The sequence below is a fragment of the Fistularia commersonii genome, chromosome 2, assembly GCF_037954325.1.
Source record: "Fistularia commersonii isolate RoL2024-O1a breed Wild chromosome 2, RoL_Fcom_v1.0, whole genome shotgun sequence".
Lineage (NCBI taxonomy): Eukaryota > Metazoa > Chordata > Actinopteri > Syngnathiformes > Fistulariidae > Fistularia > Fistularia commersonii.
Genome location: NC_141285.1, coordinates 5,065,754 through 5,137,842, shown reverse-complemented (window position 1 = coordinate 5,137,842; position 72,089 = coordinate 5,065,754). Strand labels below are relative to the sequence as shown.

At 40.2% G+C, this 72,089-nt stretch overlaps 2 protein-coding genes across 2 annotated transcripts in view; one reads left to right on the top strand and one right to left on the bottom strand.

Moving 5' to 3' along the window:
* asrgl1 (asparaginase and isoaspartyl peptidase 1) overlaps positions 1-5,004 on the top strand; it is a 9,485-nt gene extending 4,481 nt beyond the window's left edge. The window contains exons 4-7 of the mRNA XM_086161203.1: positions 387-541; positions 1,497-1,618; positions 3,265-3,375; positions 3,461-5,004. Of these exons, the coding sequence (XP_086017329.1) occupies positions 387-541; positions 1,497-1,618; positions 3,265-3,375; positions 3,461-3,675 (603 nt within the window). The 3' untranslated portion in view covers positions 3,676-5,004. The remainder of the gene's footprint in view (positions 1-386; positions 542-1,496; positions 1,619-3,264; positions 3,376-3,460) is intronic.
* Positions 5,005-39,329: 34,325 nt separating this feature from the next.
* Positions 39,330-51,311, bottom strand: ogfrl1 (opioid growth factor receptor-like 1). The gene is made up of 7 exons (XM_086165065.1): positions 51,030-51,311; positions 49,257-49,343; positions 48,602-48,680; positions 48,179-48,257; positions 47,842-47,908; positions 45,876-46,021; positions 39,330-43,679 (listed from the first exon to the last, which is right to left on the bottom strand). Exons 1-7 carry the CDS (start codon positions 51,186-51,188, stop codon positions 43,121-43,123), a joined length of 1,176 nt encoding a protein of 391 aa, XP_086021191.1. The 5' UTR covers positions 51,189-51,311; the 3' UTR covers positions 39,330-43,120.
* Positions 51,312-72,089: the final 20,778 nt, after the last annotated feature.

Sequence of the window (72,089 nt, the reverse complement as noted above, 5' to 3'; positions counted from 1 at the left end):
AGCCATGCAATTCCATGTATCGGTGTTTGTACAATCCAGTGTTCATTGAGCTGTAGAACAACGGAGGCAGAGTAAATCTACAAACTCATTCAATACCTATTTGACCCTTTCTGTGCAACAAACTAATCTACTTCTATTCTCTCAGAGTAGAGTGACAATAAAAATCCTTGAATTGAACAAAATGCCTCTGTGACATCGCAGATAATCCAGCACAGAGGTTTATCATATTCATGCAAATCATAGAATGAGGAAAGATATAAGAAAAGATTAGGATCCTAAGGATGCATGTCTAAATTTAGTGGGAAACCGAGCTAATGTTTAAGATCCAATCAGTGTTATCAAAGTTAAATTAATCCATTTACTGAAGTAAAAGTTCTTCTTTTAAGACTAGCCACACCTGTTTGGCAGCAGAAGGTGCCAGTCAGTTCGCCCGGGCCATGGGTGTCCCTGAAGTGCCCCAAGAGTCCCTCATCACTGACTACGCCCGTATGCGCTGGAGGAGAAACCTGGAACCTGGCGCCAACCCTGTAGAGAGCCAGATGTGAGGCATGACAACATACTAAACTATTGCTTTTGTGCATTTCACAGAACCTGGAAATGTTTGGGTGTGATACTTTGCTGTGTTTCTCCTTACATGGAGGCCATTAAATCATGCTTTCACCGATTTTAACGGGTAAAGAGGATTGTAACGTCATGTGTGAAGACCGCTATCACACACACCTTCTCCTGCAATTCCAATTCTATTTCAGTGTTTTACCAATTGTTCCCAAACCACTACATAGCTGCCGAGATATGAATCCCTGCAGATAAAACTTGTTTCTGTAAGCGGCTTTGGGGAAAGGCAGAAGCTGCATGAATCCAACACAATGGCTCTGCTTCGTGTGCAATACTGAGGTGCTACTCAGCAATGTTGTGAGCTGGATATTATATTAAAAGGTCTATTTTTATCTGTGTTTCAGATCAACTGCCCATTAAACTCCCTCCAATATCTATCTCTTCATATATTAATGTTTGGCAGTATGTTCAGTATATTTGTAGACTTCATATCTACCGTAACTCTGTTATTGTGGATTTTTTACACTGTATTCTGTCTGTTTTACGTTTATGTACTTCCTATTTGCGTTTACAATTTTTAGGTGGGCTTATTTCCACTAGTTATATCTCTCGTGCTTTCATCAGCATTTGAGAAATGTAACAAATATAACAAAATGGAAAATAATCACCATTACAAAATTAGCAAGTGATAACCAAAAGGTAAATGTGAACTTATCTAAAAATCAGCACAACATCCCCTTAGATACAGTTTTAAATGCCTGTGTTTAGTTGTATCTCATATGTAATGCTATTACCTAAAATCAATATAAAACACATTTGTTTCCTAAATATCCTGATATGGATTTTTTCAGTCCATCCCTAGCATGTCTGTGTGATTATTTGTGAAGATAATGAAAGGACATTTATCGTGAATTATTCTGATGTGGTGTTTCACCATGTAGGGGGAAGATGGGCACTGTTGGAGCCGTAGCAATGGACAGTGAGGGCAACCTAGCCTGCGCAACCTCAACTGGCGGGATGCTGAACAAGATGGAGGGTCGCGTGGGTGATACCCCCTGCATAGGTCAGTTCCGCTCACATCCGTGCCAGCCAAGAAAGCAAGGTTTTTTTGTTGTTGTTTTTTTCCAGTCTGCCGATTAAATCTAAAATAGTTTGACGGGATTGTTCACTGTGTTGTTTTTCATCAGATTCAGTGATACCATGTAAATTTCACCCAAAAAAAGTTCTAAAAGATTTTAATGGAATGAAATCTCAAGCATGTTTGTGTAAATTCTTGAAATCGTGTTTCAGTTTCCATCAGTGTTTTTCGTTGGCGTAAAAAAGAAAATTAAAGGATTTGTTATTGGTGTAAATCAGTAACCACTAACAGCGTCATAATATTTACCTGACCTATAGTTCTGTTATAAAATGTCATGAAAAGCTCATGAAAACACTGACTCATCATCTTTTCTTTGAGATATAATAGTTCAGTTCAAAGGCTGAAGCACTTTTAGAAGCAATGTTAAGTTACACTGTCCTTTACGAGAGTTAAAGCAAAAGAAATTGCTAGCTATGTAAATGTAATTATATGTCTGCATATCATGATATTTACTCATATTCTTCCCCCAATAATACAAAATATCAAAAGACATACATTGTGAAGTTTCATGTAAAAGTATTTATTTGTTAGCACTTAATTCATTAATCCATTCCTTGCACTCCTATTCACACTATGCATCACTGCAAAGAAAAAAGTGAAAGGGGTGGTGGAAGAAGGAGCAGAGGAGCGGTAGCAGAGCCTGGATCTTCCATCTCCTTTGGATTTTACCTCTGATTTAAAGACTCTTAGGCTGTATTTGGGCTCTTAACCGATAAAAAGGTGATATTATCAAACCAAAACCTGCTTTAAAATTCCATGATTTGCAGGCTCAGTGTATATTGAAGTCAGAGAGACAATAGAACAGATAATGTCAGTAAGTGGGGAGCTGGATGTAATGTGTGGCACAGTGGAGCAGTGGTTAGCGCTTCCTCCACAATTGTTTGATTCCGACAGGATTGTATGTTCTTTCCCGTATCTGTCTGGGTTTCCTTCGGGTTCTCCATTTTACCTACCGCTGTCCAAAAGCATGCAGCAAGTTCATTGAAGGCTAAATTGCGCAAATGTGTGAAAGAGAGAGTAAATGGTTATATCGCTCAACATCTGGCCATGTGATCAACTAATCATTCGACCGGCCCAGGGTAAACCAACCTCTCATCCAATGACAATTAGGGTAGGCTTCTTCCAAGTAAAATGTAATGTGCAAACAATTCAGAACCTGTTTCTTCTCCTTTCCATTAATGTCACAAGTGTCACAAATGGAATTGATCCAGAAGTTGTCAGCCTGACAAATAAAAACTCATATAATGATTTGCAAACATATTAAAGCAATCAGCAACAGAGAACGCAAGTATGAATTATATTTTGTATTCAAATTTAGTACAATATTATAAAATAATAGATTACGGTACTACAATAGTAGATAAGTAATTTGCAAGAAATTTACAGCAATCATGTTTATTTCACCCATAGCTTTTGAAAAGAATGACCTGTAAATGTTGTGTTGACTCTCCAACAACCAGTCCACCATTATTTCTCGCATTTTAAACTGTTGCGTCAGACAATGTGCTTTAGGCATTGAGAGTATGAGCTTGAATGGCTGATGATGATTTTTTATTTTTATTTTTTGTCAGGGTCTGGTGGTTACGCTGACAACCAGATCGGGGCAGTCTCGACGACGGGCCACGGAGAGGCCATCATGAAGGTTACTCTTGCTAGACTTGTCCTGTTCCATATGGAGAGAGGTGAGACACATCGAGATATATTCGTTAACAGCTTGATGAGTGAATAATCAGCCCGACCTCAGGTTTTCCTCTCTCCTGTCCCCAGGTCAGTCTGTAGAGGCTGCTAGTGACTTGGGCTTAGCCTACATGAAATCCAGAGTAGGGGGGCTCGGCGGGGTGGTGACACTGGATCCCAATGGTCATTGGGCTGCTCAATTCTCCAGTCGACAAATGACCTGGGCGGCAGCCCAGAAAAACACACTGTACTATGGTTTGTATAGTGGAGAAAACTTTTCCCAGGACATCGAGGAGTCTCTGTGACACAACCTAACCCACTTCACACCTGCAGGAAGTTTTTTCCTTTTTTATTCCAGATTTTTTTTTAAGCAAACTGAAAGGGTTCCATGAAACAATCTGAAATTACATCTCATATGTGAAGTCATACATATTACATATTATTACTTTAATGATATTCCGTGAACTGTTGATCTCATTTCTTTTTTGGTAAAAATATTAATGATTAATGCATTTATTTACATACATCCCATACATTTAGGCCCTAAAGAGTGAGTTCTTGTATGCGTGTGTTAGTTTTCCCAATGTAAGTAAACTTTTGATAATTACTTAATTGACTAGCTGGAGTCAGATGTATTTTAATATGATCATAGTTGAAAGAGAGTATGGATAATATGAGCACAAATATTGTGCAAATCATACAAATATATCATGTTTTTGGGCCAATGGGACTTAGATATGTCTTTTTAATGGAGGTCGTCTTGTGGATAATTAGGTAGCGGGTTAGTGTGTGTGTGCATCAATCAATCCTGCACCAGTTACTTTTATCTCTGTTGCTCCTCTAGTTTACCTGCCCTCTGTGGTGGGAGTTTTTAACAGGCAAAATAATGATAGCGTATGTTTACTCTAGTATTATTTATTATCAATACCTATCTAAACGCACTGCGGACAGCAAAGTAGGAATTTCACTGTACAGGGAAACACTTATCGACACTGCATGAGACAAGAAACGCTTTGAATCTTGAAATTTTACTTGATGTAGTTACCTTTTATATCCACGAGATGGAGCTGTCTCAACACGAACTTAACAGGGCCTACACGATAACTACCCTTTTTTTCTTCGGTACTATTGATTTACAGATAATAGACAGAAAAATGATGATAAATTAGTTTAAAATAGTCAAATTTTCCTCTGGAGTGAAGCACTGTTTTTTTTTGTTGTATTTGTGTGTCTGTTTATTTATTTTTTCTTTTTTTTCCCAGTTCCCATAAGTACATTGCTGTATTTCTCAGTTTGACCTGATGACATAACATTCAAAGACACAGGCCCAAATACATAGAATCTCAGGTGACACAGGTGAACTTGGTGTCTGTTGTCCAATTACATTCGTCTCTATTGTGCAACATGATAAATAATTTTCTTGCCGTTGAAGGGAGAGGGAATACAGAGGATGCAATGTATGGATGTAACAGCTGTCCCGTTGTCAGTACAGATGAAAATATGAACTTGATAGAAATATGTGATATCCTTTACTGATTTTCATCATCATCTGAAATTGAATGTCATTGGATTTGTCTGACTTTCCCTCTGATGCTGCTGATATGATCATTTTATCTTTTCATAAAATATTTGAACAGCCACAGACCCTTGTGCTGGCACCCAAGTTAACCAGAGGTCAACCTGTGACCTTGTACCACCAGTGCATGAAATTTTCCAAATAAAATCAGGAGCTGCATTTGTGGTTTATTAAAATGACATGCTATTGCAATGATTTCCTTAATTATTCACAGCTTACTGCATATGATAATAGATGGCTTGGGTAACTTCTGTTTGTTTTCATTTGCAAAAACCAAACAGATGTTCTAATTGATTTTACACTGTATAAATTATATGTTAGACATATGTATCAGATTATAATTTTCAGTGGCATTTCCATTTGTTCATTCATTGTCGAAATTACTTTTCATGCACGCAAATTTTTTACATTTATAACAAAACACTTAAGGGGAGGCTCTATATCTACACTGTGTATCACATTTGCTGTGCAGAGTAACATCATCCAGTAAAGGCCGAATGAATATTTTTTTGATTGAAGATGTAGTTTCAGCTCACAGTATTTTGGTGGTTATTATTGAGGCCACCGCTTCTAATTAGAGTGAGTAAAAGTATATTTTAGTACAAGTTAAGTGTCTGTTAAAAAGTCATATTCGATATTGTTTGGTCTGAATCAAAATAACATTAAGTGCCATCATTTATTGAAATGAGAGCAGCCTCAGGGTGGCACGGGCCGGTGTCTCCCTGAGCCGGTCCCAAGCCTGGATAAATGCAAAGGGTTGCGTCAGGACATGCGAATCAAACATAATAACCAGATCATACCGGATCGGTTGAGGCCCGGTTTGACGACTGCCATTGGTACCGATGACCGACAGGGAGCCAATGGAAACTGAGCTACTGTAGGTCAAGGAAGGTGAGGAGGAAGATGTGTTCGGATGTAGAGAGAAAAGGAAACGCAAGAGTCTGGGACTGAGAGGAGGGACGTTGAACATTGAGACTGACAGGAAAAGATAGAGAGTTGGTCGATATGATGCAGAGAAGGAAAGTGGATATATTATGTGTCCAGGAGACCAGATGGAAAGGTAGTAAGGCTAGAAGCGTAGGAGCAGGCTTTAAGTTGTACTATCATGGTACTGACAAGAAGAGAAATTGAGTAAGAGTTATCTTGAAGGCGGAGTTTGTTTGGAATGTTCTGGAGGTGAAAAGAATGTCAGATAGACTTGTGAGTCTGAAAACTGGAAATTGAAGGTGTGATGCTCAGTGTTATTAGTGGCAATGCCCCGCAAGTGGGATGTGAGTTTGAGAAGAAGAAGAAGTTCTGGAATGAGCTAGATTAAGTGATGCAGAATATCCCCAGAGATGGTGCAGACTTCAATGGGCATAATGATGCAGGCAATAAAGGGGATGGAGAAGTGATGGGCAGATTTGGTATACAGGATAGGGACACAGAGGGACAGATGGTGGTAGATTTTGCAAAACGGATGGAAATGGCTGTAGTTAAGACTTTTTTCCAGAAAAGACAGGAACATAGAGTAACTTATAAGGGCGGCGGTAGGAGTACTTAAGTAGACTACATTTTGTATAGATGTGACCTGAAAGAGATCAGTGATTGCAAAGTAATTGTAGGTGAGAGTGTAGCCAGACAGCATAGGATGGTGGTCTATAGGATGACTGGTGACAAATCAGATCAAGAGGTGAGAGCTTTCAGATGATTGCTGCAGCTAGTGTTATAAGGGAGACAGGTAGGAGAGTACTTGGTATGTCATCTGGAAGAAAGTAGATAAGGAGACTTGGAGGTGGAATGAGGAAGTGCAGGAGTATAAACAGAGAGAGTCGTAAGCAAAGAAGAAGTGGGATACTGAGAGGACAGAAGAGAACAGACAGGAGTACTGGGAGATACAACGTAAGGTAAAGATAGAGGTAGCAAAGGCAAAACAAAGGGAGTACAATGACCTGTATGCTCAGTTGGACAGTAAGGAGGGCGACATGATATGTACAGGTTGGTGAAACAGAGAAATAAAGATAGAAAGGATGTACAACAGGTCCAGCTGATTAAGGATAGAGAGGGAAATGTATTGACAGATGCTAGAAGAGTGATGGGAACATGGAAAAAGTACTTTGAAGAGCTGATGAATGTGGAAAATGAAAGAGAGGCAAGGGTAGATGAGGTGACTATTGTGGACAATAAAGTAGCAGAGATTAATAAAAGTGAAGTGAGAAAGGCATTGAAGAGGATGACGAGTGGAAAAGCAGTTTGTCCTGATGATATACCTGTGGAGGTGTGGATGTGTCTAGGAGACGCAGCGGTAAAGTTTCTGACTAGATTATTCAACAGGATCTTAGAGAGTGAGAAAATGTCTGAAGAATGGAGGCAAGGTTGGATGGTGCTCATTTTTAAGAATAAAGGGGATGTGCAGAAATGCAGCAACTATAGAGGGATAAAGTTGATGAGCCATACAATAAAGTTATGGGGAAGAGTAGTGGAAACTAGACTGAGAGCAGAAGTCAGCATTTGTGAACAGCAGTATGGCTTCATGCCTAGAAAGAGTACTACAGATGCGGTATTTGCTTTCAGAATGCTAATAGAGAAGTACAGAGGAGGCCAGAGGGAACTGCATTGAGTTTTTGTAGACCTAGAAAAAGAATATGACAGGGTGCCAAGAAAGGAGTTCTGGTATTGTATGAAGAAATCTGGAGTGGCAGACAAGTACGTAAGACTGATGAGAGGACATGTATGCTAGTTGTGAGACAGTGGTGCAGTGTGCTGTAGGGGTAACAGAGAAGTTCAAGGTGGAGGTGGGACTCCATCAGGGATCAGCTCTGAGCCCCTTCTAGTTTGCAATGGTAACGGACAGGCTGACAGATGAGGTTAGACAGGAATCTGCACGGACCATGATGTTTGCAGATGACATTGTGATCTGTAGTGAGAGCGGAGCACAGGTTGAGAAAACTCTAGATAGGTGGAGAGGACTGGAAAGGAGAGGAATGAAGGTTACTTGCAGCAAGATAGTGTATATGTGTGTGAATCAGAATAACCCGGGTGGAACGGTGAGGCAACAGGTAGTGGAGATCAGGAAGTTGGAGGATTTCAGGTACTTGGGGTCAACAGTCCAGAACAATGGAGAGTGTGGAAAGGAGGTTAAGAGACAGGTTCAAGCAGGTTGGAATGGGTGGAGGAAAGTGACAGGAGTACTATGCGATAGAAGATTACAAGCCAGAACGAAAGGAAAGGTGTACAAGCGGTGAGACCAGCGATGCTGTATGGCCTACAAACAGTTACAATGACAAAAAGACGGGAGGCTAGATATCACAGAGATGAAGATGCTAGGGTTCTCTTTGGGAGTGACCAGGATGGATGGGATCAGGAATGAGTCTATCAGAGGGACAGCACATGTTAGATATTTAGGAGAGAAGGCCAGAGAAGCCAGACTGTGATGGTTCGGTCATGTACAGAGGAGGGATAGTGAATATATTGGTAGACGGATGCTGGAATTGGAGCTGCCAGACAGGAAGAAGACCAAAGAGAGGATTTATGGATGTAGTGAGAGGATATGAAGGTAGTTGTTAGCATGAGAGAGGAGTATACAGAGAATAGGGTTAGACGTAGAGGGTTTATTCGCTGTGGCGACCCCTGAAGGGAAAAGCCAAGAGGAGAAGAAAATCTATTGAAATGAAGCAAAGAAGATCTGAAGGTGAGTAATTCCTGGATCATATATTCATTTGTTTAATTTTTTTCTAATAAAGTGCGTATCTTGTGTCAAATTTATAAAATTCTATTGCTTACTTCATTGCTATTCTTTCATCATGTAATTGTTAAGTTGAAGTAAAGTCTCCAATAATGGCCCTTTTGTATCAGCAGTGACTCATTTTCAAAACTTAGACGATTAAGACAATATGATTATGTATTTTGATTTCAAATGTAAAGATATATACGTTAATATAAACATTTTCATAGTTATGGCCTTGTATGGTATGTATTTGGGGCATAAGCTCTTTTTTATATTTTTCAGAGTTCAGTGCCAGTCCAAGTGTCCATAGCCTGAATTACTGAGGCTGAAAAGATATTGGTGAAAATAAATCAATAAATAAAATAAATCTTTTTTTAATCAAACCCCCCCCCCCAAAAAAAAAAAAATTATAAAGACATTTAAAAAATTAGTAATAAATGCTAATAAAGAGTAATACCTTGGTGTCTCTCACATAATTGTCTTCAGTTGCTGATGAAAACTGTGACATTAATAAATAATTTACACATGGAAAAACAGAAAAGAATGGCAAAAAAGAAGCCTTAGATTTTCTGAACCTTATTTCTTTATATTTTCCCATCATTTGTGTGTCTGTTATGAAGGTGCATCTTTTATAGTTTTTTAAGCGAGCAGCAACTTTTCACGCGTTCTCTAAAGTTTCATTTCACTGTTCTATTTTTTTGCTTTCATATGCAACATTTTACATACATATTGGATGTAGTGTACTTTGTTTTTGTCACATTTCAGTGTGGCAATAGTTCAAAAACATTCAATAAAAACCCAGTATACTTTTTGTAAGGGGCTCAAACATGCAGGTTGAACGTGTTTTTTGACTGATGGAGAGATGAAAGGGGACTCGTAGAAGAAGCCTGTGACATTCAGGGCACTCACTATCTCATTTGACCAGATAAGCAGGATCAGCTTTTTTTTTTTTGATTTTTAGAAACCAAGCCCATCCTTGTTTTACCTGGAGAAAGTGACATTTTCTCCAATAGGGGGAGTAGTGTTCTTTAGAGACACCTGCATATTGTCTGTATCCTGGAACAAGTGGAGAACGCATGGCTCACAATGACAAAGCAACCTAAGAGGAATTCTAGGCCTAAAATCCTATAGCCGTTATATAAAAGACAGCAACAAAAGCAAGTAAACTCAGTTAAGTAACCATAATCTCTGTAGATATTATATTGATGAATTTCTCATGGTATTTTAAAACAGAGTATGCAGGTAGATGTCGATGAACCTGCCCTCTCACTACTCAGCATTAATCTGAGCTTTCTCATCTATCTGCTGACACTTCTAACAGATCGGTGAAATTGGATCTCCCCATCCTCCCCTCAGTTTGTCTCCCTTCTGCTGTTTTGCACCCTCATGTATACGAAACACACATTTGCTTAGATGTGCAAACAACTACCTCTGAACACCAAGTGGTTCTTGCAGTAAAACTCAATGTATATTTAGTATTTTCAACTATATTGCCTACTTGTATATGAAGTGCTGTTCTTGCCCACCGCTCACAAACAATTAGTATTCAGCCTCCAAACAAATAATATTTAGATGAACAATTTCTTCGCACAGATAGATAACATCCCAATATTTTGCATGGGTCTACCCCCATTGCATTTCAGCAGCCAAAAACACTTGCCAGCTGAAGTGAAAGGCAACCTGACAGTTCATGTGGCAGATCCCATGGAAGATCTGACATATTTTTTCTCCAATTTTGGGCAAACCACAAATTTTATCATAATAATAGTCCTTTTCAGCCCAAATGTGAGACCTGTTATGATAAACTAGTCCTGATGCATTTAGACTGTTCCAGGATAACAGTGACGGAACCTGAGGCCAAAACAAACCGAAAAAGAAAAAAAAAAACTGTTGAACTCCCTGTGGTCACTGTATTCATCTGTCATAAAACTAAGATAAGGGGATGAGAGAGACAGGCATTAAGATTCTAATTCAACTATTTAGATGACAGTCTTGTTTATTTGGGTTTAACACAAGTGTCTCATTGACATGTGCATTTCTGTTGATCAGTGTGTAAAGATCGGAGCAAGAGTGGTTGATGTGCAACAGAAACAACTAAATCTAAATTAAACAAGCAGTTGCATTTAAATGGTTTTCAGTCAGGTGTCAGACCACGGTTCCAAGTAATGATTTAATTCTTGTCAAATCTTACTGGGCAACTGGACTTGAATTTCTTCACTTGAAGATGTTTCACCCCTCATCCGAGAGGCTTCTTCAGTTCTAACTACTTCTAAACACGAACCTTAAGCACATCTTCTTTCCTTGTTTGGTCACCCTTTGGGGACAAAATGTTTATTAGCTGCCTAATCCATTGCTTTGACAAATAAAAAGTGCTATTCAGTTTAGGTCACTGGTCAGAATGTTATTTTTAATAGTATAAATTACTAATGTTGAGTCTTTTCTGATTTTTTCTAAATTCATAATTTGTGACCAATTATATCCGTGCTTAGATAACTTATTGCTAAAGAGATGGGAGTTTTAAATGTATGAGATTTACAAAGCAAAATAAAATTAATTGCAACAGAATTAACCAGAGAGGACCATAAATATATGATTGGTTTAGCATTTGCAAGTCATAAGTAGTACAGTGATAAGCGCTTCCGTCTCACAGCAAGAAGGTCTCAGGTTGGATTCTGACAGGGGGCTCTCTGTCAAAAACATGCAGTAGGTTCACTGAAGACTCCTAAATTTCCCAGACTTCAAGATTCAAGATTTAAGATTCAATCAGAGAGTGAGTGGTTGTATGTTTCTACTGTTTCTACTGTTTCTGTATGTGCCCCTTAGATCAACTGACAACCAATCCAGGGTGAACCCTATCTCTCACCATATGGCAACTGGACAGGCTCCAGCCCCCCACAACCCTGAGAGCAGGATAAGTAGGGTAGTATAGATAATGAATGCATGAATGAATTACTAAATTAATAAATTAAAGAATTATTATTACTGTATTATATTCACAAATTCTATTGTTTACTGATTGAATTATATTTAAATAAACCAAGCAGTCTTTACAATTTCTGTCAGACTGAAAACATATCATCTGCTAGATGCTTTGTCATCATCTTTCTTAACATTATGTCTTAGAGACAGGATGGGAAAGGCTCGCTGTTCGTAATGTTCGCATCATTACATATACCAACAATCGTCAGGATTTCTTTATCACTACGGAATACGTATTGTCTTATTTATGTTTCTCTGCTAGGTCTTTCTGTTAGCTTAGCAGGCTACATGTTGCTTCGCAGCTGTGCTTGCTCGAAATCAGTGATGCAACTGGAAAAAAAATCAAACATCAGGCTTTGCTTGCTTCTCCACTTCTCTTAATATTTTTATTTTGAATTCAAAAAGGAGACAAGTGACATGTTTTACCGGAAGCTGTTTTGGAGTTGAGCAGCAGTACTGTTTGAGAATCATATCTTGGAAGATGCTGTGTCTGCCTGTGTAGCTTGCTGAGCTAATTGGCCGAGACAACTCATTGATAAGGCCTCTATCCATTGATTTGACCAGAGGTTAATTGTTTACTGCACTGATTTCTTGAGGCGGAAGAAAATTAAATTAGCAAAATCAATCCCCCACAAAAAACAAAACAGTGGATGAAGCCATTTGTCACTCGGAATATACTTATCCTCTTAGCAGCCACATTAAACATAGTAGTTATTCTAATGACGAATATAATGTAGGATTTGAAAAGGTATTTTTTAATTGTTAATGTACTCCAAAACTACACTTAAACAATATTTGACCGATGAAGACTAAGAAACTGCAGTCAGGACTATCTGAGAAATTTCACATTGTGTTCATTCTGGGTAAAGATGACAAAGTGATTAAAGGACTATTTTCTTCTATTGTGATGCAGTGTAATGAGCCCATTTTGGCAAACCTGATTGGTAACCGGACAACCAGGCCATATTAAACCCTGAGCAGGCTCCTTGAGGAAAGACTTTCTCTGCAAAAATATCACTTGTCTGAAGAATGAACGTTAAACTCTGTTGATCGGGCAATCTGTCCTCAAGAACACCCAGCTAGTGCTGTCAGCCTTAAAGGACTAACAAACTGCATACACCTCCCTGATGTTGGCTTTTTCCACAGCCCATATTATTGTTTTGTTTGGAGTGCAAACTGGGTACAGAAACCTACTGGTATCTGAAAGTTAATACAGATTAGATGCTGTGATGGTTGAGCAGTACGTGTTTACACTCAAAGCATCTTTGAAATGAGGGAGAGACAGTACTTCGGTGCTTGACTTGCAGAAGGTAGGTAACTCTCTTAGGAAACAATTAGACCACAGTTGATCAAAATATTTTACTATTCAGCAGCATGAAGCACATAGGACAACTTTTATCGACATGTTGTTTAAGTTTCGTCTCCAAGTATCATACTTCTTTATAGAACCTATTAAATGATTCCACAAGAGGATTTTTTGCTTTACATATTTACAATTGACATTGTTGCTTTACGACATTTATGTCAATGTTAGAAAGTCGATTGAATTCTTTCTTGATGTTCCTTTAATGTAACCAAAAAGGAAACGATTTAGGATGTCTGGGCAAAAAGAGAGAATCATTCTTGCCTGCCAGTGGATTTAGAGGAAATCAGTATAAATATGACCTCTTAACCTTCAACACCTTCTTGTCCCACTACCGAGGACAAAGCACTGGTTTGCAAAAGCATCTCACTGATTTAGATGAAGATGCGTGCATTTGACTAAAACTGACGACAGTTTTCGTTTGGCTGCGTAAGGAAATGCACTTTACGTGATTGTGCATTTGTGTGCGTAAAAGTGCGTGCGTGTGTGCGTGCGTACGTGCGTGTTCCTCTCTGCAAGGTGAGATGTGGCTCCGACGTCCTCCAGCTCCTGGCTACCGGCCAGTCTGGAACCTCCGTCAAGCTAAATAATGTTTTAAAAGAAGATACAAATATTTCCTTCAAAATAAACCCCCAAACCCATATTGACGATGAAGATTGTACAATAAACAATTTTTAAACTTTGATTCTAAGTAATAGAAATATCGCAGCTTTATGAATTACATAAGTCATTAAAATCCAAGCTTTTTGCTGAACATTCTTGTAGATATCGCGCATGGCTTGATTTTATTTTGAAAAGCCTGATATTACCGGAAACTGGTTTAGCGTTTAGCTTTCCTTGCTAACTACTCACCGGTCAGAAGAAGGTGGGCGGACTCTGTCCAGTTGTCTTCCGACAAAAACCTTCAGAGTTAACAGAGGACAACATTAAACGGCTTGGGAGGTCATCAGTAGAGACCGGGGTTGTTTTGGGAAGATATTTAAAAAAAACAAACTTCAGAATTCCTCAACTTAACAAACATGTGACGCATACAAAGTTCATCCTTGCTTTGTTGGAGTCATGAAGGACAAGTGACCGACACAAACACCGGCGGCACCGACCCGAGAAGCCTGAACTCTCCTTCACCTATAACGGCCTGCTGTTGTTAGCTTCAGGGTTTGTTAACGTTCGCCGGGAATGGTCGATGCTATTTAGCACCGACTTGACATTTAACGTTAAAGTGCAGCAATACTGGCCCGCTGTCCGCCGGGAAGTGCTCACGGTGAGTTAACCTTACGGACCGCTCTGTCGAAACTCCGCCGACTTTGTTCGGGTTTTTGTTAACGCGTTAACTGTTTAATTTTCACTCACGTTAAAATGACTTACGAATCACCAAGTGCGTCATAATTGTGATTTAAATTGCCCCCTCGCTGAGATCCACAGGAACGTGTGCCCGGTCTGAAGCAGCGAAAAACGACTTTGTAACTGATTTTTTTTTTTTTTTTTTTTTTCCAAAATCCACATATATAATAAAACCAGTTATTATTTCGTGGGTTTTCTTACAGCCGGCATACTTTGAAGGCTTATTTTGTTCACATACTAAAACTAAATACGACTACGTCTCTATTTACCCGGTTACTATGGTGATTATGCTGTTCTAGTGATAAGTTGTATTTAGTTTGCAACACCATCTCTGGATTGAATGAATCATATCAGTCTCCAAAAAACTGTGTTCCAACTTTATGGGATTCTAGAATTAGACACAAAAAGATACAAAAGTACCCAACCTTCAAATGTTCTACATTTAAAGGTTCTGATATCTAATCTAGAATATATATTTTATCTTACAATTTTGAGTGTTGTTTTTGAATAAATGGATCAACATCAAATGCATTTTTTTCTCGTACTGAAGATATTTTTGTTAATGCACATCAGCATGTATATTTAAGTGTCGTTGTGTTAAGTAGGCTATTCCAAAAATAATGTGAACTAATCAGGTCAAACATTAATAGGAATCATGTGTGATTAAAAAAAGAATTGCAGGTTAGAAGGAAGTGATGTTCTATAGGATGAGGAAGCATTTCAGTATGGTACAGGCTTTTGTTTTTACATAGTGAAAGCAATAGTAATTTTCCAAGTAATGATTATGTTGCTGGTATTCAAACAAGGAAAAAAGGAAAAAGTGCACTTAAAGTTTTCTTAATCGCGCTTAGTTTTGAGTGGTAATTGTTTGACTGATGTTAATGGCTTATTGTTCCACTGTGTCATTTACCTTTTTAAATCCTTGGGAACTAAGTTCCTCAGAGTACATTTAATCAGTAAACTGTCGCTGGTTGGATATGAAAGTGACCCTTGCAGCCCTGACTATTCATCCATCCGCTTCCTCCCTCGGGATGATGGGGGGCTCCGGTTCCCAGGCAGAGGGAGTGGAAGACAGAGGAGAAGCTCAGTGAGGGGAGCGTAAGTATTATCATGACAAGACAAGACAGCCCTGAATAGCACACAGCGGTCACGCTTAGTCTACCTGGGAAACTCAGAAAATGTAGACACTGGAGTGGTTATAGTGGACCTGCAGACCTTTGGATCTCCATGGCAACGTCTTGTTATGTGATTGCAGAAAATTAAACATCGCTTGAATACCATACAGTAGAGCTTTGTTTTAAATATATGGTATATTAAATACCGCCTAGTAGGAAAAATAAGTCAAGGATGTTATGGTTTGATTCCAAAAAATATGGCCCTCTCGAAACACATACTTCAAATTATTTTGATGTAAAAAACATTTTTATTTTACTTTGTGCCACTTTGTAGGTCTATTTTGTTGCTGAATTCTTCACTGATACTTGATTATAAATTGCTATTAGTTGAAAGTGACGATTGTCAGTTGGCAAAACTTAAATGTCTCATCACTCTGATCACATCCAGGTGAGATGAACTGAAGAAGTGAAAAACATTATCAATTGACCTGTATCAGCAAATAGTCTGCAAACAATTTTCCCAATTTTGCTGGGAGTAGATTTTTTTTGAAATCAGGGATTTTCAAATTTTGAGACTTTAAGTTTCTCCTTGGACAAACCTCAGATTAAGGTCCTCTTCCAAATTCTATCAGTTTAGCTTGAGCTTCATCAATCTTTTGACTGATCAAGTAATTTGTCATTACTAAGTTTATTGCCAACTACTGTCCTCACATATTAGGTGTATTTTTTGAGGCTGCAGCTGTCTGAATACTCTGATGTAACCTTCTTTCAATTTTAATGTTTTTGATTAGTCTTCTATGAATGTAATGTGAATTTCTGTTGGTGGTTGTGGAGCTCTGGTACTAACAAAATCTGGCATTTAGGGCACTTCATCCTGATCTTAGAGAAAGCTGTGATACTAATTACTCAACCAAGAAAATAATTAACAGATTAAATTCTAATGGAAATAAGTGATATTTGCAACATGACAATAATATATAATAATTCAAGACAACAGATTGATAAAAACTATAACTGTATCCACATGCCCTACGATTTGTTAAATAAGCTGCTATACCGCTTTTCTTAATGGTAATGTTTGACCAGCAGGGCCACTGATTGGCTCCTTTCATTTAGATAATAGCAGGGTTAATTTGTAGTCCGGATGTAGTTTTATAATCAGTATCTCTGCAGTCATGTTCACATGTGACTTCCAGCAGTCATGTGCCGGTTCTGTAAGTGCTCGCACACGACACAGGAAGTGCTTTTTATACTTCAGTCATGTGTACGTGTGTGCGTGTGTGTGAGTGTGAGTGTGAGTGAGAGTGAGAGGGAAGGAGGGCGGGAGGGAGACAGGGAGGCTTGGTTGTTTGTGTTGATCCAGACCTCTGGGCCTCAATGTTTGAGGAGGGGTCTCCGGCCTAGCAGGGTTGACCTCAGGGTTGCTATGGGAACAACAGGAGCCACTTCCTGAATTCTCAGCCCATCCTGCTACACATTATAGGGCAATGAGCTGGGGTAGGGACAGAGGAAGAAAAAAAGAATGGAAATTGGGCAGGATGCAAATTCTATTTTAATGTCACTTTGAATACAGTGAAAAATGAAAATTTTGATGAATAACCGTGGTGGAAGATTGAAATAAATGTAAATAAGGCTATTGTGGAGCAAGTTGAAAGTAAAAGAATGCAGAGTGTACATCAAGTCAAGGATCTGAACAATGCTTTTAGAAAAAATTAGAAGGAGGACAGGAAGTTGATCTTGCCAGAGCTGGACACAAGGTTTTTCTCAGGCGTCATTTCAACTCAGTGACTTCACTGTTTAAGCATTCTAGTCCTATTAATGTGATGAATTAGCTAATTTCATTTGACACAGGGGGCCAACAGTCTTGGGAACAAGATGTTAAGTTTGTCTGTTTAGACTCTATATTGTGTAGCAACATTTGATAACTTTTCATTTCATATTGAAATTTCCTTATTGTGGGATGATTAAGGGCATCATTGTATTCAGTTCTAGTTTAGCCAAAGAACAACATACATTTTCATAAACTCTTATCAGAAAGCCACACATCCCTGTAGCTTAGCAGTATCTCATCATATAAAGTCTCGAAGCTAACAAAGTTGTTTCGCTCTTTGTGTCGGAGATGCAGAGGTGCAGATGATCTGTTTTGAATTAAACATTTCTTGAAATAGTTAGAATAGATCGTGGTGCAAAGACCGCTGGAAGTCTTTTCAATATAGTTTTTTAGGTAATAATAAGGATAATACATTTTATTTAAGGCAACTTACTTGAAGCTCAAAGATATCAAGGACAGCTAAATAACATTTTATATATCGGTATTGCATTAGTTATACAGCTTTATAAGAGGCACTTGTATATGTAATTGATTCCTTATATTTTACAAGCTGTTATATGACCTGTTCAGATTGCCTTTTCTGTGAATTACTCAATTACAAAAAAAAGACAAGTACTTTTTTAAGTTTAAGTTTAGCAAAGTTTATCCATGCAGACATTTGCCAAAATGCTCAGTTGTTAAAGAGAGGACATTGAAAAGTAAAACCAAGTCAAATGAAAAACACAAAATATATGACATCTCCATAAGAGCAATTGAGCAGCTTCCAACAGCTTCCAAGATTTTAACCCGACCAATTACATTAATACACAGACATGAGAGGTGAAGGTTTTCTCAACTCACTTCAAGAAAGGAAGCCTGTCAGTAACCGTTACTATTCTTTTCAACCAAAAGACATTACAGTGAGAACTCTACCATTGGCATATTTGAAATATAGAAAGTGAAATATTTGCTTCACCAAACCATAGCTTCATTTATGATTTATCAAGCAAAACAAAGTCCTTATAGGGAGGAAAACGCTGCTGCAAGCCTCTGGTATGTTGTCCCCAAGGGTGTTCGGGAAACATTAACCTGCCATTTCTGTTGTTTAGGCTTTAACTGTGTTAATAATCAGAGTTCTGGTTACATGGGCCACTGGTTCTGTTCGCATTCAGTACCCCGATCGGAACATCCAGTGACCTGTTAAACTGCTGACACACAAGGTCAAGTTGTGAGAGGTAGAATGAGCTGGTCCGAGCCAAGTGGAGAGGAAGGAAGGGTGTCGATTTAAGGGCAGGGTTAAGATTCTGATTAAGAATGGAAAGTTGCAAGAAAGGTCCAGCCTCACGCTCACACTGTTCTAGACAGGCTCATAAACACAAAGATCAGGGCCGTTAACATATTTGTTGGTGGAGACTATTCGCAAACTATCAAGTGAATTTCACAGATTCTTTAGTTTGGAGTTGAACGGCACATCTGTCCAACACTACTGAAAGCATGAAAGTGCTTTTAGCAAAAGTCATTTTGCAGCTAAACTGGAACATGTGAAAATGTTTGAGCTTAAGTGTGGAAACTTCTTTGATATTGGCGAAGGAAACCTGTAACTTTAAAACCCATTCAGTTGAGCAGCAGAGTTAGGCTTCACTACTAAGTCACCGATTACGTTACAGTTAAGAGCAGGAGTTTGCGGTAAAGGTGAACAGCAGTTGTAGGTGTAGTGGTTGTATATAGGTCAACTTTATTCCTCAGCCAGCTGAGGTGGTGCAGCAGCAGAGCTTTTAAGGAATGTTGTCCAGATGCAGACAGATAAGAGTGTAGCTCTTATCAGATCAGGCTACTATCTTTACTACTCAGTTTCTGTAAACACCCTGCACGCCCTGATTATTTATTTATGACTTTATATTAAGAAGTAGAAAGTAGCTGGATAGAGAAGCAGCAGTACAAAGGAGCTCTGATCTCCTTTTTAGCAACACATCAGAATTATTTTTGGAACCTTTGCCTCTTTGTTATCTTCCTTATTGTAAGATTAGAGAAAAAAAAAAGCCCCCCTCCTCTGGGGGTGAAATACAGAGATCAGCGGGATAAGTTATCTTGTCAGACTGGAATACTTTTCTGGAAGAAAAAAACTGTTTTGTAAAAGTAGTTTTGCTTGTTTTGTCTTCAGACCCAGCAAAGCGTGGATTCATATTTTTCAGGATTCCGCATCATGATGTTTTTACTTCAGCTTCATTTCTGAATTTGTAAATTGGAATTCTATATTTTATGAGATTGTGGTTTTCACAGTAAACCCTCTACTGACTGAGGGATGTGATAAATTACAGCACTCAGCATTTATTCAGGAAAGTAGTCCCAGGTCACTTAAATAAATTATATCTCAACTTCAATTTATTATTTCAAAATTAAATTATTGCTCCTGTCATGACTTGTATATACAGCTGTTGTGAAGTCTGAATGCATATCAATGAAAATTTAAATGACTTGAGAAAGACATTCATTTTTTCATCTCGTGAATTAGCAAGAGAAAAAGTTAAACTCCTGTAATGTGTTCTGAAGTTTGAGCTTTTTGTCCTCAGGTATTACTTTTGCATACCTTTGCCTAATTTTGTGAAACTGAAGATTTCTATTACAAACATCTGACATTGTAGCGTATATTTGAAAGGCATTATCCAGAAGTGTAATGAGTAGGGATGGAAAACCAGGCAATAAAAACATGAACCAAGGGATGAGAAACAGAACCTGATAAAAACCAATTGACCTACTGAAACAACATTTTAATGTTTGTTTGAATAGGCTGGTAACACTCCGGCTCCTGTGAATGGGCTTCGCACAAATTTAAGGCAGGCACTGCCTCGGGCTGTTCAGTTGCTCAATGTGTAATACAGCAAAATATATAATTTAATGTTTTATTTACAGTTTCTAAAATGTGACTTCTCAACTGAGATGCAGATTATGAGACTCCGTCAAAGTTGGCAATAAGAGGCATAGCCTTAGGCTGTGCATTATTATCGTTTCTCATGCAACATGGATTTGATAATGCCAGTTTCTGGTGAATCGCACATATCTTGTAATTGGCTGGTCAGCCTCTCCTAGTGTGTGTGAAGAACAGAAGTTATCAAAGCAGCAAGATTCTCTGTAAAGAAGGGATGCATATATCACGCAAGTTACCTTTTTACTCTTAGCAATCATATCTGACAAACCGCAGCACTGTTTGTAACTCTTTATTTGGCTTATCCTCTTAGAGTGTTTTCTGTCCTTCTGTCAGATTTGGTGGTGAACACAGAAGCAATTACAGGCTCTCTATTTGTTTTTTTTCAGGAGAAAAAAGATCTTTGTTCGGCGTTGCAAGTGCAACAAAAGCCTTACAAATCACTTATTAAAACAATTCACATTTATATATCATAGAATTTTTTGCAAGCGATATAAAGTCAGAAAAACATCCCATAAAAGGAAGAAAAAAGTACTCTTCTAAATTAGCCACAATTAGCCAGATTGGTGAAAAACTAGTAACAAAAGTCTGTAAGTAATTACAACTAATGAGGGGATTGTTGGTAAAGGAAAGGCAATTCATTCTGTAGAAAGCTGTGAGTTTTATATGTTTCTAAAGCTAGTTAAGGTTTGTGTACATGGTGGTTGTCTCTAAAGGAAAATAGTTGAAATAAAGTGGGCTACAGGGTTAGAGTGGTTTAGAAACAAGATTGGACTGCATGTTATAGATCATTAGCATCTACAGAGACTAAAAGCCTCATCCTTTGAAAACATTTCAGAAGAGAAAGAGCAGATTTCCAGTCATTTTGTATAAACCAGGGTCTAATTACAGCCAACAGAAACCTACCTCTTAACTCTCAGGTGATGAAAGCTGGACATGAAACACCGCTTTTGGCACTAAATACTGGCAGAGGTCTTCTGAAGTGCCTGGGTCGTTGATAAAGTACACCTTTAATAGTGTTTAAAATGGCTCTCATTGTGTTGGTGAATTTGTGACGTAAAGTCAGCGGCCTTCAAGTGGATAAAAGGCCGTACATACAATACACTCCACAACTAGTTTCTTCTGTAGCACTTGTAAACATCAAATATCACCAATGAAGCTGTTGCCACCTTGGCATATTTTCTGTATACGCAGACACTTTTATATGGAGGTTTGAGTGTTTAAAGTGCATGCAACAATGGTTTTGGGAGATGTTGAGTCTTACTGTAAGAGAGATGGTTTTACTGTGATGCCGAACAGTCCTTTAAATAGTTTTAGAAGTAATTGAAAAAACAGTTGAAATATCCCCATTTCACCACAAATGTTTCAAAGACTACAATTTAAAAGTAATATTAGCAAAATGTTTAATTGGTGTAGAATATTGTTATAGCTGCATAATTCATATTATTGTCAATATTTCTGAGAAAAAAGACATGTCTAAAAAAAAAAGGTTATAGCTGGTATTTGCAAATGTGTGGAAGGCACATGACCAGCATGATTTTTTTTTTGTACATCAGGTAGTGTTTCTCGTCATGTGTGATTTGAATTGTTCCTGGAAGTAACTGACAGGTTAGCTCCAATCACAAAGACACTGGTCAGTGTTTGACACTGATGCCAAATAACTTGCAGGATAGAAAGGATGAAATGAATTGAAAGTTGAGAATTCAAAGTTAGAGCGCAATGAAAATGTAAAACAAGTTGACTTTGTTGTATTCATTAATGCCCTATAATTACCCCCAAATATGCTAATTGAAGACATTTATTTACAAGTTTAAACCTAAAGCCTGACAATCAATTAAATATATTTCCTTATTCTGAATGTCAGCTGGTTTGTGAAACTCTCGTACCGGTTGAAGAAAACCATTTTCTACTTCAACTATTGTATAAATGTGTGACGGCAAATGTCAGGAAAGCTGATTTGTTTTGTAATGCATGGAACACGTTTCTCTTGCGAACTTGCGTGTCAGGGGTCAAGATTTTGAGGAAAGAAGAGCTGCTGGCTGAATTGCATGAGAGTCCTTGCTTGTAGTCAACAGAAGTGTTCTTTTTCCGATTAGCCACGTCCGATAAATAGACAGTGGCAGAGAAATTGACATGTCATCTTAACTGCAAGCTCAGGCATTTTTAAATGGAATGGATGTGTTTTTCTCTCTTGTCCTTATTACAACACTTTTGGCTCTAATTTCTATTTTGGGGAGTGGGGAGACAGTTGTGACATGTGACATGAGGATCAATCTCTGTAAATTGATACTCAGTAAGAGTTCTCCAACACTTTCTCTGCAGCTAAAGCATAGAAGTACACACAACCAGTCTATTACACAATCTTATAGTTTGCATTCACTTTCCTAGGACTAACTAAGGGAATGACTGGAGGTAAGTGTGTACACCTGCTCTTTTTTTCTCCTGCTTCTTCTGACTCAGTCTCTCCTCTCTCTCTCTGTCTCTCTCTCTCTCTCTCTCTCACACTCTGTGTTTGCCTGCTGCCAAGAATTTGTGGAATGCAGGAATGCAATGTTCTGATAAAGTTTGCTTTGTTCCCCAAGTGACCTGAGAGAGAGTGAACAAGAGAGACAGATACCCTGAAGTCTACAAACAGAACTTAGGGTTTGTAGATGGACAGAGACAGTAAATGTGAGGGGATGGCAGTATGTTGTGCTGTTCATCACACACGAGTCTAACTTTTAATACTCAATCCTGTGATCCACCCACATGTAGTAGATAAGTAGCATTCCTGCAGCATTATGTTGGCCCTGCATTGTCAAGGCATCCATTAGGCAGCTCACAATGGACTACCTGCAGTTTGGAGCTTTCAGAAAACCCTGGGGCGATACGTCAAGGGTCTTGAAACCTCCTAGACCAGCTGATGTGAGACTATGTGCAGGTATCTTCAAATATAATTGACAACATGAATGGAGTTAAGTGTGATTTGGGGGAAAAAGAAGACAGGTTTTGAAATTAGAACAATATTCAGAACAATCTTTTATGTACTTAATGAAGAAAAATCACATCAGTAAATCAGGCAGATAACAGTGTTGCGTCTGACTGGTGTTGCGTGATCAATGGAAAGTAATGTGCCATCAGTCAAATGACAGAGAGTTGTATCCAATTCAGTATAAAGATATATTTTAAAATGTGAAGTAGTAATTTTCAGAATGGTCAATTGAAGTCCAGAGGTATAGGAATTATTACCATAATTATTTTATTGAGCTGACCACAAGCTGTTGCTCTCTTACAAAGCAGCTCATGCTTCATTTTTCAGACATTGCGTATTTGCCTCCCTTGGGGTTGGAAGTGCTCATAGAAACTTTACATTAGCAATATTAGACCCATGATGAAAGCGATGCGTAACTAGTTGGCTGTTTTGTCTTGTCACACCAACAATTAGTCAGAAATGAAGTCCCACAGCTCAAATATTATTGTCATGCTCCTTTTTTAAGCATGCAGGTTGGGTTCATTCGGTCAACCTGACAAGCTGATTTTTGAGTTCTTATTGATGAAATTTTTTTTTTTTTTTTTAAAGTCACAATGCCAAGCAGTTGCCAAACTCCAGTTTTGTTCTGTTGCACCATTAGAGGGACAAATAAAGAAGTGATATCCCACAAAGAATTTTGTTTGGTTTGCAAGGGCAATAGAGGCATAAAAACCTTACCACTGTTTTCTATTGACCAAGTAACTTAAACATGAAAACATGTGTATAGCGCATTTGTATTCTCAGTACACACAGGAACTCAGAGCAGTTTGAATCAATGTCTTTAGTAAGGAAAAACACGCTCAAGCCCTTTTTCACTGTGTCAGCCTGGATAGGAAAGTAGCTGAAATAAAAAAGGTTAGTTTGTCAGTCATTGGTGTTGTGCAAAGTCTGGAGTTTAAAACCTCTTTAAAAGCCATGGGTTGACTTGTGAATGTCAGTGAAAATGGCTGCTGGCTATGCAATAGCTCGGTGCTTCGGTTCTTTGTTAGTAAAGGAGCAGGAGGAACTATGAGGCAGACATGGCATTCCTGTCTTTATCTCAGCACAGGACGCACTTGTGATTACATGCTCTTTTGCTCTTTCTGTCCCTAACACACAAACGCTGGAAAATACATGCTCACAAAGACATGCAACTCCTCTATATACAGTCTTTTGAAATCAAACACACAATAATTTATCATGTCTGAATTGTGGGGCCCATGCTATCCCTTAAGCATTCAAATTAGCCCAAGTTAAAGGTGTGTAAAATGGGCATTTGCGGTTCACATACACACAGACACACACACACACACACATACACACACACACACAAACAAACAAATGCAGGATGAGAAGAAGGGACAGGAAGTGAGCATTTGGGAGCAGTGTCAAAAAGGGCACCATGGGAATCCTCCACATTCATTTGCGTGTGAAGAAATAATTAAGTGTGTGTTTGTGTGTGTGTGTGTGTGTGTGCACACTTTCGCATGTATGTGTATGCTGAGCTGTGGGAGTATGTATGATGGCTAAACAGAAAGGCTGAGTTGTGTTTACATGGTAAATATGTGTGTGGGGTGGGAGTTAAGGTTGTGGAATGTCACATACTGATAGAATGCTTACTGGATAACAATGGTGAAGAAAACATGGTGGAGACCATTAAGCATGCTGGTTGTGGCTCCGGACCACAACTGACCTGTGAAACAGGACAGGATGGAGTAAAACAAAGTGAACAGCACTGCTCAAGACCCCTGCCTTTTTGTGTTGTAGTTTTTACTGTTGTTGCTTTGATGCATAGTCACAGAACTGAAAGGTTATTACTTTTCTTAAGAACATTAGACCTTTTTGTCCTTGCTTCAATCTAGCATATTTGGATTTCTAATTTCCTTTTTATACAATAAAACACCGAGCATAGAGTGAATGACTGAAACGGCAGATGCTACAATGACTTCTAGGAGGTTGTATCACAGCAATTCACAAGTCTCTTCCACTTGTGAAATGTTGTTGCTAGTTTTTAGTCTCTACTGGAAGAGACTAAAAAGAGAAATTCATATGTTCTTAGATTTAACTTGTCTGCTCATTCATGACTTAAAGGTGAACAAAATTGGTGAAATTAAGGTGAAGAAGCAATAAATAACCTTTAAAATGGGTTACAGTGGCATCCATCACTCTACACATTAAGTACCAAAAATAGTTTGAGTTTTATTTCTTTCCAAAAATGTCCAATACTTTATTTTTACAGCTGGAGAGAAATAGTAACCTACACAACCACAAAACCATGTTATTTTAATTTGCCGACATTTCCTATAACCTAAAACATTGTGCAAGGGAGTGATCAGCTCTGGTGACAAGGGGGTGTCTGGTAACATGGGGGTGGGGAAGGTCTGGTTAATGACCAGTGGAGTGTAGAGCTCTTAAGGAACATGAATCAGTCTAACACTGAGCAGGCCCCTGCACAGTTAGAACCATGATTTTACATCCATCCTGTTTTTTGGTGTGATAATGAATTCTGCTTGTCAGCCGGGGATTGGCTTTCTTGAGTTAGAGAGGAGGTAAGGAACAGCAGAAACACTGTGAACTACACAGAAAGGATGTGCTGGAGTGGCTCGCCAATTTTTGACTTCAGGTTGTCAACAGGTCAAACACAAAAAAAACATTTCTGCCAGAATTGTCTCATAATTTTCCCTTCTCTTTTGTGTGAACATGGACGCTTGTGCGTAGGATCATCATCCTCTCCAGGCCTGGTTGGCAGTCAGGGCTACTGTAAACATCCTTGACTGGAAGCTGGTTTTGGGTCCTGGGGCTTTCAGTCGGATGTTTGCAGCAGCCAACTGCTAGTACCATCACTACACCTTCTGCTCTGCTGTCTTGTCTTCAGCTATTTGTGTGTGTGTGTGTGTGTGTGTGTGTGTGTGTGTTTATGTTTGTGTGTGCGTGCGTTGACAGCAACAACACAGTGTATTAGTTTGTCTACTGGGTAAAATGAAGTCAATTTTTTTTGTACAGCGCCAATAACAACAGAAGACACAAAATTTGATTCGTTAACAAAGCAAAGTGATATAAATGAGGTAGCGATATAGCTGTAATACAAGCATCCTGAAAGATTGCAGAGAACACTGATGGACCGAGGGTTGGGGGATATTTGGCCAAAGACATCGCTGGAGAAGGCTGGCCGTGGCCAAAAGCATTTGAGCCACTGGCTTCGACACAAGTTTGAGCATTATCCGACAGTTGCTAATTTCAGAACTGTGAAGTCAGAGCCATATGATTCCAATTTGCCGCCTGTTTTTATTCCTATCCGAATGATAACATTGTCATCACCAAAGACTTTTCCAATTGCCAGCCAAGGCCCAGTCTATTTGTCCACGTTTACATAGATACTGGTGGAACGACATCAGCCGATTCATCCATGTAATCTTTTCACACCCAATGGCTGCTGTTTTCTGATGTGGTTTCATTCAAGATTGATAACGGTGACATTCACAAATTAATAGAGAAGCCTGTTGTAATTTCAAATTGTTAATACACAATGAAATGGTCAGGAAATAGTGCATTTCCTTGGCAGCTACTTCACAAGTTGCTCTGATCTCGTTCCCCACAGAAACTGTTTTTAATTTGTTTCGGTGGGGCAAATCTACTTTTGCAGTTCTGATCATTATTTTTTTAAGAGCAATTCCATGTTTAGCTTCCTCATGCTCTGTCATGCAGGGTTGTTTTCAGTGTCTGCTTTCATTTGAAAAAGTAGAGTGGAAGATTCTGGTCCGTGATTGGGTAGCTATCTGATCATCTAGGAACCCAAATGTAGCATGTACCTTCATGAGAGCCAGTACTAACATTCAGCTATACATTGCATATTTTACACAGGCCTGTCTGAAAGCCATACTTGGCTCTGACGGAGTAAAAAAAAACCCTCTGGGACTTATGGAAATAAATATCCTAGGCAGTATTGAATATTTTTATTTTGAGATGTTCATGTTGTATAGCTTTTGGTGTTTCGAGCATCTCAACAGAAATGATGGCTCGTTGATCTTATCTGTTACCTCCATAATTCTGCTATTTACACCAGTGATATTGGTAGACGGATGCTGGAATTGGAGCCGCCATGCAGCAGGTTCAGAGGAAGACCAAATAGAAGATTCATGGATGTAGTGAGAGATATGAAGTTAGTTGGCGTGAGAGAGGAGGATACAAAGAAAATGATAAGATGGAGAAGGTAGATTCGCTGTGGCGACCCCTGAAGGGACAAGCCAAAAGGAAAAGAAGACACCACTAGAAGCTACTAAGAAAATGGGACAATTTGCGAGAAAGATGCACACACACCTGTATATTTAATATTAATGTTGTAATCATAATAAAAGTTACCAACAAAAATTGACTACTTCTGATGTCCTTGAGTAGATCTTGGCAATCAAGGTAGCTAAAAGTTTGGTGCTGCAGCCTTACATGAATGGCTTTAAGTCAGATTTTATCCTTGCTGGTACTGACATTATTGCAATGTTGCTTTGTCAGTAAGAGAAATTGGGTAGAATTGTATGCGTCAGCTTTCAATGTTTTATGCAAAAATCTAGATTTCATTTGTAATTTTTAGTGCATTAATAGAATACATTCTGTTTCCCAGTCCAGCCATTGGTATTGGTTGGTTGCGCCCTCATCTCCTCAGAGATGAGGTTTCAGGCGGAGCTTTGGCAGGGAAGTAAGTGAACATAAAAAGGAGATATTCAGGCTGGGGAATGATGAAGATTGAGACTGAAGGGAAAGGGAGGGGAGACCAAAACTATCATTTCAGAAAAGTTTGGTAATTATTTTTCTTTCCCTCTTCAGGCAGGACAGAAAGGATGTGGGTGTGTCACACACTACAGGACCACAGACAGGGAAGGAAGGAAGGAAGGAACCATTCTAACATTACAGCCTTCCCCATCCCCCACTCCCACATCCATCATATCATGAATGAAATCACACTGTGATTCCCGCTGTTTCTGTCCAAACAGTCTCTGTGATTCATTTTTTTTGGTGCTGTAAACCCAGGAACTAGACTGTTCTGGTCCCAACAGACTCCCTCCATGGAAAGAGGCAGTGAAACAACTCCGTGCCTTGTCAATGCAGTAATTTATCAGCTACTCAGACTGTATTTGTACGTAGACAGTCAGGAGGAAGAAACCCCGGTTGAGTTTGAGATAGCACTCAGGTCGATCAGCTCACATCCCTGTTTCTCTAGAAATCTCTGCTGAACTCTGGTTGATCCTCCCACTGAGGTGCAGCTCACCTATTGACTTCTGAGTTTCAGAAAGTGTAAACATCCTACACTCTCGGCGTCTGTCCCCTGGTGGCCGGGAGTGGGACTGTTTGCACTGCCTGGCTCAGCCACCCAACTCACTGCTGTCTTATGCGTCGCGGGGTACTTATCTTCTGACAGTTGCACCCCAAATCTATGACGCAGATGTAAATCTTCAAAAAGGAATTGGTCCTATATTTAACAGATACTGTAAAACAGCAACATCATGTCAGTGTCACCATGTTCCTCGTCAGTAAGCTGTGTCTTTATGTGGCCTGTCTCTGTTGAGTCTAAGTTGACAACCAGTCACCTAAGTAGATAAAGAGTCATTTCAGCAGGGACTTGAAGGGTTTGCGCTGCTGGGACTGACGGGGAACGCATACCGTACAAGACAGGAAACAGGGAGTGGTTCATCTCCCGACTGGCTGGTTTCCTTGACCTTGGAGCCTGGGTCATAACTGTCCCCCTGGAAGCAGGGACACACACACACACACTCACTACAGTAGAGTACATGACATATTCCAGAGGGAACTTGTCCAGGGAATGAAAGAATGACAGAAATGGGAATCAAATCACTGAAAACCTATTCCCCACAATGCAAAAATGGACAGTGTAAGTAAACGCCTGGAGATTTTGGACCGTACTCTTCATGGATGCACAAATGTGTCAGCAAATTTTGAAGGTATTGGAAAGAGGTCATTATCCATAAGACTAATTTCATTATTTAGGAAATGACACTCAGCATATATTGTATGTGTGCGTGTGTGTGTGAGAGAGAGAGCTTTCTTTGTCATGGTAAGCGGTATCACGGCCACAGGATGATACACAGAGGAAGCAGAGGCAGTGGGTGGGTCTGTTTGTGTGTTCAGAACTATAAATACACAAGGGTAAATAAATGCATGTGCACAGAGGAAGTGGCTGCTCAAAGAGGAATGACAGGAATCCAGCGCAGAGGAGATCTTATTATACCTGCATATGAGCGAAATGCATCGCGGCGGATGTATTTCGAGCTCGGGTCTCTGAGAAACAAGTTGATTTCTGGTCACAACACTAGAGGTCATACTCGTGATGTAGCACACTGTTTTCATTTTTACTTTTTTTATAATCAGCCTGTCCATCATGCCTGATGGTAACACACTTGATACTCACATGTGTATCTTCCACTGCTCAAACACAGCAACATTGTTTGCATAAAATCACAATGCTTTGGTAGTTACTCCTTTTTTTTATTAAATTATTATCCCATTAACTGAGCAAATTTATTTCATCGCCTTTATTAAGAATTCAAGGGATCAGTGTAAGTTATCAGGAAGAGAAATATTTTAAACAGAGAGCCAAAAATCCGAACGAAAGCTTAAGAACCTTGAAAACTAAAGAAATATTGTAATTATATACCTGAGGGTAGATCGGCGATACTGTTTGAAATGTCTCCAATTTAAGTGCTTTTTAAAAACGCAGCAACTTTGATTTTGCAGTTTATTCTGTTGATTTACCTCACTATCAGTGTATTATTTGTAAAAGTACCGCTTTCAACCACCAGAGGACAGCATGTAGTAGCCTTTGTTTCAACATTCGTGGATTAGGCCCGTTAAAACCAAATGGGACCTGACGCAGCCCTTGACATAATTTGAAATTGTATATTTCCTGATTAAAATGTGGAATGAATACAATCCATCTGTTTCCAGCATTAATTATTGAAATAAGCAATTTCCTCCTTGGGGATCAATAAAGTATTCTGAATGACTTTTTTTTTTTTTTACTTCGTAATCTATGAATGGATATTTGTTTTCAGTCTTGTAAAATGTTCAGTATTGTGTTTGTTTTCTTTTAGTTCTGTTGTATTTTCATCTGTCAAGGTGCAATGAAGTTGGACAAACTAGTGTGTTCTTAAAAAAAACAGCTTGTGGATGTTCTCTGAGTTACTTAAAAAGGGCAGTTTATGGAGTTGTCAGAAATGAACTGTGTGTGTGTGTGTGCGCGTGTGTTCGTCGTGTGTTTGTGAGAGCGAGAGAGAGACAGCAGAATGCATGTCATGATTTTCAACACAAACTTCCTGTTTTCCGTATATTAGAAAGCAGAAGTGGACTTTAAGTCTCGAATCTAGTTTCTGCCCAAAGATGGAATCCACCGAAACCAAAGCAAACCCCAGTTTCTGCCACAGACCACCGAGACTATTCGGTCACTGTATTCAAGTATTGCATCATAGCTAAATGACATTTTATCAGCCACATGAGCTGCTCGTATCGATGTCCTATATTTTATTCCTGCCTTTGGGTGCATTCACAGAGACGTCTGCATTTATGCTCAAATATTTACATCCGCCCTTTTAACCCCTTGACTCCAAAGTTATTTATTTATGGTGGTTCTAACAGTTCAGAAGCCATTTGCGTAGACTTAAGTCTGAGTGACGCACACGAGGCCGAATCTTTCCTTTTAAAATGGACCAGTGACGTTCAGGGTCATAACACAATCAATCAAACAGAAAGTCACTCCACCATTTCTGTTCCATATCCAGTTTAATTTGCTTTGATATTAAGCGTCGTAAAAGCGAGAGATGGGGATCCCCATTTACAGGTAGATGGTTTATCATGTTTATCATTTTCAAAACTCGAGGATTGAAATGTATGAATGTGGACTGTTGTTTTGAAATATTACAATGCAACATTGAATAAAGAGTCCTCGATTGAGGAAGTTACATCCTGTGTTCTCTGCGTTTCATTCTTCATTTTACTGAACTTAGATTTATCTGGAAAAAAACGATGGAGTCACTGTGCACACAAAAGGTCAAACAGAGGCTTACTAATGTCTGACACTTATAAACATTTGATGTAAAGTCAGTGATTGTAACACCTTGGTGTAATTTTTTTTACATTGAAATAAGGTTATTTTCCCCATTTGAGGACAACCCTGTCTGCAAAAACTGCATCACATACCAAAGACTGCTGAGGTTTATACTTCTATTAGGTTCCACTCACCCCCAATTACTATCAGACCTTCAAAGTGCATAACAAACAAAAATTGATGTCTCGGAAGGTTAATGGGAAAAAAAAACCACCGCAAATCATCAAGCTTTTGCAAATCTATGCATCATTCATTATTCACCACCAAGTCTTGAGATTAAAATTTACACTCTGCTCACATCGGTTTAATTCAAGCCAGCTTGTTCCATTCATGAGTGGCTGTATATTAAAATGCAAATGCTTTGTAAACGTGGCTATATAAATGGACTGGTGATGCAGACTTGTAGTTCATTCTCTATATTTTAAAGATTTTTAAGAGTCTACTCTTATCGGAGTACGCATTTAATTAAATATGTCCATTATGTCACAATACACAATTGGGTTTTATGTTAACACTGTTCAAGTGTTGTGCAGTACTTGCTGCCCCATAACAGACAAAATCTCCTTCAAATACACAGGTGTGTAGTGTGTTTATTTGGGGGTTGGGGGGTCGAAACTTGCCTTATATGGACTTTTTTAAAAGCAAAATTTCAATTTCTTTGGTAACTAACTGGTTACACTTAACATTATTCATTAATTAAAAATGTAGTGTGGTTATTAATTAATTATTATAATCATTTCATGTCTATGAAGAAGTAGAGTATAATATGAGTACATGGGTAGAGATATGAAAATGTAGTATCCTCATACCAGGAAGGAGGCTGTGCTGTGGCAGGGGCTTCTGCCTCACAGAAAGATAGTTCTTGTTTCAATGCTAATGGGATCTTTCTGTTTGGAGTTTGCATGTCACAGTTCCAAAAACATGCAGACATTCTCAGGCCAACATAGAGACATAGTCCCTCCAGCGTGTCCTGGATCTCCTCCCAGTTGGGACATGCCCAAAACACATCACCAGAGAGGCACCTAGGAAGCATCCCAACCAGATGCCTGAGCCACTTCATCGTATTCCTCTCCATGTGGAGAAGCAATGACTTCTCTGAGCTCCTCTTGGGTGGCCGTGCTCCTCACTGTGTGTCCAAGGGAGAAGCAAAACACGGAGAAACCTCATTTCTTCTGCTTGTTCTTTGGGTCTCGACCCACAGCTCGTGACCATAGGTGAGGGTAGGGACATAGATTGACTAGCATATTGAGAGCTTTACCTTTTGGTTCAGCTCCTCCCTCCATGCCACACTGATCACTTGTGAATAAGACCCTGAGATACTGAACTTCTCCACTTGATGCAGGACCTCCTCCCCGACCCGCAGTGGGCACTCACCAGTATCAAGCTGAGAACCATGGTCCCAGAATTGGAGGTGCTGATCCTAATCCTGACTGCTTCACATTCAACTGCAAACCGCTCCGGCGAGACCTAGTCATCACAGTTGGTTGATGCCAACGGAAACACATCAGCCGCAAAAAGTAACACCCTGGCTGGGCCTAGAAATTCTGTCCATTAAAGTTATGAACAGGATTAGTGACAATGGACAAACCCAGCAGAGTCCAACCCTCACCCAAAATGAGTCTGACTGAAAACCCGCAATGCGGGCCATTCTCTGGCATCGAACATACAAGGACCGAACAGCCGTGTCACAGGATTTGGTACCCCATACTCCAAATGCCTTCTCCAGGTCCACAAAACACATGTAGACTATGCACCCTCAAGGATCCTGCTGAGGGTGTAGAGTTGGTCCATTGTTCCATTGTTAGGACAAAAACCACAATGCTCCTCCTGGATCTTAGGTTGAACAACCTGCCAGACCGTCCTCCCAGGCAACCCTGAGTTGGTATGTGAGGAGTGTGATCTCTCTGTAGTTGGAGCACACCCTCCGATCTGCCTTTTCAAAGAGGGGGGTCACCACCCCAATCTGCCCATCCAGCGGCACTGCAGAGGTGTGTCAGCCAGGACAGCCTCACAACATCCAGAGCCTTAAGGAACCCAGGGTGGATCTCATCCACCCCTGGGGCCCCGTCACCAAGGGAGCTCTCTGACTACCTCAGCAATTTCAGCCCCGGAAAAAGGAGAGTCCATCGCAGAGTCCCCTAACTCTGTTTTCTCATTGGAAGGCAAATCATTAGGATTGAGGAGACTTTGGAAGTATTCCTTCTACCAATCCCCAGTGTACCGGGTCAAGGTCAGCAGCCCGCCATCTCCACTGTACACAGTGTTGACGGTACTGCTTCCCGAGCCGTTGGATGGTGGACCAGGATCTCCTTGGCGTCTCCCGAAAAGTTGCTCCTCATGGCCTCACCAAACTCGTCCCGGGCCCAAGTTTTCGCTTCAGCAACCACCACAGCTGTGTGCCGCGTGACCTGTCAGCCGCATCCGGAGCCCCACTGGCTAGAAAGGCTCAGTAGGACTTTGTCTTCAGCTTGACGGCATCCCTCACCGCTGTGGTCAATCAGCGGGTTCAAGGGTTACCGCCTCGACAGGCACCAATCACCTTACGGCCACAGCTCTGGGACTCTGCCAGACAGACTCTCAAAATGTGTTTGGGTCTGCCAAATCTGACTCCCCCACCAGCTCACCGCCAGGTGTTGATCGGTTGACAGCTCCGCCCCTCTCTTCACCCAAGTGTCGAAAACATGTGGCCTCGAGTCCGATGATACAACCACAAAGGTGATCATCAGACAGCAGCCTAAGTTGTGCTAGTGCCAGGTTACATGTGCACACCTTTATGTTTGAGCATAGTGTTTGTTATGGACAGTCCATGACAGCACAAAATTTCAGTAACAGAACACTGCTTGGGTTCAGATCAGGGGGACCGTTCCCCCTAATCCAGGTCTCGCTGTCGCTGCCCATGTGTTGAAGTCCACCAGTAAGACAAGGGAGTCCCCGACAGGTGTGCTCTCTAGCAGCCAATATGCAATCAGTATGCCCACACCTGCCTGGCACCTCTCATTGGGGGCAACTCCAGAGTGGAAATAAGTCCAACCCCTCTTGAAAGGCCTGGTTCCAGAGCCCGAGCCATGCGTCGAGATGAGTCTGACTGTATCTAGCCGGAATCTCTCAGCCACCCGCACTAGCTCCGGCTCCTTCCCCGCCACCGAAGTAACAATCCAGATTGAATGATTATACGTCCTCGACTACATTGTTGTTCATCTGGTTAGCAGGGGAACCTAAATTCAGCAGATATGTGAATGAAAGAGTGAATGGCTGTGGTACCCTGCCTCCCGCCCAATGGCAGTTGGGCTCCAGCAACCCTGTATGTCGGATAAACGGTAAAGATAATGAATGAATGAATGTTTAACAACAAAAAACAATGTGATACACAGAGATATCCTTGAAATACAATAACATTGTGCATGGCTAAGGTTTATTCGACAGACAGGCATTTATCTCCCTCTTGATGCATTCACTGACATTCAAAGCAACAAATTTTTTTGTAAAATCTATATTTGATGTGACGGAATTACAGGCAATAAAGGAAAAGGGATTCCAACAGGGATCAGTGTGTGGACAAAAGTTGGTTTGTTCAATGAAATCAGCCAGACGAGTTTAATCTTCGGAAAAGCAAGAAAAACACAGGCTACCGCTGTGTCGCTTCCTGCAGAGCAGAAGATCTCATTGACTTGCTGTCGTGAAAATAAGTGAGTTGGAGAAGTGTCTATTTAAAGGAACAGTGATGTGATGCATAGCATGCTGTGAGGAAATGGAAGACGGGAGGACAGGAAGCACATGGAGACGCCATCTGTTGTTAGGCAACAATACGAAGAAAGTGCCAAAACCCACACATAGAAAGTAGAGGTGGGAAAGACAAACTACTGATCAGAGACAGACTGATGGGGAAGCACATGATCATCTGGGTGGGATGTGAAAGCCTCCATTGCATGGAAAGAATAAGCCTTACAACTGAGGCTCAATCAATTCACTCAATTGTTTTGGCAGTGAAGTGGAAATTCCAGAGAGAAATGACTTGAAATCGAGCAAGAAATTAGCCGAACGTTTACGAACAATTACCTGAAAAGAAGTAAAAGAAGGAGAAACAGAGTAATTGCTCAGAGAAGCATCAGATTATCACAAAAACTCAGCAAGCAAGTCAATATCCGCTGCCAATTTGCTTGGAATTACATAAAAATCAAAAAGATATCACGCAGATCATTCGAACAATCTATCAGCCCGAATGAATTAGCCCCAAAACATGTTAATTGAATAAATAATTTGATGTTTAAATAAAAATAGATAAAAAACTGAGGGAGTGATAACCTTCAGTTTCTTATATAAATACATGTTTTATCTAATCTGAGAACCAATACTGCAAATGCACAAATACACACTTACACAAATCTACCCACTGCATTCAGCTGTTTCACAAGTTCTCCAAAAATATTATATTTTAATGTATAAACCCTTCTCAAACACTTGGCTGTTGTGCGATGCAGACGATGATCTGTCCCTTAGCATTTCTTTAATATCTGCATGAGGACCAAAATGAATCTGGTTCCATTTTTAATCAATGTAAATGAGAATTATTGAGTTAATATCTGTTAGAAATGCAGTCTCGGGGCGGCACTGAGCTGGTCTCAAGCCTGGATAAATGCAGAGGGTTACATCAGGAAGGGCATCCAGCATAAAACTTTTGCCAAAACCAAACATGCAACTCAAATCTAATAATCAGATTATACTTGATAAGTCGAGTCCCGGGTTAACAAGACCGCCATTGGTACCAATGACCTACAGGGTACCAATGGATACTGGGCTGCTGTAGGTCAAAGAGGAAGAGGAGCAAGGTGTTTTCAGAAGCAGAGAGAGAAGAGGAAAGACAAAGAGTCTGGGACTGAGAGTGGGGACTTTGAATATCTGGACTATGACAGGGAAGAGTAGAGAGTTTGTCGGAATGAGCACAGAAGAAAGGTAGATATGGTGTCCAGGAGACCGGGTGGAAAGGTAATAAGGCTAGAAGCTTTGGATCAAGCTTTAAGTTGTACTAGTTGTACTGCCAGGAAGTGATATTGAGTAGGAGTTATCTTGAAGGAGGAGTTTGTTAAGAATGTTCTGGAGGTGAGAGGTTGAAAACTGGAAATTGAAGGTGTGATGCTCAGTGTTGTATGTAGCTATGCCCTGCAGGTGGGATGTGAGTTTGAGGAGAAGGAGAAGTTCTGGAATTAGCTAGATGAAGTGATGCAGAATATCCCCAGAGATGAGAAAGTGGTAAGTGGTGCAGACTTCAATGTACATATTGATGCAGGCAATAGAGGGGATGAAGAAGTGATGGACAGATTTGGTTAACAGGATAGGAACGCAGAAGGACAGATGGTGGTAGACTTTGCCAAAAAGGATGGAAATGGCTGTAGTGAACACCTTTTTCCAGAAAAAAACAGGAACATAGGGTAACTTATAAGAGCGGAGGTAGGAGCACGGAGGTAGACTACATCTTGTATAGACGAGGTAACCTGAAAGAGATCAGTGACTGCAAAGTAGTTGGAGGTGAGAGTGTAGCCAGACAGCATAGGATGGTGGTTTGTAGGATGACTCTGGTGACAAATCAGATCAAGAGGTCAAAGTGGTGGAAGCTGAAAAGGGAGGAGTGGTGTTTGGTTTTAAGGGAGGAGTGGAGAAAGGCTCTGGGTGGTCAGGGAGAGCTTCCAGATGATTGGACAATTGCAGCTAGTTTTATCAGGGAGACAGGTAGGAAAGTACTTGGTGTATCATCTTGAAGGAAAGTAGATAAGGAGACTTGGGGGAGGAATGAGGAAGGGCAGGATTATATACAGAGAAAGTGGTTAGCAAAGAAGAAGTGGGACACTGAGGGGACTAAAGGGAAGAGTCAGGAGTACAGGGAGATACAATGTAAGGTAAAGATAGAGGTAGCAAAGGATAAACAAAGGGCGTACAATGACCTGTGAGCTCTGTTGGAAGGTAAGGAGGGACACAATGATATATACAGGTTGGTGATACACAGAGATAAAGATGAAAAGGATGTATAACAGGTTTCGGGTGATTAAGGTTAGAGGGGAAATGTATTGACAGATGCTAGAAGAGTGATGGGACCATGGAAAAAGTACTTTGAAGAGCTGATGACTGTGGAAAATGAAAGAGAGGCAAAGGCAGAGGAGGTGACTATTGTAAGCCACAAAGTAGCAGAGATTAGTAAAAATGAAGTGAGGAAGACATTGATGAGGATGAAGAGTGGAAGGGCACTCCTGATGTCCTGATGATATACCTGTGGAGGTGTGGAAGTGTGGCGGTAGGATTTCTGAGTAGATTATTCAACAGGATCTTGGAGAGTGAGAAGATGCCTGAAGAATTGAGATGACATGTGATGGTGTCTATTTTTAAGAATAATGGTGGGTAATATGGGGAATTGCGGCAACTATAGAGGGATAAAGTATCTGATTCCGATTAGTTGGATGGGTGGGCGAATACTTTTGGCCATAAGGCGTACCTCTGACTTCTTTGCCCTACAGATTTACCAGTAGGCAGAATACATTGTTGCTCATCTGGTTGGTGGGGGGACCCTAAATTATGTAGCTATGTGAATGAATGAGTGAATGGTTGTACATCTGTGTATGTGGTCCTGATTGCCTGGCAACCAGTCAAGGGCAAACCCCCCTCTCACGCAATGACAGTTAGAAAAGTCCCTTCCGTGACCCTGAGTGCAGGATTAGTAGTATATAGTGAATGACTGTAAATTTTAAAACGCTACTTGGTGCTTTCCAGGTACTGACAAGATGTATTCTTTATCCCCTTAGACATTGGGACATTTCTCCAGCTCATGGTGGATCTTTTTAAACTTGTTTTCACTGTAGCAAGCTGACATTTTTGTCAGTTAAGCTGTTCCTTGACATGCTGTGAAATTAAAATAGCTGACGTGAAAGGAAGGTAGTGGTCCGGCAGTGGTCAGAAAACAGTGCACACAGCTGGAAATGACACCCAGTGTGTCAGATGGAGAGATTTGTATATCAACCGTCTGAATGAAAAAAAAAAACATTTTAGGCCCTCCAAGGAAAACTAGATAAATATTTTTCAACTTGGTTTTCTCTAAACCAGCATAATCTCCATGCAGTTTGCTTCCTACTTTGAGTTGGAAATTCACTTAAAAATGAAAAATACAAATATGATAGGATTGAATTGTCAATCCCAGCTGTCGTTGGGCATAAGGTGGAGTTCACCAGTTGATCACAGGGCAAAAAACTCACCCTGTCATTCATATAATACAAAATATAACCATTCACCCTTCATAGAGCCATATTCTCTCTCATTCAGACATCTAGGCAATTAAGGGTCTGTCAACCTCCTGCATGTTTTGGTGGGAGTTTGTTGCCTGTCAGGTTCTTCCATCCTTCCCCCAGTATGTCAAGTCTGATCTGTAATTTTTATTACCTACAAATCATCTGCTTTGTATTTATTTCTTTATATCATTAACTGCATTCACATATTTTGTGAAATTAAAAAAAGGTGAAACATAAATACCGTCTTCTTTTGCGATCCGAGATAATTTGTTGATGTTTTCCTTGCAACTTCAATTATCATTTGATTCATATTGAATATAACACTTGACTCTGCTCATCCTGTTGGTGTTATATCTTTCTTTCTGTCACTATATATTTTTTTTTCAGATTAGATACTGCAATATGTTCATGTCCTCATAGTTACTAATGTTGGTTAAAAAAAAAATATTCATGTGTCATGCATTTGTGAGGACGAAGTCTGTCAGCTTAAGATACCAGTGTAACATTAAAAAAGTGCGCAAGTGCTAACACTGCATTCATTCCTGTCAGATTACCACATTACTGACGTCTCAGAAGGTGGAGAGATAATCTTCAGTATTGAAAGTAGTGTTTAAAATCAAATCTCTTTGCATGTCTAATCCTCCGCTGTGAGCTTATTTAACTGTGATATCTGCTCAGCCTTTGGCAAACACACGCCATGACATAGCTTTACCTCCACCGATTCCATTTTTGCTTCTAGGATGGAGAGGGGTCTTTCAACACATCACATGGCACTATTCTTTATCCAAGTCCTCCTTTTATTTCATTTTCTTCCATTTTTGCTGCAGCCCTGTATGTTTAACAATACCATACCATTAAATCCAGTAAATGGTGTGAACAGTAAACTATGTCCTTAAAATTTGCTAAAACAGTTTTCAAGTAGCCGATATTAACAACATCTGTCTCTCACGGTATATATCATATGTTGCTGTACATGAATACCAGACATGACTTGAATGCGATCAGTAATGTAAAATATCAAAATGCTGTACAAAAAAAACAGGATGTGCGAATGATTATATCCTTACAGATTACAGATCAACATAAAAAATACAAAAGAGGCACTTAAGAATATATCGCACGCGCACATTCACTCACGTTTATGTGCACAAACACTATTTTTTTTTTTCATATTACATACAATATGCCAAAAAGTCATATATTTGAGCCCAAGTCGTCACACAATTCACCTGAAAAGTTTTTTGTTTTACAATATCAATAAGAACTTGTCGTTTAGGTAGGCTTGTGGTATTTCAAAGGGAAATTCGAAAGCACCAGTGCAGGCGTTTTATATTACAGATAACTTTAACGAAGAGGAAAATAAAATGAAAATAAATGTAAAGTTTTTTTTTTTTGTTGTTTCCATTTGTCTCTTCTGCCAAGAAATAACATACAAAAGATATGACGGCAATGCCTTTTTCACATGGGAGCACGTGACAATGGGATAATAAAACTCCAGATTAAAATCTGTAGTAAAGCTCTTTAAGCCTGCCAGGGAGTTGCTAATCCTCAGCTGGTAAGTCTTTCAGCTGGGAGGTAAATCACTGACGGGTTTGTGATAATTTGCAGAAGAAGCGGTCTATTTCTAACGTCGAGGAAGACAATTATGGTGATCTTTGTGTTGGGAAGACACCAAGAGATACTTGAGAAGGAGTTTCAGGAGGATGCAGCTAAAAAAGAGCTGCTGTCCAGTAAAATTTGGGGGTTGAGATGCAATGCCCTACCCAGAGGGGCTGCAGGAAAAGAACACACAGCCATACTATTAATGCATTTCCAAAGCCAGTGGTGGGAAATAAACCAAATATTAAAATATATATGCATCGGCCTCCTCTTCTTTATCAAATACCTCACAAACTGCATCTCCTTTACAAGTATATTCTTTCACATTATTTCCCTTCTGGCCATTTCCCAGTGCTGTAAACGGGTTCTAAACACACAGATACAGTAAATACGATAAAAATTAAAAATCCCTTTCATTTAGTGCACACAAAAATAACATCAGACTCAGCATATATTTAAAAATAGTTATATATCATTTACACCAGTGTGATTTATTTTTATTAATCTTTAAACAGAATTATAGCAAATGGCACACTTAACAATGTTTAATAGATTTTTATATTGTGCAAAACAACTATGTGTTTACTTTTAGGTAATTTCTTGGCAGAACTTTCATGATGCTTCCTCCCCTGATTTTCTATGAGAAATTACTGCATATGGGGTTTTCCGTATTTAGCAACAAAATTCTTGAAAGTCAGTCCAATTTGTCAACTTTGGAAAAAATATTGCACAGCGCCTTTATACAGGAAGACACAGATTGTCAAAAATGAACAACAAAATTACCTGCCAGTTCCCGCTACTTCGAATCACACCCAATCAGTTAAACATAGAGATGATGCTGGCGGACAAACCAAAGGCCCCTTATAGTGCCGTTTTCAACCAACAACCACTCTGGAAGATTTTTGATTTGAAATTTCAAACATGGTTTTCAACTAATTTGATGAATGTATTCACAGATTATAATGAGAGCAGTTTGTTCTTGACAAATACAAATATATATTGTCAAACCAGCTTCTCCGTCAGTGCCTTTTCACCTAAAGCCTATTGGAAGAATACTGAATTGTGCTAAAAGGATTGTTAAAATCAAAAATCCATTCAAGGAGAAGGGTTGTGACATTTGAAACGGTAAACAGATGAAATGATAATCAAAGCAGCTGCTGGTCACTGCATTAAAAAAAAAAAAAAAAGGCCACTGCCTTAAAAGTTAGAAAAGATATGACTCGTTTTCAGAGTTGGGCAGAAACTCATCGTGGTGATTATTAATTTCCCAAGTAATAGCTGCAATTTGAGATCTGGAAAATTTACAATAAAATTTAATTCATAATGCACTTGAGTATCCATAGTCCTTTGAATGTACAGTGACTGAAAGGTTTGTTCAACTTGATAGTTTTGTCTCAGAAGCGCGAGAGTATTTTATACACTATATTTATTGCATACCAAGCCCAACAATACTGCATTCGTCGTTATCATTCCACATGTGCATGTACCAATACCTTTGAACAAATGCAAATATCAAATCATTGCTAGCCACTACATTAACTTTAGAAAAGTTGAAACTACTGCTAACTCGTGTTAACTTCACAACCGCACAGGATAAGACCTATTCAGAATGAGTATTAGTTTACAGCTCTAAGGAAGAAGAAATGTCGATGTGCTATATTTGGCATTTTAGTGTCGGTTATGCTTTATCACCACATTGTGTAATTCACAACACAACACGATTTACTTCACTATATACTATTCTGCTTATCTTAGCTTAGCACTTATTAAGATAGAAAACCTGCTTAAAATCACTTGTTTACCTCCCACCCCTTAAAAAATACGAACAAATAATGAAAACTGACAGCAGGATGGTACAATATCCCAATCACTGTCTTAATCTGATTGACAGCATCAGGGTATCAGTTTGGAAGGTAAAGTCTGATTTTGTTGCAATTATTGGTAAACAAAGTAAACTAAACTACATTAACAGGGGCTGATCGCATTTGTACCTGCAGAGCCGATGAGAATTAACTAATCTGAATGAAACGTATCTGCAGAAGACTTGTGCTGAGTCCTGGCTGAATTCGATTTTACACAAATGTATAAATGTTATCATTTGGTTGTTATAGTTTTTCATGGTGTTAGTTGCAAAAAAAATAGCTAACAAAAAAAACCCTCTACTTATAACTTGAACCACATTGATACTGAGCCGCTTATCTGTTTTGGCTCTTCATAATCTTACAGTTATACACTTGACTTAAGAAGCCGCGGTTGATAATGAGCGCCTGCGGGTTTTGCGGATCTACTACAAATCACGGATTTCAAGTTAATCTAAAAAAAAAAATCAAAGTATTGCTGTCATTTAAAGTACCCTATCTCTTCCTGTCGCTCAGCTTTGTGCCTCTTTAGAAAAACAAAACCCGATATTCTCATCACATGGTGGTTTCGCCCTTACATCACCTGTACAAAGAGAGCTTATTTCTCAGCAGAGCTCCAGTTTCAGCATTTGATGACTCATGCCAATCCAAAATCCACCCTTGCCAATCGGGAGACTCCTTTGGTTCTAATAGGCTCTTTCGTATCAAGAACACGATTGGCTGCAACTTCATTTTTCGCAACATAATAAGGCAATCTGTCTAAGACGTCTTGTGTTCGTAGCCCTGATTAGAAAAAAAAAACCTTGCAACTCGTTCCCTTGGCAAATTTCTACAGCTTGGCTCAGGGTGACCTACCGTCCTGTCCAGCATCCAAAATGGCTGAACCCATTTATCAGCATAAATAAATATAGTAGCGGTTTATGGTAAGCCCTTAACGAGATAAGATTCTAGAGATCTATAATTGTGTTTTATAAATACAGTTCTGATGGCACTGGAGAAATTTGACAACCCTGCTAAGACTACATTTCTGACATAAAAACTTCATTGCAATTATCTTTACAAGGTCTGATTCTATTTAATCAATCAGGTTAAATCTTGTATCCCCCCCCCCCCTACAGAGGAACTATCTCATTGTACACATTCCTCTCTACTCGAGCTCCCATCAAGATAAGCGTTCCTTCCAGTCCCGCCATGTTGGAGCTGAGTCCGGCGCGACTCTTTAGGCCTCCTTCGTCCAGATCCCTGCAAGCCATGGCATTATGAGAGGATATAAAAATGCCGTCGCATGCAGAGGTGGGGGTAATGTTCTCTTCCCCCCTCCTCTGTTGCTCCGGCGTCGGAGCCGGGGCTCGGATGCCACTGCTTCCGGCACCCGCGCTTCCCCCGACGCCGACCCCACCACCGGCTCTCATCTTGGGAGGTGGACCCCAGAGGAAGGCATGTTGGGGTCTGTAGTGCTTTTGGGCATAGCGCAACAGGCGCCGACGCGTGGCCGGCAAGCGGATGGTGTAGACGTAGTACTCCAGGATGCTGTGCTGCATGTTGGGGATGGTGACGTGGCACAGCGACTCCTCCAGGAACAGCTGTACTAGTGGAGCCTTGAAGGCCTCGTAGCCAAGCTCGCCCAAAGACTTGAGGATGCGAGTGATCCGCAGGTAGTTGTGCTGGGACCTTTAACGACAATTTGTCGTTGCATTATATTTCATAATTCTGAATCACATTTATAAGACTTAGGTTGTTGTAAGTTTGATTTGGGAAAGTCTTGTTTGGGAATCTTCTTAGTTCTCTTTAGCAAGCTGAAATCAACATTTGTAACCCATTTGCTGTAAAATGAGAACATACACATTTTGAAACCGCGTACTACATTAAACGTCACCAAACGATAACGACAAATGCCCAAGTGATAATTGGTAAGTAAATAGCATATAGCATTTGAATAGTATGTCTCTCTTAGAGCAGTGTTTCCCAACCACTGTGCTGCGGCACATTAGTGTGCCGTGAGAGATCATCAGGTGTGCCGTGGAAAAATGCCCACTTTCACCTGATTGATCCGAAAATTATTTATCCAACGCAAATAATGTGTCTTCCTATGTCTATGTGGGCAGCGTGCCTGTTCGATGGCAACGGGTAGTGAATCAACCTGTGCATCTGTGTATCAGAGTGATTAGCGACGCTTTGCGTGATACATTTTTAAAATAAAAAGTACTTGTATCTGCGTACACAAACAGGCATAATTGTTGAACACTACCAAGATGAGTGAGAAAGCAGTGAAAGCTTGCTACAAAGTTGCTGAACTCATCTCTAAATCCAAACAGCCGCACACCGCAGCGAAACATTAATACTACCTGCCGGCAAAATCATTACAGAAGAAATGCTTGGCTCTGGCGTTGATAAAGAAATAGCCAGAGTTCTCTCAAATAATACCATTTTCCGACATATTGATGACATGTCTTCAGACATTGAAAAAAGTGTTCTGGAAAAGTTGCACACCAGTGGGAAATTTGCATTGCAACTTGACGAATCTACAGATATTAGATATATTAGATTTCACACGAAGTGAATTGAGACTACGGTTTCATTCTGATTCGTTAAAAAATCTTTTTGACATATTTATTTGGCGGTGTGCCGTGTGATTTTTCTAATGTAAAATATGTGCCGTGGCTCAAAAAAGGTTGGGAAACACCGTCTTAGAGGATGTCTCTCTTAAACTTCAAAGAACTTGAAAAAAGATGTTTGTGATGGTAGAGCCTCTGGAAATGGGGAGAGACCAGCATGTTCTCTTGGATACTTGGACTTCAGTTGATTCTGATCACTTGACTGGGAATGCTAGACCAAATCATCATAGCAAACTTCTATGATCTCCCTTAATTTCCATTTGGCGGACCAAACAGTGCCAGAGATAGTGAACCAGTGGCAGCAAGCGCGATGACCAGCATCAAATACAGAACTAACAGATGCAGATTCAATTTTAACTAACGGCCCTCTTGAGGCCTCTACATACTCAACAATTACAGAACAACATTATTCTGTTCTCTAATCCCTGGTTTCGGAGATGTCAAAGCTTGTTATTCTTTAAGGTTAAGTTTTAGGTTAAGGCTAAGGTCTTTAAGGTTGTCCAGTAGTTAGTACAGTAGTTTTGAGGTGGTGTATGAAGAATGAAGTATGAAAATCTATGGACTAAAATGGATATGCAAATGACTGGTAATTCTTGGAAAGAGGATTCCTGAAAGTTGTGCAGAAAGGAGAGCATCTATTGCAAAAGATGCTGATAATGTCATCAGAAATTTGAAAGGGTCATTTGGCCCTTTTAAATTTCGTCTCTGGATGAAGAAGAATGGTAGGAGGAAAAAAATTCCCCTTTTTGGAGTGGTTTGACCTCTGCCATTGTTGTTTCTGTCAAGTTCCCCTACTGCTTAGCAAGTGTGATACAGGGCCTATGAGGACTTCCTAGTGGTTTGCACCTAACCTGAGTTTCTCACAAAGGGTCAAACAAAACAGAAAAGGATGTCCAGTGTTCCTTAGAGGGGAACAGATTGTGTTACCATCTTATTCGGGGTGCTAAAATCTCTGAGAGTTTCTTAGAATTACAAGGTTTGAGGAAGATAAACTTCGTCAAAGCCCTTGAATGTCTCAAACTGCGGAAACACCGAAAAAAGATATTGAAAAATAAATCCCTTAGCCATCTGGTTAATTAAAACACGTGTTTACACATTTGGCTGGTGACAGGGGAAACAGTCAAGTTGGCTGCTGCTGAAGGACACCAAAGCAATGTCTAGCAGCTGAGAAAACAAGGCCAAAGTCAATTCTAGCTGCAACTTTACATCTCTTCGTCGCTGCCTTAAAGAGTTCATGTGAGCGCTCACTCACTCGTTGAGGTGTTGGAAGCGCTCCTGCCAGTTGGAGGCCCGGGTGACGTTCCCACTCTTATCTAGCAGCTTGAGACCGTAGAAGTCCAACATCAAGGAATACGCTGCCAAGAATCTCCGCTTTGCTTCACGGGTGCTTTGGAATTCCTGGAGAAGTTAGACGAGAGGTCAGATCAGCGGTCCGGAACCTATGGCTCTTCCGGTGACGGCATATGGCTCCCGGACAATTTTGAATTGAAAAAGAATACTTGTGATATTTCTTCATCATACTGTGTCATTTTAAACCAAACAGAAATTAGTTTTTAAGATGAATTTCACGGGTCACCCGTCGATCAGGTCGGGAACCTTCTGAGCACGTCCAGCTCATTGTAAAGGTGATAAAATATTAATTTTATCAGATAGCCAACTAGTTTATCCGCATCAACCCTCGCAACAGAGAAGATGGAAAAAAGAAAAAAAGACGAATATTACCGTGCATTCCAGGCTGCGTGGACAGAGAAATTTGCATTTGGATCTGCGGTATGTCTAATATGCTATGATAAAATTGCATCGTTGAAACGGTCAAATATAAAGCTGCTCTTCAAACAAATCCATGCAGCACCAGAGGTCGCATTAAAAGTAAAACATATTTAATTTATTATACGTTAAAAATACTATATGTCTCTCGATGTATATTTAGAAATATTTGGCTTTTTAAGGCTCTCCCAGACAAAAATGTTCCCAACCCCGGGGATGGATCATCAAAGTGGGTCAACTCAACACCAGGCAAAGTGAAAACATAAAGTTTCAACTGTCATAATCACAGAAATACAATTAAGCAATACAAGTTCATAGGGGGAATGGAACTTCTCTGTTATTCCCATCAAAAAACAAAAGACAAGAGACTATTTTTCAAATTCTTGTGTCATCTTGGATAATATATATATTCTTCCATTATTAATCTGTTCCCCAAAGCAGCTTACATTACCCTTTGAAAGGGTTGGTATATTATGGTATATTATTAACTTTTAAATTCTAACACCTACACTACGAAAGACAATATTTGGACAGTAAGATAACTTTATTATGTAATTTGCCAAGTGTCAGAAGAGGGCAAGTCACATTATACTGACTAAAACAATTAGTACATTTATAGTGTGGTGTAACTATAATATACAGTAAAATCAGCTCCACATTGACAAAACTACTTTTCATTCAAAAGAAAATGCCTTAAAAAATTGTAGTTGATGGGCCAAGTAGAATTATTTGTTTAAACAAAACAGGTTTGCTTACCAGGATATACTCTCTAAGGGAAAACTTGGTCCCTTGGTGTGAGCTGAAGATGAAACTAATTTCAAAATTTTTTAACTGTATGAAAGTTATATTTCAACAAATATGGAAGACTTTGTTTTCATAGTGATCACACTTTTAAATTGGAAAAAGTATATCATGTTTTATGTAATCAGGACCAAAATACTTTTCGCAAACTCTTTCAACTGCCATATTCAACCAAATACTGAATACAGTGGCATTAAAAGTACCAAAACCATCTTGTGGTTCAACTCGCATTTATAAAATGATAAAGACACACCAGTGTATTAAAATAGGACTAGATTTAAATTTGTGTATTATTGCTGTTCTGCAATTAATTAATAGAAATGAATTGCATTTTAATATTTCACATGACAAAAGACAAATGTACATTTTTTTTGTAGCAGCACAGGGGAACATGTAGATATACAATTCTTCACTTTCTCATTCATGGCTTAATTTCTATTCTATTCTATTCTATTCTATTCTATTCTATTCTATTCTATTCTATTCCTCTGAAAACAGAACCCAGAATATTGAAAGTTTATTTGAAAAAAACTCTCACTATATTATAAAAAAAAAAAAATTAGGAAATCTAAATATTGCAGTGAGCACAGAACACACCAACCCGTGTTCAAAACAATCTGTGTGTGAGAGTTGATAAGTGTGTGTCTTACTTTGATCTCTTCCTGAGTCAGTTCGTGTGCGTAGAAGTTGAGCCCTTGTTCTCTCAATGGAAACAGCCTTCCAACAAAATCGGTATGAAACAAAATACATACAAACATGTTTCTAATTGTATGTTTACCACAAATTAAAAAAAAAGGAATATATTCACAAATGCAGGTGAACAATGCAAGCTATGGAGATTGGAGGAAATCAAACCTGAGTTGGCAGGTATATGGAAAAAGAAGATTTTATAATACAATTACTTTGGGAGGATGTATGCAACTGACAGTTCAGTAGTTTATAAAGCAGATGTTAACTGATTAGCAAGGCTGACAGACGACATCTCACCACTGAATATAGGTGTGATTGTGCTCCAGCTTGTCATAATCACCTCTCCACTTAGACAGGATCTCCTCGATATAGATACCTGGGAAGAAACAGGAGCTAATTAGCCGCCACAGGCACGTTTCATCGTGTGTGTGTGTGTGTGTGTGTGTGTGTGTGTGTGTGTGTGTGTGTCTGAGTGTCTGTGCATCAGTGTGTAAGCAATCATGTTTTCACTTGGGATCAGTTGGCTAATCCAGTGGTCTTTGGAAGTCAAACATAACCTTTAGCCAAGAAAAACTTACTGATCCTCGAGCCAACATTACCCCTCAACATGTAGTCGAGGGGGGTACATGCACAGTATGCATGTGTTTATGTGTGTGTGTGTGTGTGTGTTTGAGTAGGAGTGATAATAAGTGTGTTCAGACTCAGCAAACACCATCTCACCATCAGGTACCAGAGGGATCTTGTTTAGGTAGAAGCGAAGATTACGGTACTCGTTTGGCTGCCGGGACTTTTTGTAGTTCTGCAAACAAACACACACACACACACACACACACACACACACACACACACACACACACACACACACACACATACCAATACATATATGTCATAGAGTGCTTGTGTGTGTGTGTGTCTGTTTTGATATTCTCTAGGACGAATTTGAAAATCACAACCGATTACAATTGTACTGTCTGCTCGCAGTGAATGACAACAATACAGGAAATATTTTGGTTTAATAACACAAGTCTCATTTTCTTTTATGCCCATTTTTAACAAGGTTATAAGGAGAATCTCGCAAGAAAGGAAACTATTTATTTTTCAAAATGGTAAAAAGGGTCTCTAAGTAGCACGCATCTCTAGCACAATATGAAAATTCCATAAAGTATCTCAATACACATTTCCCTAAATTCCAAAAATTATATATACGGTGTATATATATATATATATATGTACTGTGTATATGTATAATTTAAAAATTACACTTCAATTTATTGCTCAATATTAGTGCTCCGCTTATCGTCATTCTTGAGTAAATGGTACGCAGCCGACTAATTGTTCTTACTGAACCGTGAGAGTGTGTGTTGAGTTCACATACAGGATAGCTGTGACGGTACTTGTAAAGATCCCTGGCGGCATAGAAACTCCTTTTCATCTTTGGACCCGACTCCAGAGAGTAACTCAGCTGAGGGGGAGAGAATGACAGAAAGGAAGAGAAAAATCTTTGCAAAGTGTATGTTTTAACAGATGCAGAGAACTCGTTCCAAGCTGCTTCACTGGGAGCCGACAATGCATTCAAGGTTGAACAATGTCATCACTCATTTCTTCCCAGTAAAGGAACGTGTCATGTAAGCGCTACTGAGGAGAGCTAGAAAACCAGATCTGATTCTCGAATCAAATCTGGGTCATATTAACTTACCCTGGTCAGAGAGAAGGGTGGGACTCACACTGTTACACTTGGACTAATCCTGTTAGATTTGCTAGACACTTCAGGATATTTATTCTACACGGAAAATGTTTGAACTTTACAAAAAAAAAAAAAATGAAATCTTCACACAAGCTGGTGGGCAGCAATTATCCCTGATTGTAATTGTTTGTTTACCGTCAGGCCAACGTTAAACGCTTAAGAAATTGTATTTAAAATTCAAATCACATTCGACATCGCGCAGCAATGTTTTGAAAATACATTTAAGATGATGACAAATCTTCTTCTTCTTTCGGCTTTTCCCGTCAGGGGTCGCCACAGCGAGTCAACTTTCTCCATCTAACCCTATTCTCTGTATCTTCCTCTCTCACACCAACTACCTTTATATACAGTAGAAAATTAGGTGTAACCCAATTCATGTAATGTGGATTCATGCAATTTATATCTTTCTTGCGACCAGAGTCATGATAAACAATAGTCTGATTTCGATCAGAAATTGGAACACAAATCCCTAAATGCATCTTTTATTTTACACTGCAGGTTGAAGGTTACCCTCAATTACAAGATTAGTTTGCCAAACTTTTGTTTCTTTTGTAGAAAAAGACATACTGGCTGACTGCTTGATTCCTATGTTTTAACTTCAATACAATAAAGTTTTCTGCGTTGGACACATGGCTGTGTCAAACAGGGACGGTTTGTATTTTCTCTATGACCCATCTATTACAAATGTTATGTGAAACCATGCAATAAATAAGTAAATATTAGAATAAAATAAAAATGAATAAATAAAATCATAAATAAAATCATGAATTAAATAAAACAAAGTTTATGAAACAAAATAAAATAAAATAAAATAAATCAAAACAAATAAAACATATACTGACTGACTGCTTGATTCCTATGTTTTAACTTCAACACAATAAAGCTTTCTGCGTTGGACACATGGCTGTGTCAAACAGGGACAGTTTGTTTTTTCTCCATGAGCCATCTATTACAAATGTAATGGATAACCATGCAATAAAAAATAAACATTAAAATGAAATAAAATGAATAAATACAATCATAAACAAAATAAAACAGAGTTTATGAAATAACATAAAAAAACAGAATATAATAAAATAAAATTGAATAAAACAAAATTAAATTAAATAAAACAAAATTAAATTAAATAAAACAAAATTAAATTAAATTAAATTAAATTAAATTAAATAATATTAACTATCGTTATAAGAGTGTTAGTGTAACAGGGTTGATATAAGTAGTGTGTGGGTTGTCGATCTGCGCCTTTAACCGGCGCCGCATTAAATCAAGAGATTTTTGAATGAAGTTTGGTTTGGGTTCCGCGTCTCCATCAAAATGACACGCTTGCCCTCTCCATGTCCAGGCCTTACCGCACCCAAGTCCCGGTCCCCACCATCCCACATCCCATGCAAACCTCCACCGTACCTTGGGCGACGCTTGCCCGGAGTCTCCCGCCGACTCGGAGACGCCGCTGTCATCCTCCGCCAGCGGCTCGTCGCTTTCGGACTCCGACCCCCACGTCGAGTCGCATTCCTCCACGGTGCTCGGCTCCTTGAAGCGCCAGTTGCCCAACAGATTTCCCATTTAAAAAAAAAAAAGAAGCATGCAACGCCCGCTCTCGTTCACGGTTCTTCCCGCAAAATACTACATCATATTTTTGGCCGGTAACCCCTCCTTTATATATTGGTTATGCAGCGCCGGACTGTCGCTGACCCCACAGGAGCGTTAAATGGCAGAAAAAAGGGGGAAATTCCAGATCAGCAGCGATGATGCACGTTTTCGGTATGAGGGGTGTTTAGTGTCAGAGAGATATAGGGAAGGAGGGGGAAGAGAGATGCCAGATTTTATTTATATAGGACTAAATCACAATATTGTTGAGCCGGCTTTGTAATAATGGTGCATTTTGTAATAAACGTCCAAAATAAAATAACTTTTTCATTTCATTTTGTAACAAAGCCGCATTTTTTAATAAACTGCCACATTTTGTAATAAACTGCCCCAACGTATTTTGTAATACATTTTGCCGCATTATGAAATCAGTTATAACATTTTTAGAAGATTATTAGAAAATGCACTTGCAACTTTTTTATTCTCTAGGAAATGTAATAACATGGTGCATTATGTAATAACAATTCTAAAGCATAGTTTATTTGTTTGTTAATTGTATTTTGTTTTACTTCAAACTATTTGTAAAAAGCTAGGCCTATTATTAGTATCACTGTATTAGCCTGGTAGCAGTACTTAGCAATTACTATCAGTACACTATTCAAAGGTTGCATTAACAGAGAATATTCTATAAATTCTATGTTATCACATTTCCTAGAGAATAAAAAAGTTGCAAGTGCATTTTGTAATAATATTCTCAAAATGTAATAACGTATTTCATAATGCGGCAAAATTTATCATAAAATGCGTTGCGGCATGTTGAGCTGCATTTTGTAATAACAGTGCATTTTGTAATAAACGTCCAAAATGTAATAACTTTTTCATTTCATTTTGTAATAAAGCCGCATTTTGTACTAAACTGCCGTATTTTGTAATAAACTGCCCTGACGCATTTTGTGATAAATTTTGCCGCATTATGTGATAAGTTGTTACATGTTGAGAAGATTATTACAAAATGCACTTGCAACTTCTTTATTCTCTTTTATTCTCTTTATATGTAATGAACTATCTCTCCAAAAAATATCATTATTATATTAAAAATTAATATTACACCCTAAAAATATTGTTGAATTAGAAGAGAAAATCTAATCACTGTGGGAAAATTTGCCACTGGAATTTATTAGAAAATTGATTGGTGTTTACAAGGTGAATGGTGGCTATTCTGTTTATTAAATCAATCTTTTACATTTTTCCCTTTTTTTTGCTATCTTTTTTGTGGTTTTTATAGAAATAAGAAAAGAAAAGATCGTTTTAACAATGTCACCAGATGTTTTTTTTTATAAAAAAAAAAATCATTTTGTTTTTCCAAATTTTGAAGCAAAAAATACATTACATTTTTTCCTTACCTGTTTTTTTTTTTTAAATCCACTGTATAAAACCCCTTCAGATACATGTGAGAAAAACAAAATTTGATTTCAGGCAGGGGGCCACAAAATATTGTTCCGAGGGCCGCGATTGGACCGCGAGTCTGAGACCCCTGATGTACAGGACTATAAATGGACAAGTTATGTACATTGTGTACAGACATGATTAGACGGTAAGGTATGAATAGTCTATACAAATGGGCATAGTATATATATATAGCAGCAGAGTGGCATGAATATGAATATGACTATGGTTTAAAGTGCAGCTTAGTGCAAGGAAGTGTTTGGTATGAGATTGTCAGATGTGTGTGATTGTCTCAGCGGGGCAAGAGGGGGAGAGTTTGAGGGATAGATTGCTTTCACAGCTCTTGGATGGAAGCTGTTTTTCAGCCAAGATCTGTGGGTTTCGATTTTCCTATGCTGTTTTCCTAATGGAAGCGGCACAAACATCCCACCCACCCAGGCAGCAGTCTCTGTTGCAATGTTCCAGGCCTTCTTTTGCATCCGGGCATCATAGATGGATCCGGAAGGAAGCACCCCACAATAGCCCTGTGCTGTTCTCACCAACCAGGCCAGCTCTTTTCTGTGCCATGCAGCCACCAAACCACACTGCACCGCTGAGACAGAGGATGCTTTCTTTTGTTCTTTTGTAAAAGTCTATAGCAGCCAAGAGGAAAGTCCAGGTCGCTTAAGCTTCCTGAGAAAGACGATTTGTTGCTGGGCTTTCTTCACCAGGTGTGAGATGTTGATGAGATGTAGATGACCAGGAACTGGAGATTGTCTATGCCAGGGGTCCCCAAACTTTTTCCTGCGAGGGCCAAATAACTTTTCCCTTCTCTGACGGGGGGCCGGGCCGGTTTGTAACAAAAAGTGTGACGATCGCAGGTGTCTAAACGTAAACATTTATTATTTTCCAGAAAGCCACACATAACCAAATATTAACCCTGTCTGGGATCTTGACAGGAAAAAAAAAATCAGAAAATAAATAATAACATTATTCATTAAATAGATAACACCATTTATGAAATAAATAACAAACAAATAACCCCTTTTTAAGTTTTTCACAGAAAAAAAAGGACAAAGAACATTAACTTTCTCATAGACACAACTGTTTGCCAGAAAGCAAGCAGGCTATGAAATTGAATGGATACCATCACCTACCAACACAACACATTTCACCACCAGTATAGCTGTAGAACGGATTTTATCCCAGTAGATTTCATAACGATTATATTTGTATTATTATTTGTGTTATGATCATAAAATCGTAATGCATCCCTGGTATTGCTTGGGGGCCGGGCAAAATGTGGAGGCGGGCCGTGTCCGGCCCCCGGGCCGTAGTTTGGGGACCACTGGTCTATGCGCTCCACTGTATCCCAATTTATGTGGTTGGTAATCCACAACGATCTCCCTGGTCTTGCTTGTGGATGAGGATGAGGATGAGGTTATTGTTTGAGCACAATTGAGTTAAGCACTGGATCTCCACTCTGTAGTTGGTCTCATCATTGTCTGATATGAGACCCAACGCGGAGGGGTTATCTGAGAACTTGATGATGGTGTTGTTTGTGGGGTGAAAGGCAAGAGAACTTCGCTGAGTACAGAGCCCTGCGGCGTGCCAGCGGTCAGGATCCAAGGAGAAGATGTGGCGTTCCCCAACCTCACCACCTGAGGCCGGCAGGTGAGGAAGTCATGGATCCACAAATACAGGGAGGCAGACAGACCCAGACCAACTTTTCTGGAAGGATGGTGTTGAAGTAGGAGCTGAAGTCCACGAACAGCAACCTGATATACTGTAGATGTTAGGGCGCTGTAGGTGGGACAGGGCCGTGTAAAGTGCTAGCGAGACAGCATCCTCCGTGGAGTTGTTCTCCCTGTAGGCAAACTGTAGACCAGGGATGGTAAACTCACCTCATTCAAATCCGAAATGTTACATATGCATTTGCACAGATGTAAAAATAATTATGTTTACTAGTTGCTCTATTTCAACATGAATGCTTATGTATTGTCAGGTTAAGAAACCCACAATACTCCATCAATCAATGATCAAACTGTCCAAGTGAATAGAGAAAAATGTCCCTTTCTATCAATATCAATTTATCGTTTTTCTGGACACAAAAAACACGAAAAAAAAACACAGAAACCCTTGAGCTGCTGCGTGGGTCTGTGCTGCAATTTTGGATGGCATGGAAACGTGGAAAAAAACTGGGCTTAGACTTTGGACAGACTCAAGCTCAACGTGGACGACCTTCTGCCTCGACTGGTCGAGGTTGAAAGAGAAATAGCGAGAGAGGACAGAGAGATAGAAAGCATGAGAGTGAGATAGAGACAGAAGGGGTATGAGGGTTGGGAGTGACAGGGACAAATGAAAGTCATAATAACAGTAGTGCTGATAAGTTACATGGTAATAGCTGAAATGATACAATAATAGCTTTGATATTCGTAAAAGAAATAACAATGGTGCACAACCGGCAAGACCTCTGCATTAGGGAACCCAGGAAATGGGAGGGCCAAAGGACTTGGGAGAAGATATGAGATTACTATCATGCATTGGTGAAGGGATATAAGTGCAGGAGAAAACAACTTTACTTACATTTCATGTGACCTGGCGTTGAAGGCTTTCAGGGGACGTAGCTTGATCCACTGCAGTGGTATTGCCAGGCATACGCCATGTAATCCATGTATTATTTCTATTTTGATTACTAAAGGTATTATTGTATCATTCAATCGTCAAAGAATCTGAGATCACAGGTAGGAAATATCATACCTCATGATTAAATTGTGTTACTATGCCATTTTAGGATTGAAATTCTGATTTTCTTGACAAGTTTTATTAGCCTGGGAATTTTGGTTTGTCTATTTACTGACAGCATGTAATTGTTTTGGATAAAAGTTACACATTGAATGTTTTGGAATTGACCACTATTGACAAAGAACTATTATTGATATGCAAACCTAGTGGAAGATTTGTAAGTGGGGCATGCACACACTTTAGTTTTAGTTGGTATTTAGTTGTAACCTATACTTGTCAGGTCAGAGTAATATTATGAATTTGTTGCAATAAAAACGTGCTGGTATTTGCTTGTTCACTTCCCTTTGCTTGACTGGAACCAAACCCTTGCAGTTCAACAAAAACCTTCAATGTAGTCCAGGATAGAGTACATCGTGTGCAGTATATGATATCGGGGGTGGCATGGGGGTGCAGTAGTGGGAACTTCCAACTAACAGCAAGAAGGTTTCTGGTTCTATTCTGATATGGCACCTTTCTGTCTGGTGTTTGCACATTGTCCCTGTGTATGAATGAGTTTCAAAGATTCAAGATTCAAAGTGTTTATTGTCACATGTACAGTGTAGAAACGTGTTCCTACTGTCCACAGTGCATTTGGATATGTCTTGATATCAAGGGTGTAAACATTACTATATATATGATTATAGATATGAATATGAACAATGCAATAGAACAATGGCAGTGCAATAAGACATTTGAGTGCAGCTTGGTGTGCAACTCACAAAGTGCAGGTCCAAGGATGAGTGCCATTTTAAGTAGGCAGTAGACTATACATGTGCAAGAAGTATGAGTGTCAGCGGTTTAAGAGTCTGAAGGCAGTGGGGTAGAGTTCTTTAATCCTGTTTCATTTCACACTTCTGTACCTCCGGCCGGAAGGTAGGTTTGTGAACAGTCCATGTTGGGGGTGGGCACGGTCCTGGCTCCTGTGGACTCTAGAGTGGTAGATGCTCTACAAAGAAGGCAGCAGGGTTCTGGTAATCCTCTCTGCAGTCACTGTGGTCCAGAGCAACAATGCAGCTGTAGAGGTTGCTGAGGATCTTAGGCAACATGCCAAATCTCCTCAGCCTCCTCAGGAAGTACAACCGTTGTTGAGCCCTCCTGACCGTCTGTGTGCTGTTGAGGGACCAGGTGAGGTTGTCGCTTATGTGGACACCCAGGTATTTGATGCTGCTCATCCTCTCAACCTCAAGAATTTGGAGGAACAGTTGCTGATGAGGTCTCCTCTCCTTTCTCATGTCCACTACCTTCTTCTTGGTCTTGTCAGTGTTGAGGGTAAGGTTGATGTCCTCACACCACTTCACCAGACTGGCCACCTCCATCCTGTAAGCCGCTTCATGTCTGCTGGTGATGTATCCTATCACTACGGTGCTGTCTGGGAACTTCAGGATGATGGCCTCATGGGCGGCGATACAGCCGTTGTCGAATAGGGTGTAGAGGTAGGGGCTTAGGACACATCCCTGAGGAGTGCCCATGTTCACGATGATGCTGGCTGAGGTTCTGTTATCCCTTACTGGGATCTGCCAGTCAGGAGCCAGTCTCAGAGGGTGCGGTGCAGGCCAAGGGTGGACATTTTGTGGGGTATGACAGTGTTGAATGCTGAGCTGTAGTCCATAAAGAGCATCCTGATGTAGAAGTCTTTGTTTTCTAGGTGGGAAGGGAGTAGTGGAGTGGAGTAGTGGTGGCAGCTATGGTGTCTGAGCAGGTGGGGACCGAGCTGTGGCTGAGGGAGAGGTTGAAGATGGCAGTGAGAACATCAGCCAACTCATTGGCACAAGGTCTGAGGTCCTGCCCCGGGATGTTGTCTGGTTCAAAGGGGGTTCTCGAAGCGGGCACAGAAGATGTTAAGGTTGTCCGGCAGGCTGTCTGCAGAGATGCAAATGTTTGGTGCATCTCGGCGTACTCCTGTTATGCTGACAGAAGAGTCCTCCTGAGTGGCTGCACTCTTTAACACATCCCAGTTGGTTGTAGCAAAATAGTACTGCAGGATACCCTGTGAATCCAGGGTTCAGAGTTTGATTTCTCTGGTTACACCGTTTGTCTGTTTCAGTCTCTGTCTGTCAGTGGGGTACAGAAACAAAGAGATGTGATCTGACCATCCAAAGCGGGGGCAGGGTCCGGCTCCGTACGTGCCACGGACATTGCTGTACACGTGGTCCAGGGTGTTCTTTTCCCAGGTGGAAATGTCCAGATGAGATGAGATGAGATGAGATGAGAGATGAGAACAACTTTATTAATCCCGAAGGAAATTGTTGTGCCAGAGTTTCAAGTAAAAACATAACAGTAATAGACAATAGTGGAAAGGAGGAAGAATAAGAAATATAATGAAATATAAATTGTCTTAGCTGTTAGCAGTGACTACAAAGATTGAAGATTCCCTGCGGCTGAGGGAAGAGGAATTAAAAAGTCTGATAGCCTCAGGTAGGAAAGACCTCCTGTGGCGTTCAGTGGAGCTCTTTGGTGGTATCAGTCTACGACTGAAAGAGCTTCAACAGGACATCAACGTGGCATGCAGGGGGTGATGGATGTTGTCCATGATGCTGAGGAGCTTCCTCATCATCCTCCTCTCTGAAACCTGCACAGCAGACTCCAGCTCCACTCCCAGGACAGACCCAGCTCTCCTGATGAGCTTGTTGAGTTCCTGTTGAGATGGTGGTATGTGGGGAGTGTGGACTGAAGTTGCCAGCTGCAATCGCAATGGCATCAGGGTGTGCCATCTGCAGCCCACTGATGACGTCATGGAGCTTTCCCAGCTCTGCCTTGGAGTTAGCATGCAGCGGGATGGAAACAGGAGGTAAAAACACGACACTGATTTCCCTCGGTAGATAATAGAGAAGGGATTTAAGCAGCAAATATTCCATGTTTAGAAAGCAGTGCTTGCTCACACTCTGCATGTCTCCACACCACGCGTTGTTCACAATCACACACACACAACTCCCCCTTTAGCTTTACTGTTGGCTGGTCCCCTACAAAGTGGGTCTGCAGCTGAATGGCAGATTACAGGGCCTCAGTGAAGATCAGGGCGCAGCACTCCTTGATTTCACACTGGGTTGTGATTCTGGTCCTCAGCTCGTGCAGTTTGTTTTCCAGGGGCCGCACTTTAGCTAGCAAGAGGCTAGGTAGTGGTGGTTGGGTCGCTCGGGCTTTTAGCCCAGAAAGTAGCCCAGCCCGCTTGCAACGCTTGTGTCGCGGTCTCCGAGTCACTGGTCTGTCAACTCAGGCTTGGTGCTTTAAGGCCATCCTTGTAGTAGTAGTGGTGGTAGTTGCGGGAGCGTAAGATGATCTGCAGCTCCGGTGGTATGATACCTGTACATTTCGGCTGTGTTTGATTGTTGGCGATATCCAAAAATGTTTGCCTGCTATAGGACAGTGGCGACATTCGCGTCCTGTAGAAAAAGTTGTCCTTAGAGTGGAGGAAATTGAAAAAATTTGATTGAAAAAAAAAAAGCCGGCATGCAGCTGTGGAGCGAGCAAACATGTCTGCCATGGAGGGCGCCATGTCTCCAAATTCCTCCTACAGTCTAAAAGAAAAAGAGCATTAACTAGAGATCCTAAATTGGCCAGACGTGTGAATGAATAAGGGACTGGTTGTATGTGTCTACATGTGGCCCTGCTTTTGACAGGTGACTGGTCCAGGATGAGCCCCACCTCTCATCCAATGACAGCTGGGATAGGCTCCAGCAGCCCCCAACCCTAGGTTCTCGGTATAAACGGTTGAAATACTGTATAAATGAATGATTAAATACATAATATAGTATAATACAGGGGTCGGTGACCTTTAACACCCAAAGAGCCATTTGGACTCGGTTTCCATGGAAAAGAAAATACTGGGGGCCGCAGTTACTTTATGACGTCCAAAATAAAGGTATTGCTTTTTCATATTTTGCCTACCTGTGGTTTAAAGTCTCGACAAATTGAAGGCGTCTTTGCGGGTTCCGCGAGTGTGACGTATATTTTGAGTGTCAAAAAAATAATAATTATAATTTTATTTTAATATTTCAAGATCACAACAATCTTCCAATTTAGAGCTAAAATCAAAAAAAGGAACTAACACAAATGAAATACACTTCAATTTAATAGTTATTTATTTTCCCAAGCCACTCGGAGCTGCAGTATAAGGATGAAAGAGATGCATACGGCTCTGAATCCTCAAAACCATTTTAAGATGCTGCCATTTCCCCATCATGTGTCATCACCCTACAAAAGATGCTGATATATCTGTGTTTCTCTAACAAGCGGCTGTGAGGCATGAATCACCCCCCATACACTGTCCTGGTTACAGCATCAGCAGGACCAGAGCTGCATCATGTGACACAGTGATAGGAGGTTACAGTACTCCCCCCCTGAGACTGACACACTGAGAACAAAGAAAACACACATTTAGGGCATTCCAGGTTTATTTTCTATTTTTTTCTCAATTTATCAGAGTAAATATACGAGTATACTCAGGCTCTTGCAAGTACAAGACGGTGGTGAGACCGCTGGGCTTGAAACGATGACAATGACAGAAAGACGGGAGGCAGAGCTGGAGGTCGGCGAGATGAAGATGTTGAGGTTCTCTTTGGGAGTGACGAGGATGGATAGGATCAGGAATGAGTCCGTCAGGGGGGCAGCACGTGTTAAATGTTTGGGAAATTAGGTCAGAGAGGTCATGCTGACATGGTTCGGTCATATATAGAGGAGTGATAGTGAATATATTGGTAGACGGATGCTGGAGTTGGAGCTGCCGGGCAGTAAGTCTAGAAGAAAACCGAAGAGAAGATTTATAAATATAGTGAGAGAAGATATGACCTAAGTGAGATGCGGGATACAGAGAAAAGGGTTAGATAGAGAAGGGAAAATCAAAAGGAAAAGAAGAAGTCAGGCTCTCACATGCCCTATGTAAATGATACATCCCTATTTGTACCAGTCATTGAGCGAAAAATGTGTTTTAGTTGACACATGGTGAAGTGAATCTAATTTGAGAACAGTACAGTATGTGATGGTACGTCTTTTTGAACTGCTGAAAAAAAAAATCGGAGTTTCCTACCCTGGGACTTGTGTTTCACATTTGCACCTGACCCCCCCACCCTCCACCTCCATATCACATGAAAGAAAAACTGCTGAACTTGTCGTTCGTTCATTTTGTTTCCCTTAAGTTTGGCAATAATGGGTGTAAAATTCTGACGTGGCTGCATTTTGATGTGGACTGCTAAATTTTAATTGTTTCAATGTCATTTTCAGCAAAGAAATATCCCTTTTGTCATTTGTTTTCAGTCTTGTTTCAGTGAATTTCTTTAGTTATTATGAACGGCAATATGTGTGTGTGTTTGTGTGTGTGTTTTACACTACTTGCGGCCCATTGTTCCAGTCAAGCCAACAAATAACCAATGTGACAAGTTAAAATTTTTTTTTTTACTTAACACTTAACTCAATTGAGGTAAAAGTAGGAATCTTTGTTGGAATTTATTTTAGGGAGGAAGAAAAAACAACAAAACTTTATTATTTGTACTTCTCGTCACAGAAATCAATTGCTGATTATTTGTATATGCTTTATTTTTGAGCGTATCTCCTGGTTGTTCAACTCTATTGAACCTCACTGAAATGGCTGCAGAGTTTGTTTTGCTTTGTGTGTTTCCAGGGGTATTAGATCGAGTTTTTGCAAGATTATCAGTCTGTCAGAATGAATTAATTCCCACAATTTTTTTACTATCACAAGGATGCATTTTCTGACCTCACGTGCATGTCCACCAGAGAAGATAATGTCATTCTATACCCCCGACATGGTCTGTGTTATGTAAATGTATTCCCTATATCACTAAGTCTTCACAACTTTTTGGTTCAAAGTTGAAGCGCGTCAGCTTTACTATAAATATATAATAGAAATATAATATAATAATATATAATCCACATAATCTTAGCTGTTTGCTGGAAATCATCACAAGTGACCTCCCTTCACTGCGATGCCTTATTATTGACCTCCTCATTGTTTTATCATCGTGTTATAGGAGTTTTTGAGTAGAACAATGTGATGATGCATTATATAACCAAAGTAGTGAAGGGGATGCCCTGGACATCTCTGCATTACTTCCACAAATTATTTTTTTCTGCTGTGAACCGGATGAACGTGTTTGAAAAGCAGTACGAAGGACAATCGTGCAAAAGCAGAAAATTCTAAAAAAGAGAAATAATCTCAAGTACTGTTTTTTTAATGTATTAAAAAGAGGACATATCGAAAAGCTTTATAGGAACACGTTTTATTCTATTTTACATGGGGCTTTCCTACAATGTAAAATATTACACTTGCAATTTCATCTATAGTGCTCATAAAAGGGGAGATCCCCTTTTCAAAAGATGTAGGAAATCAAACAGGGAAGAAACTATTAACACAAACACACACAAGAAAACACAAATATGAGCAAAACATAATAGGAAATAATTAGAGGGGGCATTTAAAAAGTGTGCTAATAAGATATTCAATATTTTCAATTTCTTATGGGAATTTGGGATCAGTCAGACCTTAGTATGGAAATGAACCAAGCAATGTCTGTGTAAAAAGATGATTTTTGAAAGCAGCACGTATATACACCATGAGTGTGATAACAATAAAAGAACACTGTTTATCTAATTTAGTTTTTATGACTATTTACTTTTGCTACCACTTGCACAATAAAGTATCTGTATATGAGGACATGTTTATGAGGACAGGATATTATCGTTGCTTATTTTTACCACTAGATGGAAGTGTCTTCTCTGTAATACCACAGCTGTTCCAGCAGCAGCCCCTCCCCTGCTTGTCCATAGCTGTTAAAAGCAGATCTGCTGCCAGATCTGCACACACACACATGCACACCTGCGCACAAGCACGCACACACACACACACACACACACACACACACACACACACACACACACACACACATGCATTAGCAACCTGTAGGCCTTCCACACAGAAGTGTGTGCTTCAGTCTAATTCACCTCAGATATGCCATCAACTTGTGTGTTCAGTCGTCAGTGGACCGATCTACTGAGCAGCATCCGTATTGATCACAATTATTCCTCCGCATCCGGGCGTCGAGCTACCTCTGTGAGGGCAGGATGACGTAACAGGGTGAAAAGAATGAGAAATAGCGGCAAGATCGGGATTTTCCTGAGTCGAAGTTCCTTTTTACCCACTGTTACCCGATCTTTCGTAACTACAATATTGGTTTCATTGTTCTTTCAGACAACTCCCAGATCTTTTTCTTGTGCCACCTCCCGAAACACAATACGACTTTCTACAGCAGTTACAATCTGCTGTACCCAGACCCTCCAGCAGCTCGTCTTGTTTAACCTGACGCACAACCCATCGGCAAACAACGGCCGCTATATCTCTTAACCTTCGCACACGGATAAGGTTGAATGCTTTTTTTTCTTGGTGCTTAGGGTTGGATTACGAGACCAGTGGTATTCTTCTTACTCTAACCACTTGAGGTTAGGGTTAGGGATATTAGAGAAGAAGGGGGGGGCGGAAGGGCGCAGGAGGTAGAGCAATCATCTTTGGAGCCGAACATTCTTGTTTAGATTCCTGGCTCCTCCTGGTGTGTCAAAGTGTTGTTTAGCAAGACACTGAACCCCTAACTGCTCCCCTGGCGCTGTTGGACGGCAGCCTACTGCTCATGGTTCATTCATGATGGGTTAATTGGAAAGAACGATTTTCTCCACGGGGATTAATAAAGGATAAATTATTATTAAGATCACCAGACCAGTTGTTTTTCCTTACCCTAACCACTTAGAGTTTGTGCATTTTTTAAAGGATAGCATCAGCATTAGCATTCGCATTTGCATTGTCAGAGAAGATCCCCAGATCAGTTATTTTTTTCCTCACAGCAACCACACAGGGCTGGGTTTAGGCTTAGTGTTATTAGAGAAGATCATCAGACTACTATTTTTTTCCTTATCCTAACCAGTTTGATTTTTTGCATTTTTTTTTTTCTTGGTGCTTAGGGTTGGGTCACTGGACCACTTATTTTTTCCTTACCTTTACCATTTAGGTTTGGGGTTAGGATTAGGATTATTAGAGATCACCTGACAAATTATTTTTTCTATACCCTAACCATTGAGAGATTGTGTGATTTTAGTATTAGTATTAATACCATTAGCATTAGCATTAGTATTATCAGAAGATACCCTTATCAGAAGATACCCTTACCCTAATCACTTGGGGTAGGGGTCCCGCCTCCTCAGAAACATAGGAAGGACCACATCGAAGCTGAAGAATGCATCCAAGGACTTGGCAGAAGTGGCGGAAAGTGGCAGTTTCTGGTTGCGGCTGAGGGAGAAAGACATGTTGTGGGCTGCGCCTAAAAATTCTGTATATAAAAGCTATGAATAGAATCGATGACAAAGGGCAGCCCTGGTGGAGTTCAATTCTTACCGGAAACAGGTCAGACTTACAACCAGCAATGTGAACCAAGCTCTGACACCAATCATACAGGGATTAGACAGCTTGTATGACGTGGTTCGGTACCCCATACTCCTGGAGCATCTCCCCGCAGGATTGCCCATGGGACACGGTCGAATGCCTTCTCCAGATCCAGAAAACACATGTAGACTGGTTGGACAAACTCCCATGACCCCTCGAGGATCCTGCTGAGGGAACAGAGCTGGTCCACTGCTCCATGACCAGAATGAAAACCACACTGCTCTTCCTGGATCTGAGGTTCAACGACCCAGCGGACACTCTTCTCCAGCACCGCTAAATAGACCTTACCAGGGAGGCTGAGGAGTGTGACACCCCTGCTGTTGGAGCATACCCTCTGATCCCTCTTTTTAAAAAGGGGGGATCACCAGCCCAGTCTGCAAGTCTAGTGCCACTATCCCCGACATCCACACAATGCAGCAGAGGTAGAGGCTTGTCTATAAAAGACCCACAAACCCTATGTTCCTGTCTTTTCTGGAATAAAGTGTTCACTACTGCCATTTCCATCCTTTTTACAAGATCTACCATCATCTGTTCCTCTGTGTCCCTATCCTGTATAACAAATCTGCCCATCACTTCTTTATTCCTTGCTGATTGAAGTCCGCACCAATCTCTGGGGGGATATTCTGCATCACTTAATCCAGCTCATTCCAGAACTTCTCCTTCTCCTCAAGCTCACATCCCACCTGCGGGGACTAGCCACATACAACATTGAGCATCACACCTTCAATTTCCAGTTTTCAGACTCTCCCCTCTAGAACATTCTTAACAAACTCCTCCTTTAAGATAACTTCTACTCCATGTCTCTCCCTGGCAGTGCCACGATAGTACAACTTAAAGCCTGCTCCTAAGCTTCTGGCCTTACTACCTTTCCACCTGGTCTCCTGGACACACAGTATACCCACCTTTCTTCTGTGCATCATGGTGACAAACTCTTTACTTTAACCTGTCATTGTCCATATTCAAAGTCCCTACTCTCAGTCCCTACAGTAGCCCTATGTCATTGGTTCTCTGTAGGTCATCGGTACCAATGGTGGTTGTTGTTAACCCGGGCTTTGACTGATCCAGTATGATCTGGTTACAAGGTTTGACTTGCATATTTGGTTTTAGCAAAAGTTTTACACCAGATGCCCTTCCTGACCCAACCCTCTGCATTTATATGGGCTTGGGACCGGCTCAGGGAGACACTGGCCCATGCCCCCCCGAGGCTGGCTCAGGGAGACACCGACCTGTGCCGCCCTCAGGCTGCATTCCTGGGGCCCCGCTACTGAAGAGCGTTTTGACTGCTTCAGCAACTTCAGCCCCAGAAATAGGAGTGTCCAGTCATGAATCCTCCGGCTCTGCTTCCTCTTTGGAAAGCATTTCAGTGGGGTTGAGGGGTTCTTGGAAGTATTCCTGTCACTGATCTACAATGTCTTGAGTTGAAGTCAGCAGCACCTTGCTCCCACTATACAGTGGTGATGGAGCACTGCTTCCCCCACCTCAGCCGCTGAATAGTGGACCAGAATCTCCTCAACGCACATCGGAAGTCAGTTTCCATGGTCTCCGCAAACTCCCGTGTTTTTGCCTTTGCAACCACTGAAGCTGCATTCTGCTTGGCCTCCTCGTAACTGTCAGCTGCTTCCAGATCCCCAAAGGTTAGAAAGGCCTTGTAGGACTCCTTCAGTTTGATGGCATCCCTCACTGCTGGAGTCCACCAGCGGGTTCGAGGGATGCCGCCCCGACAGGTGCCGACCGCCTTCCGGCCACAGCTCCAGTCTGATGTCTCGACAATGGAAGTACGGAACATGGCCCATTCAGACTCAATGTACCCCGCGTCTCTTGGGACGTGGTTGTAGTTCTGTCTAAGGGGGGAGTTGAAACTCCTTCCAACAGTGGATTCTGCTAGATATTCCCAGCAGACCGTTACGTTATGATTGGGTCTGCCAGATCTGACCGGCGTCCTCCCCCACCAGCATAGCCAGCTCACACCAGGTGGTGATCAGGTCACAGCTTTACACCTCTCTTCACCCAAGTGTCCAGGACATGCGGCTGCAAGTCTGACGATACGACCGCAAGGTCAATCAAAGAACTATGGCCTAAGGTGTGTTGATGCCAAGTGCATGTATGGACTCCTTTATGCCTGGACATGGTGTCTGTTTTGGACAATCCGTGACAAGCACAGAAGTCCAATAACAAAACACTGCTCGGGTTCAGATTGGGGGGAGTGGTGTGGGCGTTCCTCCCAATCACCACCCTCCAAGCGGTACTGTTGTTGCCCACGTGAGCGTCGAAGTCTCACAGTCGAATGAGCGAGGGAGTTCCCGGTAGGAGCTTTCTTTAGGGCCCTCAAGGGACCCCAAGAAGGGTGGGGAAACTAAACTGTTGTTGGGTGTTGTTGCTCTTGCCATTCAGAGTTTGTGTGATTATTTTTTTTTCTCTTGGTGTGTAGGGTTACATTTCCAGACAAGTGAGTTCATTTTTCCTTACCCTAACCACTTAGCCTTTGTATGATTTAGTTTTACTTTTTTTTTTTTTTTTTTAAAGGTTAGCATTAGCATTAGCAGAGACGATTACCAGACCAGTTATTTTTTTCTCTACTCTAATCACTTAGGGTTAATGTTAGGGATACGGTCAGAGCTAGGGTTGGGTTTGTTAGAGAAGATCACCAGGACCAGTTCTTTTTTCCTTATCCAAACCACTTTGATTTTTTGTGTTTGTTTGTTTTCTTGGTGCTTAGGGTTAAATTGCCAGAAAGTTGATTTTTCATTGCCCTTACCATTAGAGTTTGTGTTTTTTTTTTTGTTTTTTTTTTGAAGGTCTACATTTGCATTGGCATTAGCAGATAAGATTTTTCCTTACCCTAACCACTTCGGCTATGGCTAAGGGTGACCGCGGTTAGGGTTAGGGTTATTACAGAAGATCACCAGACTAGTTATTTTTTTCCTTACCCGTACCACCTTGATTTTTTGCTATTGTTTTTTTTTCTTGGTGTTTAGGGTTAGATCACCAGACCAGCTTTTTTCCCCCTTACCCTAACCACTAAAACATGTAAATATATGTATTGTATGCTTTCTATGCATATGTGTGTTGAACACAGGTACATCATGTGAATAAATAATATGTGTATAGCTTAGGTATTGTTTTTGTATTAAATGGTGCAATAATCTTCTTATTGTTTCTAACCAACACACATGACACATATTAATATTTTTTATTCAGTAGGGTGTTTTCTCCATGTATTACATTTTTTCATTTTCTATTTTTATTTTTTGTATGTATGAAAATTGCTAACAGTGCAAACATATTTTCCGATATGCGCGCACTGTTAATGCCTTGGATTACAATGATTTAGAATCAGAATGAATGTGGTTTTGAATTTGGTTGCCTACGCTCAAGTGTCCTTGAGTAAAACATCCTGTTGCTCCTGTTTACATTTGAAAGGAGTGGTGATATTGTGTAGTGGATTCAGTTGCAAAAATACACATCATTAATATTCTCTCTTGCTGCACCCGAATACAGTTTGTCAAAATTTCACCTTTATTTTCTTTTCCCCCCAGAGCTTCTTCACGGCAGCGGCAGTGGATACCTAATCTCTCAGGCTGACAGTCTGGTTTATGCCATATGTCGGTGTAACAGATGACGCCGCTGTCCACCCAGGCCTGTTTACAGACACTAAACACCACAAGCATCAGAACTGCCCCCTGATAAATCATTCATCAACAACGGGTGCAACGTTAACGTATCTAAAAAAAATGAACACCACAGGTTTGTGGACAAATCTCTGCGTAATGTTTCAGATCCCGTCCTTGCTCATGATCATACTTCAAAACTAGAGAGAGGGCCTGTGGGTCAAGGGGGCTTGCGGATGCACTCTTTGACGGGCTGATCACGCATTTGGACTTATCTTAATGTGTAAAGATCTCTTTTCGGAGGTAAAATGTTAACCCCATGATTCATGAGTTATCACTTTTTAACAGTCGTACCATATAAAATCACTCATCCCATTGACCTGCGTTGTCCTGGCCACTTTTATCGTCTTGGCAGAAAGGCATTATGATACATGCTTATGAAGGATTGTTCTGATGGAGTAGTTAAACAGTTTTTTTTTCCTTTTCCCCCCTCTGTGCGCAAACAAATGATATCTACCGTCTAACCAGTTCAGTGAGTGTTTTTTGATATCCGTCATGGCCTCTTGATTGCAGAAACCTGACCAGCCAGTTTCTGTGGAATATGCACATTGACCAATACATGATATTAAAATATATATTTTTAAACTTGCTGTGCCATACACACCAAGTGTGATATATTTAAACATACATAATCTATATGTTAACACCCTTTTCGTACATTCTTGGATACTGTATATTTTCTTTGCACTATTTCATTAACCAGTAATTTAAGTGATTAAGTATCTTCATAATAGTATGCCGCTATTTTTGTCATTTCATTTGAGAATACACACTGAAAAGGATATTCCTTTAAAACCACAAGGTGACCAGCAGGGATCCTAATATAATTCTGAAAAAAAGAAAAAAATATAGATAAATACAATCATAAATAAACACAATTAATATATCCCTCTAGAATGATTGTCTGGTCCAAAATGCATGTAAAATCCACTTGAAATGGATCATTCAGACCATATAGAAACAGCATATCAGCAGCTGATTTAGATGCCAAGGCTTCACAAATTCGAGTTGAGAGACCTGAAATGCAAGTGCACTCACACAGCTGCAATGAGAACTTTAAAAAAAAACGTTATTGGAGTTAAAGCAAGCTCTTACTTCTCCTGAGGGTCCACCAATCACAAAGTTTGTGTAACTCAGTACTAAACGGTCAAAGTGAGTCAATTTATCAGTCCTCTATTTGTTGCTGAGCAACAAATTAAAGAATTGAAAGAAAAAAGCAAACCTGGGTGTGATATGCTCTTTTTCAAAGCGTTACAATCATGAATTGTATGAATTAATGTTCTTTAAATAACAATAGAAGGCTCCATTGTCAGGGCACACAACTTTACTTGCAAATGGTGAAGCATGCAGAGCGGGTAAGCTGGATAATCATGCTGTTCCGCTGACGTGTTGATCTATGACTGCTGTCGTGATTATCCTAACAAATATGCTATACATAAAAAATAAATAACGAATAAAAAATAATTCTCTATTTGTTGGAGATTTAGCCACGATGTCTGCTAATTTGTTTAGTAGGCAAAGACTATGACATTGTTATAGGGATGATGAATACAGTATTCAGGTAGTATCAGTACATGTGTGGTGGCCAAAGGCAAAAGGATAACAAGGTAACTATTTGATTTTCACACGCATGTTTTGCTAATACCTCCTTTAGTCTTAATCCAGGTTTTCTTCCTGTTTGAGTTATTTCTTTGCAAGATTTTGATTATTCCAAAATTCCTGCTATTGGTTGGCAATACTGAAAATCATAATTGCAATACTGTAAACACTGTAACAGTTTCATTGATCAGTTAAAGATGACAGAGGTTTCAGTTAAAGATGATGGAGATTGTTGTTTTTTTTTTTATTCTCTACAAATATTTGCAGATCATGTTATAGAATAGGCTTTAGAATTTTAGTTGTTTCTTCCTATAGCCTTTTACAACTATAATGGGATTGTTTTTTACATTTATTTATGTTTTTCATCATTGAATTTGTGAATTGACAAAGTGGCATTAAATTAATGTGCTAATATCATTAAGAGAATGAACCAGCTACAAAAACGAGATTTATGGAAGTTGTTGCAAATGAAAAATTCATTAATTCATTCATTCCTTATCTACAACTTATCCTGCACTGTAGGTCGAAGGGATGCCGGAGCCCATCCCAGCTGTAATTGGACAAGGAAATGAAATCTTGAGAAAAATTAGGTATCAAATAACATGATTTTCCATTCATTTGTTTGATAGTTATAGATTATTGAGCTGTTTGGGGAATTATTTAGTCAAAATGTCTTTGAAATCCACACATTGGTGTGTATATTGTCATACAAGTACAACAGCTGTTTGTGGGCAGTGAGAAGCCAAAAAAAAAGTAATTTTAGTGATACATATAAATAATGATTCATATTAAAAGCAGTCTCAAGAGGTTCAGAGCACAAATAGAAGCAGCTTTTTCAAAACAACAATTTGTATTGTTGGTTTGTAGCAATTTGTATTCATCATCCCTATAACAATATCATAGTCTTTGGGTACTAAAATAAACTAGCGGACATCATGGCTGAATCTCAAACAATAAGAGAATTGTTTTTTATTCGTTATTTATTTTTTATTGATACTATATTTGTTAGGATAATCACTACCGCAATCAAAGATCAACACACGTCAGCGGAACAGCATGATTATCCAGCTTACCCATTCTGCATGCTTCACCATTTGCAAGTGAAGTTGTGTGCCCTGACAATGGAGCCTTCTATTGTTATTTAAAGAACATTAATTCATACAATTCATGATTGTAACGCTTTGAAAAAGAGCATATCACACCCAGGTTTGCTTTTTTCTTTCAATTCTTTAGTTTGTTGATCGGCAACAAATAGACAACCTGAATTTCACAAATGTTACTGAAATAAAGAAAAATGCAGTACAGCGTGACCCTGGGGCTGACAACCAACTATTTAATAATGAATTTATCATAGGTATTTAATAATTAATATGTAATAAAATTGATTTTCCCCCCTTTTTGTGAAATATGAATGAAATGTGAATGTCTTACATTTTCAGGCTGTGTTATTCAGCAACCTTTTTTCTCTAAAGCTGAAAGGATCTTTGCTGATCTTTTGCTGATCAAAATGGATGTTGCACAAATTGCTGTCCTTGGGGAGTGTTTCAGTGAAATAATGCATTTTCTGAAAATTATTGGTAATTCTTTAATAATTACCTCAACAGTGATAACCAATACAATTTTCTTTGTTCTTTTTCTACAGGAAAGAGAAATGATTAAATGGTATATCAGCTACTCTGTAAATAATTGAAGGATGCCAGCAGATATCTAAATGTGGCCTACAGTACATGTAGAAAAGTATCCATTATTTACACTGTGGGAAGCATACATTCATCGCATGTTGCTGCCTGTCCAGGAATGTAAAAGAAGGGGAAAAGGTTTTTCATATATCATGTGAAGATATTGCTTAATAATTTAAAACAAACTTTCATTGGGCCCAGTTTTCCCTTGCCAGGACATGGGTCATCGGGGCTCCCCCGGACCCAGGCCAGGGACAGGGTCAATAGCGAGCGCCTGGTGGCCAGGCCTTTACCCATGGGGCTCGGCCAGGCACAGCCCAAAGGAGCGACATGGGTCCCTCTTCCCCTGCGCTCAACGCCCATTAAGGGCCAAGGGGGTCGGGTGCAGTGTGAGCTGGGCGATAGCCGGAATAGGGGACCTGGCAGACCCTAACATAACATGAGGGTCTACTGTGAACGTCTAGCGGAGTCCCCTGTCAGAAGGAGTTTTAACTCCCACCTTCAGCCAAACTACAACCATGTCCTGAGGGAATCCGAACGGGCCATTTCTGTGCTTCCATTGTTGAGGCGTCAGACTGGAGCTGTGGCTGTAAGGTGGTTGGTACCTGTAGGGGCGGCAACCCTTGAACCTGCTGGTGAACTCCAGTGGTGAGGGATGCCATCATACTGAGGAAGGAGTCCTATCAGACCTCTCTGGCCTACGGGGCTCTTGAAGAAGCTGACAGGTACCAGCAAGCCAAGCGGCATGTGGCTTTATTGGTTGTCAAGGCAAAAACTTGGGTGTGGGAGGAGTTCGGGGAGACCATGGAGAACGACTTCCAGCGTGCATCGAGGAGATTCTGGTCCACTATCAGGAGGCTCACGAGGGGAAAGCAGTGCTCCGTTAACACTGTGTACAGTGGGAGCTGGGCGCTGCTGACCTCAACTTGAGACGTTGTAGATCGGTGGCCGGAATACTTCCGAGACTTCCTCATCCCCAGTTGAAATGCCTTCCAATGAGAAAGTGGAGCCGGGGAACTCTGGAGCGAACACACCTCTTTCCGGAGCTGAAGTTGCTGAAGCAGTGAAAAAGCTTTTCTGTAGCGGGCCTCGGGGTTGATGAGGCCCGTCCTGGGTTCCTCAAGGTTCTGGATGCCAAAAAGCAGTCCTGGCTGACACGCCTCTTTTAAAAAGGGGGATTGGAGGGTGTGTCCCAACTACTGGGGGATCGCACTCCTCATCCTCCTTGGTAAGGTCTAATTAGCGGTGGTGCTGGGTCTTTCAACCTTGGATCCAGGAGGAGCAG

What these genes read in the sequence shown, in the direction of transcription:
- ogfrl1 (XM_086165065.1), bottom strand. Translation starts at nt 51,188, where the DNA reads ATGGGAAATCTGTTGGGCAACTGGCGCTTCAAGGAGCCGAGCACCGTG. An exon ending in CCGGGCAAGCGTCGCCCAAG is followed by an intron (nt 49,344 to 51,029) that starts GTACGGTGGAGG and finishes TCTCCCCCTCAG; the next exon opens with CTGAGTTACTCTCTGGAGTC. An exon ending in TGACTCAGGAAGAGATCAAA is followed by an intron (nt 46,022 to 47,841) that starts GTAAGACACACA and finishes TAACTTCTCCAG; the next exon opens with GAATTCCAAAGCACCCGTGA.